Below are 71334 nucleotides of genomic sequence, written 5' to 3'. Positions count from 1 at the left end.
TGGAAACATGCACACGCTCTGCGGTTAGCAAACAAGTGAATGATACGTGAATGAGTAAGTGGCCCAAATATGCCTTTGAGGCTCTCTTGAGAAAGAAGCTCCTAAGCTAAAATTTCAGAGCTGCACAGGATTTTTCTTGCAGGAGACTCTAAGTCTGATCAATGAAAAGAGCACTAACAGACAACTCTGGAGAAAGATGGGCTCTGAGGTTGAGCCCCAGCTCGGCAAGGCACATAACTCTTTACTCTGAAACACTGAATTTCACTGCACCTGAAATTCTTTATCTATACAGTGGGAAAGAACATATTTACCTGAAGATTTTGCAAGTATGAAACACTCTCGGAGGGCTCAGCATGTAATAGATGCTCAATAAAAGGTAGTAGGTCTTTTTCATGTAATAGTCTTAAAAAGTGTTAAACTAGGATCTGTCTTCATAAAACAGTGTGACATACTGGAAAATTTAGTAGTAAGTTTAAGAAGTTTTTTGTTTGGTTTTATTTAAGCAGCTTTGTCTGGTCTTAAAAATGCCCTGGTAGAGCTCCCAATTCACAGCAAAAGTCATATCCATGACCACTTGGATTTCTCTAAATAATTTGCACTCATGGAACCTCAGTCAATAGCCAGTTAACAACTGGATGAGTGGCATTCATTATTCGCTCTTTAAGGCCAACTCTGTTTCGAACTATTTAATTGAAAACGTCTTCTTTTAAAAGCAAGTCTTGCCAGTTGGCTGCTTAAGAGTACAATATCTTTATGAAAAGCTTTAAGATGTCCATTCCAGGAGGGCTGGAGAGAAAGCAATCTCTCAACATGGTTGCTATCTATTTTGGTTTAAACTGAATGATTTTCTTCTGAGCTTGGATTTCAAATCTGTGCCCTGTCTAGACCACAGAACACTACTCCAGAGAGGGATCCTAGACACGATGAAAATGGAGGGAACATTCAGAAAAGATCTCAGAGCAAGAGGTCCAAGATTACAGCCCCCCTGCACCTGAATTCGTCTTTTTGCATTGAATGGTGACCTTATCCAAATGCACAGCCCCCAAAGCAACAGATGGGTGATGAAAGCAGAATTAGAACTCCTGTGTGAGCCTGGCCATCTCCCCATCTAAAGGTCTCAGCCCCCTATTTATAAAAGATGAAACTGCACAACGGAATCTCTGAAATCCCTTCAAGATCTGCATTTTTCTGAACTTTTAACTACTGTGACGTCTTCACTTCTCTCTTCCCTTCTAGCTCATGAGGTCAAGCACCAAATCTCCAGTCATTAAGTCAAGGCACACAGGGTTTCACAGCAAGCCTGATGAACATCCAAATGTTCAGAGATGAGAGGAAGAAAATGAGGGTTGTGTCTCCTTGTCATTAAAATTCCTTCCTAGACTGCTGAGTTCCCAGGCCTTTGAATGAATTATCTTAGAATCAGTGTTAGTGCTTAATTGGGAGACAGAGAAAACCGCAAAGAATCTGACAAGAGAAGGCAGATGAAATAGAAAAGTCTCCAGGCATTGAAAAGTTTGACAAGCAGAAGAGCTTGTGACTTGAAAGACAGCTAATGGAGAACATGAGTCAGCATGAGATAACTAAAAAAAGTTAAATAATTAAGCTTACATAATAGGTATCTGATTGAATATCTAGATTTGGATTTAATTAACATTTCTAACCGTTCTTTGTCAGTAACTATATATTATTCAATTTAAAAGTGGAGAACTTCCATTATTTAAAACAAAAATCATTCATCTACAGCATGTCTGTGAATTTATTTCCAGATCTAGCAAAGACGCTATTGTCCTTCCAACTCCCTTCTCCTCCTGACACACACCAAAAGCCTTACAATTAGATTTCTAGGAGGCAAAAAAATTGGAAGATGTGGATACCCTATCGTCATTTTCTATAGGTCAATTGGAATGTAAATCATAAATTTAATCCATTAGCATACGTGCCCGATGGCTGGCCCTTCCTAAGCAAGTGGTGAGGGTGTTCCTGAGTTTCATCAGAACTGGTCACCGCCATCTTTGAGGAGCTCCCAGGCAATGGGAAAAATAGATCACAAAGTAAATGCCATGTAGCTCTTTCCTTCCCTGTGAATGACACAGTAACTATCCAGACCAGGGACTTCATAAGCAATCAGCTACTTCAGTGGGAACAAATGATCATTGGTGTCCTTCACCCTGGGAAGGTGACAGCACCGAAGACAGAAATCCTGGAGAAATTAGCCGAAATGTAGAAGACAGCACCAGATATCAACTCTGTATTTGCATTCAGAACCCATTTTGATGGTGGCTAGTTATGTTATATTCAATACTGCTTTCTAGGTGGTAGAAGTGTGATTCAAATGACAGCTCTTTCTAGTGTAACACACTGACTCACAGGGCTGCTTTTGGGAGGCGCTTTGGAAACAAAAAATGTTACATCACATTTGATTCCTCACCGCCCAGGAAATGACAGTCTAGTGGCACAGGCAAACACATATAAATCCATCCCAGGTTGAGACAGCGTACCAAAACTTTCTCAAAGCCCTTCAGAAGTCAATCCAAAAACCCCCATTCCCTGAGAACATTTCTATAAAGATCCTTATCAGAGGACTATAATTCGTCTTGTGTTAAACTCTAATGTGTCTATACTCTGATTGGGCCATATCTTTCAATGTTTTAGTATTAAATATAGCATACAAGCAGAAAGCAAGAAAGCAGTGTTGAATATAACATTAACATGCTAAGTTCTTGTTCACTCTCTATTTATGCAAGGGATGGTCACTGGGTGTGAATTAGGATCCAGTTTCCTCCTTAGCTGTGGAGAATATAAATGCAAATACAATGTGCGTCCTTACCTATAGGGACTTAGAGCTGGTGTAATGACTTTCGCACAATTCTAACCAAATGTAATCCTGTTTGTAGCAACTGTAGGCTACATTTCTTAACTAGCTCAGAGCAATTCTCATTTTGCCAGGACACAGAGGGTGTGCAGATAATTCTTGCCAATCAAGAGCACCGTTCTGCTACTGGGTTGAATCAGCAGCCACCCAGGAATCACCCTGTTATCTGGAACATAACCACCAAGAGGACTTTTCTTGGTCTATATTTGGGTACGAAATATTTAGCACAAGAATGGAACGATAAATTTCATGTGCTGTACTCAAACTCGCTGAATGAAGTATCAGCCCATAGCACCCTCTCTGTTCCCTACGGATTTTTCTGGCATCTGTGTTGGACCGTAATATAATTTTGAAGATTTTCCAGCTTTTCCATCTCAGCAAGCATACATACGTATTCATGAACACTAGCAAGAAAAAAGACAAAAAAAGGAACCACTCTTTAAAGGAAAAATGAGAGCTCTTACTTCCCTTTGCCATAAGGAGTATGGTTCTGGGATGAAGTGAGTTTCCTATTGCTCTGGAAGCAGGAAAATTGGTGTCTTGTGCATTGTCTGATGTGCCTAAGGAGAGGGGGAAGGCCTGTGCCATGTAACACAGCAGAAAAGCTGTCCTCTCAATACCTCTGGTTGCAGAGGGTACATATGCTAGCTCCAGAGGGGCTCCCTGGGTCAGGTCACAGGTGGCACATGATGGGACAGATCTTGTTTGGAGGGACCCCAGCCAGTTTCATAGTCGGAGGTGGCATCTTTATGGGAAGCCAAGCTCCTGCTGTGACAATCTGGGGGAGATTATCCTGCACCTCGCTTTACATGGACTTCTTGCTTTTGAATTAAGCCACAAGCTTCCTGGGGTGGGATATGCCTCATCAAGAGAGTATCTGCCCCAAAGCAAGGCAACATGTCTTCTCCAGGAAGGAAAAAGCAAAAACTGTAAAGCCCCTCTGTCCTCATCCTCTGAAACAGTGGAGACAAGAACTCACCCCCAATAGCCCTTACTTTCTGTGTAGGCTACTGGAGCTGGGGCCACAGACCTGAAAAGTATTGGTAACCTTCCCCAGCAAACTTTTCAAAAATCTCTCACACATCTTCCTACACAGCACGGCCTTGAAAACATTGCATAGGAAGACAATCACAGTAAGACCTTTGAAATAGAAAGATAGTCAGGGACTCTGCCAGGGCAGGGGCTGAGGGACTGGATACCTGCGTCCCAGCTTTGCTACTAACCAGTGGATGGTTTTACATGCGAGTGTCACTGTCCTCATTCATGAAATGGCAATGAGAATAATCCTACAACATTGCTCTAAGATAACGCCCTTTTTTTGTGACCTCTAAAGTGTAATAAAAGCACTAGTTACTGGTGCGCCTGGGTGGCTCAGTGGGTTGGAGCCTCTGCCTTTGGCTTGGGTCATGATCCCAGGGTCCTGGGATCGAGCCCTGCATCGGGCTCTCTGCTCAGCGGGGAGCCTGCTTCCCCCTCCTCCACTGCCTGCCTCTCTGCCTACTTGTGATCTCTGTCAAATAAATAAATGGGATCTTTAAAAAAAAAAAAAAACTAGTTATCATTATTAATAATAAAGAAACAACAGCCATCAATTTGAACACCACCCTTTCCATTCCAGATTTTTTTCTCTGCCTACTCCACCCTCCTGCCAGAGGTCTCTTGGATTTTGACAGTGATCCTTGTCACCAGACCTGTCAGAGAATGGTGTGGGGTCTTGGGTTACCAAGACCAATGCAGGCACATGGCTTGAGAGGTTTCAGTTTCTAAATGTGGTAGGAAGGACCTCACCTAGGGGACAAAACAGTAAACCACTTTTGGTTTCTTATTCTGGTAAGCTCTCCAAGGGCATGAGTGTTATCTATGTTGTCTACTGCTCTGTTCCCAGCAGCCCCTCGGGTTTGCTGATACTCAGTAAATGCGCTAAGGGAGACCCTCAAGGAAATCCTAAGCTTTATGTCTTGTTTCCATGAACCTATTATCAAATCCAAGTTAAGTGAGTCCAGTATTCCTTTAAGCACTCTCTGTATAGTAAATATGTCAACAACACTTTATTTTCACATAATGGAAATTTTTACCCTGCCCCATTCTTTTAAGTGAAACTCTCAAAACAAACAAACAAAACAAAACAAAAAAACACACAAAAAAAATAATAACAACAAAACCTTAAGTGGTAAAAATATAACTGCAAGCACAGTCCTTATGACTTGATCTGGGTTTAAATCCTAAATCTATTATTAGTGCAGTGACCTTGGGCAAGTTAACTTCCCTCCCTGAGCCTTGGCCTCCTTATCTATAAAATAGAAACGATGTGAGTAGCTACCCTCTGGAGAGCACTTGAAGTTCAAAATATGAAAGTTAATGTCAAGTTCTCAAAACACTGTCTGGGATATGCCTGATCCTCTACAAATGTTTCCTTGTGAACGTGATGCCTGAACATTGAAGACAAGCTACCTCCACCTCCATGCTATGGGAAGGAATCATGCTACAGGGTTTCATAAGTCATAGAACCCTGAAACAGGACTCAGTGCAGGGCGATCTGGTCCTATGGGGTTCGGGACTCACATGCAGTGCTGCTTGTTGAAATGAGCTCCAGACCCTAATCCACAACTGTCTTCAACTGCCTGGAGTTGTCCCTGGAGAACTTCAAAGTCAGCTTGCCCAAACTTGAGTCCATAATCATTCAGACTCCCCATCTTGGTCTGTGACATTTTCATCCACCGACATCTGGCCACCCACCTCAGAAGCCCAAGATGCTTCCTGGTCTCCGTCCTCATGCTCTGAGCCAGGTTTCATTAGGTCCTGCTGAACTGACCTCCTCGTGACATCTAGAAGCCAACACTGACCCTTTCATCCCTCTGTCAGTCAGGCTTTATAACCCTCCCATTGTCAGCGGACGTGGTCTCCAGTCCTGCAACCTGGCACTGGTAGAAAACCATTCCTTCCCACCTCACAGCCAGGAAGTGGGCATCCTAACAAAGAAATGTAACCACACCCTGCTCTTGCTCAAAATTCGTCCACGACCCTGGCCTGCTCCAGGAGGGAGGTCACTCCCTCCATCATGACTTGCACGTCCCCATGTGCTCTGACCTCGGACGTCTTCGGCCTCTTTCCTTACACACCCCTCCTCCCATACTTTGCTCCTGCCACCAGAGGACACCACCGTGTCGCTGAGGGTGCGTGGACCTCTGCTTGGAACACCCTTTCTCCTTTGGTCCCCCTGATAAAGTCCTCTTCAATTAGTAAGGCTCATTTGACTGTCCCTTCCTCTGTGACTTCACCAGGGCCAAGGCCCTGGGTCTCTCAGCCTCCCCTTGGGTTTCTAGGACTATCTCCCTTCCTTCCCACTGTCCTCTGAGCTATCGTCTCCATCACACAGTGTTGTCACTGAGGACGCTACACTGTGTGTCACACAGTAACTGCCAGGATGGCGCATTGTTCATTTGAGGCCACAGCGCCCAGGGTCAGACTGAGAACAAAGCAGGTAATCATCAAATACTTAATACACGAATGAAAATCGTTACTTAATTAATTAAGTATAAAGGTAGGGTTCTTTCCTCAGAGAAATCAACATAAAGCCATTGGCGGACACACAAGGACTATTCTGCCCAGGGTGTTATTAACCCGGGGAGCTGTGTGGGCCGCTTCCTGACCCCTGGCCCAAATGCCACCTTCGTGGGAGGTGACACTGGTCCCTGCATTCCAAGCACGCCCACCCTGCACTCCACGTTCTCTCTTCCTGCTTCACGTCTCTCTGATGCTATGGTTACCAGGGAACATGGTTCTGTTCTTTTCCTTTCGCCCCTCACGTTCCTTCTACTCCTTTCGCCTCTCACACTTTCTTCCCTCCATCCCACCTTCTTTCTTTCTTTCCTTCCCTCTTTCCTCCCCCTGACTAAAATGGAAGCTTTATGAAGGCAGGGATTTTGCCTGTTTTGCTCATCGCTGTATCGAAAACACCATCTTCCTAACCGGAGCTGTTCCACGCGTGTTATATCGCAGAAGAAGGAAGAAGACAACGAATGAATGAGTGAATGAATGAGAGGCATAAACTACCTGTGTTGTGGCTGGCAGTTTTATTAGAAAAGGGAATGATCGCTTTAGCCTAAAGGCTCAAGCGTCCTTTGAAGTTCAAGGCCCATTAATCCAATTTTAATAGATTCCATTTATCAAAAAAGAAGAAAGAATACCTTTCTTCCCTGCCCCTGCCCCAGTCATCTTAACTCATTTTTAGTTTCAGAGTGAGCTGATAGAAGGGTCAGACTCTATCAATATAAAATTAAAATATTAAACTAAGTTCTTCTGGAAACAGGAATAGTAGCAATGAATTACCCATGGTATGACTAACACTTGCTTGGCTTCTACCATGGGCCCAGCCTGGTCCTAAGCCCGCTGCCACATGTGAACTCGTTTCATCGTCACACTAGCCCTGTGAGTCAGTATTATTGTTGTCCCCTTCTATAAAGCAAAACAATGATGTGCTTAGAGATTAAGTACCCCCCACCCAATGTCACAGAGCCGCAAGGTGGGAAGCCCAGGATTCATGCTGGATTACAGGAAATAAAATACTTGAAGAAAAGGGAGTGGATACAAAGTTCTGCGTCTCAACAGAAGAGCCTTTTGGGAGCAAGAAACTCAACCTTCTGAACATCAGTAACCTCAACCGTAAAATGGGGATGATTGTATCCGTTCCTATGTTGAGAGGCTGCGAGGCATTCACGTGTGGAAGTGCTGTCAAAAGGTGAGCTAACGTTACTCGCCGGGCAAGGTCACCACATCAAGGCTTCCATCGCATTCCATGTGATGACAGTACTACAGTCGTCACGTGATTGCTTCCTTCCCATTCCAGGAAAGAAACACTGTTACCATTTGCCGTTCATTCATGTAGCCTGGGTGCATTTGCCCTAAGCTGTCACTGATTGTGACAGAGCAGCCTGCGCACTAATGCTGACGTTAGAGTCTTTCTCTGGGCAGTAGAGGTGGTCTTCTCAGACTACGTCCAGGCCAGATGCAACAACAGAAACTCTCTGGTACAACAGTGGAAAAGCCTGGCAGTTGGCGTCAAAAGGCATGGATCTGAAGGAGACCTCTGCCCCTTGATAAAGGTCTTCTTTCCATGCTCAAACAAGTCCTACCTTGGGTTCTTTGTGCTTGCTAGTCTGTCTCCTTGACATGCTCTCCCCTTCCCGCTTTGAACCAGTTAATTCTAAGTGCACGTGCTACTTTCCCTGGCCTCCAGGACTGCATGGGGTCTCCTGCTTTGGGCTCAGATGTCACCCTACGAATTTCCACTGGCACCACACAAATGTGATGAAATCATCATTTGCGTAAATAGTAAATGTCTGTCTTCTCCTTTAGGGTTAAGTTTGATGAGGTCAGCCTCAACCTCCTCTTTTTCAACATCAGAGCCAGGATCCATTGTGAGGACAACACCTTGCTTGTAGATGGCGCTTGTTAAAATACTTTCAATGAATGCCAGCACCAATTAAGTCACCTTGGAGAAGCCCTAAGCTCTCTGAGCCTTGCTTTTCCATGTATATGGAAAAATCTCCCTGGCCGATTGCATTATAATAGTGAGGACTGTGGAATGGGAAAGCTCTTTAGACATAAAGCATTAACATACTGGGTGGGACTGAGGTGCTACAGTTTCTGTGCAATGCATTTTAGGAAGTGAAAACTGCCCTTGAAGATACAAACAAATTAATGTACATACCAGGCATTGAGTTAATTTGGAGTAAAAGCAGCCAGGAGGAAAAAGAGGACACATACTGAGATGTGCAGGCGGAAGAAATCCAAACTCCAGAGTAGCTCTGGAACTCTGAGAGCCGTTTCGGTGAGCATCTGGTTACACTGGAGACATATTTGAATTTCGCCATCCACTAAGTGATGTTTCACGTTGGCTGCGGAGATGAATTCTAACTTACTGTAAATAGAATGGGAAGAGCTCTGCTGCTAAATTATTGATTGCACATTACATCGGGCCCCAAGCAACGCTGTTTTTAGGTTCCACAAAAGTAGCTAGGTAGAGTCTATTGTCATTACATAAAGGAAAGTCTGACAATTTACATTATAAAATATAAATTACCCATTTATCAACCACCAAATAGCATAAAGGCTCCCTTGATTGTGGCAGTGTAGGAGGCTAGAAATCATTGTGTGCATCTTATCCCAAAAACTGCGTCCAGATTTGCCATAAAGATCCACCAATCAATTCCTTTCCAATTCTGTTGAATATGTGAAAGGCAGACTCTCCTCTCCTCTGATGAACCCCCGTACAGCTTCCCAGGGCCTATGGAGAGTTAGGCTCCAGAAAAATCTTAATGGGGGTTGAATACAAAATAAGCCCTTTAGAAAGCTTCATGTTATGAAAGACAGATTTGAGAAAGGCTTTCATATCCCTCTCACTAATTACAACAGGTTTGGGGTTGAGGGAGATTCTACGTAGAGAAACATACCATATACCTTTTTTTTTTTTTAATATAGATTTAGGTACTTTTCTTTGCTGAGAAGTTATCCTTCATCTCCAAATTCTTATTCTTTTTCTTCCTTTTATTCCCTTGGTCTTTTCCTACTATCACTTAATTGAATGGTTTATTCATTTGGTCATTCTTTTAGCAAATTAATAATCCCTTCTGTAAGCTAAATTCCCTGCATCTACAGAACCCCCTCCCTTGCTGCCCGTCCATCAGAGACTCCAGTGCCCCTAACCAAGAGGAAAGATGGGTGGGAGACATCCACTGTTCTCAATGAACCCTGCCAGTCTCCGGAACAGGCATCCACGAGTGATGAGGATTTTGATAGGCACAGACATGGAGGACTAAGCCAACAACATGAGCAAGAGCTCAAAAAGGGAAAAGGATAAAAATAATATTTTAAAAATCTAATGATTTGGGAGGAAGGGCAGTCAACCCAGAGATACCTTTTAAAGGTATCTGGTGGCTCAAAGACAGTAGGCTTGAGAGAGGAAGGAGCAAGATGATGAATGGCCAGCCACAAGGATGAATGGATTGGCACCTACAGCCCAGGAGCTCAGATAGTATTCTGTATCTACAGAGAGATGCAAGTGGAGCTTGGACTCTAGTCCTTGCAGCAACCTGTTCTCCTCCACTTTGTCAATGAAGTGACCACGTTAGGTGCTGCAGAAAGGTGGGCACCCTGAGTGAAGGGGCAAGGGGCCAGATAGCTCTGCTGAGACCTCTGTTCCTGTAGAGAGGTTCTTTGAAAAGCTTATCTCTCTGCTCTCCTTCATTTGGAAGTTTAGTCCCTTTGTTATTAATCTATTGCCTCCATCCTGTCAATGGGGACAGATACATAAGGGGAAATACAGGTGTGTTCCCCTTGCAGGTGGATGGCTTCTCCAAAAGTGTGCACGGGCTAGCACAATTGAATGCAAATCATAAAGGCATGGAGGGGCTCATCTTGACCAACTTTCCATGGTAGTGATGAGGGCACAGAAGCCACCTGTGCAGCAAGAGCAGCACCAGAAACCCAGTGTCTCTCTCCAACGACATCCACACAAGAGCATCACCAAGTATGAGAAAAGATGCCAGGTGCTATGGGGAAAAGAGAAATTTAATAGATAACGGAGACATGCCAGGATGTTGGGTAAGGTATAGGGAATGAGGTGTGATTTTAAAATAGAAGAGTCAGAGGGGTCCTCAGTGGCAAGGTGACATTTGAACAAAAGCTTAGGGGAGCTGAGAAGTTCATTGTAGGGCATCAAGGGAAGAGGCTACTGGAACAGCCAACAAAAAGGCTCTAAAGCAGGAGCCCGCCTGTCCAGGGAAGAGCAAGGAGACCAGAGTGGCTGGAGTGTGAGGTGCTGGGAAGGTGGAGAAGAGGGACAGGAGACAGCGAATGAGCCCTAATGAGGACCAGGTGACACATAGTTCTGTAGACCCCTGGAAAGACACTGGTTTTCACCCTGTCTGCAATGGGTGCCACTATGGGACTATAGCCAGGAACGAGATGGAGATCCAACATCTATTTTGCAAAGATCACTTTGGCTATCAAGTGGGATGTAGACAGTGTGTGGTAGGAGAGCTTGTGGGGAGGCCATGGGAAGGCTATGGCAGTGGTCCAAGCAAGAATGATGCGTTAGGTGTGATGGATAATCAAAACATAATTTCCAGGCAAATGCTTGAGAGGTGCCATCAGTCATTCATACAGAAACCATGCGGAGTCAATATAAAGAACTCCCATTCTATTTTTTAGATGAGAATTAAATTCAGAAAAGTTAAGGTCTTCCTCAGTGACCCATATTTAAACAATGGCAGAGCCAGATTTCAAATCCTGACTCTAGAGCATTGCACTTTCTCTGCTTGACTTATTTCACTCAGCATAATCTCCTTCAGTCCCATCCATGTTGATGAAAAAGTTGCGTATTCATCCTTTCTAATGGCTGAGTAGCGTTCCATTCCACATATGGACCACATCATCTTTATCCATTTGTCTGTTGAAGGGCTTCTGGGCTCTTTCCACTGTTTGGCTATTGTGGACACTGCTGCTATGAACATTGGGGTACTTATGGTCCTTCTTTTCACTACAACTGTTTCTTTGGGGTAAATACCCAGTAGGGCAATTGCCAGGTCATAGGGTAGCTCTATTTTTAATTTTTTGAGGAACCTCCACACTGTTTTCCAAAGTAGCTGTACCAACTTGCATTCTCACCAACAGTGTAAGAGGGTTCCCCTTTCTCCACAACATTTGCTGTTTCCTGTCTTGTTGATCTTTGCAATTCCTGGGCATAATTTAAAAAAACATGGAGGAAAACATAGGGACTCAAAAGAAACTAAACAATAAATAAAAATAAAAATTGGAAAATACATCTGCAAACTCCAGAGTGTCAAGGAAGAGATCTGAAAGAGATCGGTCCTCCAACTCAGGCTCTTTTCTCTATTTAGTTGCTAGAACATTCTTTCTCCTCCTCTTTCATTTTTCTCCAGACTTTATCCAAAAGGGTCTTATACAGTCTTGCCCCTTCTCCCTGGCCAGACAAATAATGCCAATGGAGGGACACCTGGGTGGTTCAATCAGTTGAGTATCTGCCTTTGGATCAGGTCATAGTCTGGGGTCCTGGGATCGAGTCCTACATCAGGCTCCTTGCTCAGTGGGAAGCCTGCTTCTCCCTTTCTCTCTGCTCATCCCCCAACCCCACTCATGCGCCTTCACTCTCTATTAAATAAATAAACAAACAAACAAATAAATAAATAAATATTTTAAAAGTAAATAATGATGCCAATGGAAGGCTGACAAGCTGTGTAGCCCCCAGGACTGTCTGCCCATCTATCTGTACCTGGCCTTTCCTCTGCCACCACCTGCATGATAACAGGCTGCCCCAGCTGTTCCAAGCTCCCATCTCCACCACTTTGGGCTCCAGCTGTCCAAAGAAGATCTTGAATGAGAGATGGCAATGCTAGAGGAAGGAAAAATAAGTGGTTTTCCCTCTTCCTCTTCTCTCCAGGCTCAGAGCAACGACTTACCAGCCTAGCTGGTAACCAGCCCCTGACCTTGGGGAGCACACCTCCATTCCTCTGCTGTCCAATTTGGGATGGCTTTCCTCCTTTTGTTAATCTCTGGGTTGCTTTGTTGTACTTGTAATTTATTCTAGTTGGCTTTGCCTATCTTTCCTCACCAGTGTGCTTAATTCCCTGGATTAAATCCCTCCTGCTTTGAAGGCTTGAAGTGGCTTCTGCTTTTCTTGAATGACACACAAGCATACTTGCAACGGATGGAAAGCCATGTCCTCAAAAATGTGCTGCCTTAAAAACAATACAAGACAAATACCTGGTGCAGAGGCACATACACTGAAATTGGAACGATTCAGGGAATCTTCTCAGGGAAGATGAGCACAGACCCCCACACAAGGACGACACGTAAATTTATGAGGCCTTCCGTATTTTTTTTAAAATGAAAAAAAAATACAAGATTTAAATTTTGAAGCCCCCACCTTAAAGATGAGTTCCCTTACGGATCTATAATTTTATAATAAAAAAATTCATTTCAGTAGACATTGAAGTGTTTATGGTCAGAAAGGCAATTTTGAAAGAATAATCATCAGTTTCTTTAAAAGTTTTTATAATGAAGTAAGACACATTATATTCCACAGATTTTCTAAAAGGTTCATCAATATTTAATTTTCTTCTAAAAGCCACATTAGGATTAACATTACAAAGAAAACAGGCTTTTGTTCCAAGAAAAAAAAAATGTATCTCTGTGATGTGGCTGTTTTATCTGATATCTCTGTTAGCATAATATGGTGGAGGGGAGTATATTTATAATAACAACAGATTCGTTTTCTGAATTTCTGCCCCTTGCTACTTTTACAAACTAAGCATCATTTTACCAGCAGGAAGACACAGCACATAAAACTTGCAACAGCAGGATGCGTTCCCTAATGTTTGGCTAATCTTTGGGTGATCTCAAGGGAAGGTAATGGAAAAATTTTAATAGTTAGCAGGGGTTATGTGAACTTCTCTTTCTGTTACCTGGGTCAGCCAATGCTTTGTGAGATGTTAGGGAGCAAGAACCCAATGAAGATGTCCAGGATCTTTTCCCTGCTCTATTCAGATCCAATCTGTAGCTAGTTCCTAAGTGCTAAGCTTTAGTAGATATGCTCTTAATAATTAATCCTTTCCTTAAAGTGCTTTGATTTTTCTGATTCATATCAAGCTGAGTATATATTTGGCAACTCTAAGCCAACTGAGCCAAAACATGATTGTGTTATATTTCTGTCCCCGGGAGGTTCTAGTGGAAGAAGCTGGAAAGGTGTGCTCTCCTAACCCTTGAAAAGAAGCTTGGCATTATTCACCTCACCAGAAGGGGCACATTTAGCCCAAATTAGAATATTCATGCATACCGGTCACCGTGCATGCTGGTCAACATGTGTGTGTTTCTACACGTGTGTGCCTTTGCTCATGCTCCTGCCTTCCTCACTTTACCTAGCAACTCCATACTCAACTCTGAAGATCCAGCGGTTGCCACCTCCAAGAAGCCTTCCTTGACTCCACCCCATCCTCAACCTTGCTCCAGAGCCTGCCCTCGGCTTTCTTTCTGCTCCTCTGCTTTCTTTTGCACTTGGTTCCAAGGTGATGGCTTTGTGGGTCTGGGGCGCCCACACACTCCCAGCGACTGCAGAGCAGGGACTGTCTACGGGAGCGAGCAGCCTAAACAGCTTCTCGGTACATGTTTCTTGAACACAGCTGAGCTGAGCTGAGCAGAGTTGCTGATAATTTATGAAGTCGAGATCTCGCCTCCAGCAAAACTGCAAAAGGCAACAGCTCCTCTAGCCCTGTGCTCCATGACCATTTCGGGACACAGTGGAACATTCATCTTTTTTCCGTAAAGTCGCCTGTGTGGGTTTGCTGCTTGCATTTTTCCTTTTCTTTTTGGCTTTCTTCCTATAAGAATTACACAACCTCCTGTCCTCCTCTTACCTCCTCCTCCTCCTGCACTGCACTGTACCTCCGGCTCTGAAAAGCTATGAATAAAGAAAGACAGCTGGTACTTCAGGATCCTGTTACTAATTCAATACGTGCATACCTTTCCTGTGAGTCCTGCAGAGCTCCATTTTCTTGAGAATGGCAATGCCAAAAAAGCCTTTCACTCTAGCCTTACAGAAAAATACAGATCTCCGAGGCCCGAAAGTGCTTTCCGAGCTCAGACTCAGCCCAACCTTCATGGGAGCGTGTTGGATAACACAGTCAGACACATGTTAGGTGAGCCTCCACCACTTGGTTCTCTTCACGAGCCCAGTCCCGCTCCTTTGGCTCTTTGCGTTAAAATAAGGTCAATACCGTCCACTGCACGGTGTTCGGGGGAGGGTTCGTAAGATCATGTTCTGCCGAGTCGGGCTCCGCATGTTCCAAAATGGGTAGAAATGATAATAAAGAGGATGGTGATAGTAACATGTTTATTCCCGGTGGTTACGGGTTAAATTTTATCCTCCCCAAATACAGAGGTTGAAGTCTTAACCCCAGAACTTCAACATGTGACCTTATTTGGAAAGAAGGTCTTTTCAGAGGTAATCAAATTAAAATGAAGTCATTACGATGGGCCCTAATCCAGTATGACTGTGTCCTTATAAAATGGGGAGATTTGGAGACAGACACAGACACGGGGAGAGCGCTCTGTGAAGATGAAGACAGATGTCCGCGTGATGCTTCCACAAGCCAAGGACCACCAAGGATTGCCAGCAGACCACCCGCAGCGGGGGAAGGGGCTGGGACCAGACACCCCCTCTCAGCCTCTGAAGGCACCAATACCACCAACAGCTTAACCAGACCTGTGAGAGAAGAAACTTCTGCTGTTGAAGCCCCAGTCTGTGGTAGTTTACCTTTGACAACACTGAAAGGACAGACTCCAGACAAATGCCTGAGGTGACAGAGCAGCAAGGAGAGGCAGAGCCAGAGCCCGCGTCTCCGGGGAGCTCCCTGGCTGACCCCCTCTGCAGACACACCCCCCACGTGCTGCCTCCTCCAGCTTCCATCCCCTCCCCCAAGGCCGCTTCCGCTTCCTCTACACACTCACAACGCGTCCTCCCATCTTCCCCAAATACGCTGGGCACCTTCCCATCTCCTACCTTACACTTCAATTAGGAATTATATCCTTCCTGTGAGAGATTTTGTTTTAATTAGTCTGGGGTAAGACCCAGGCCTTACATTGTTAAAAAGCTCTCCAGGTGCTTCTCATGAGCAGTGGAGTGAAGGTGCCTCCTCTGTACATGCCCCTTTGGGGGAGGCCATGGCTCCCTTACCCAGTGTCCACCACATTTGATTCAGTGGATGCCATAGTGGCTGGAGGTTAGTGAGTTGCAACCCGAGTAACAGGTCAATATGGAACTACAATGCTCCAGACCATACTGGACCCAACTGTTGTGTAAACTTGACCATGAAAGTTGCCTAACTTCTCAACACTACGCTTCCCTCCCTCTCTGCCCCCTCTCTCCCAGGCTCTGTGCCTTTCAGAGCTGCCCTCCTCTTCGTATCGGATCTCACTTCGCTCTCCACCTCAGAGCTCTGATCACCACACCTCCATTTTTTTTTAATTAAAAATAATAATAATTTCCACAGTTCATTCATATACGTATCAGAAGTGAGTGCAAGTCCTTTAGTGTGGCCAGAGAGTTCTTTCTGAAGTAACAACAACAGTGATAATAAAACAATAAAGAGTCCAAAAAAAAAAAAAATGCTCTCCCTAGTAAAAACAGTCGAGTCTCTCAGAGGGGCACCTGGGTGGCTCCCCTGGTTAAGCATCAGACTTTCGGTTTCAGCTCAGGTCATGATCTCAGGGTCCGGAAATTGGGCCCAGAGCTGGGCTCCACAGTCAGTGGGGAGCCTACTTAAAATCCTCTCTCCTGTTCCCTGGGCTCCTCCCCCCACTCAGGAGCTCTTTCTCTCTAAAATAAATTAATCTTAAAAAAAAAAAAAAAAAAGAGTGTCCCTCCATCACATATTTCAAGACGTTCCAACTCCTGTCGTGAGCCATCACACCTGTTGGTTTTCTCGCCTTTCTCCCACTCACTGCTCCGCTCCGCTGGTCCCTGTCCACAGCAGGCTTTCTCCTGCCTCAGGACTTCACGCCTGCTCTTCCTTCTGCCTCACAAGCCAAACATGACTACTTGTCAATGCTTAGTTCGGGAACCTCCTTCCCTGAACCTGCCCTCTCACAAACGCTCCACCCCCATGGGCCTCCCAGGCAGGGTGAGACCTTGGAGTTCCCCTTTGCCCTCTTGGTCTGGTGACTGTGATTATGCATTTATAGGATCTGTCCCCCAACCCTCTGCAGTCCTAGGAACACTGACGGTCCTATTCATGTCTGGGTGGCCATCACTTAATCCAGCGTCTGGTACAGATTGGATGCCCCGCAAATATTTGCAGAATGAATGAGTAAATCTTATTAGTTGATATTTACGAGTGCTCTACAGTTTACAAAGTGTTTCAGATGCGAAACAATATGGGTAGAAGGGAAAGAAAGATCATGTGGGTCTAGTGGTCATTTCACCGGGTCTCCTGCCAGCTCTGACTCAATTTTTCAATGGGTTACTGTTCTCCAAGGTCCTGCAGGGGTGATAGAGCCATTAGGCGAATGTGTTGGTTTTTGGACTTGGACAAAGAAGGCTGAGTTCATACGTCCTGGTGCAGAATGGAATTTGTTTCACAAGCCACACCCCGCCTCGAAATTTGATTGACACCATCACCCCTGGTCTCTCCATATTCCAAATAAGAGCCCTGAATGCTGCCATCTACAAGGACAGGTCAGCAAAACTTACAGATGTTGCCAATAGCCATGCAAAGGGACAGGTAGCAGTGCGTCCATCTGTCCACAGAGGCCACGTCTTGAAAACAAAAGCCTTTTTCCTTGTGGTTCATTCAAGCCTGGAGCTCCTAGGGAGTCCTTCCTTATCCATTTTGAGCACTAAGCCCATCGCCAAGCCTTCTGATGAAGCTGTTGGGAAGTGGTGAGGGACAGGGGATTAGGGTCACGCAGAAAGAGGACTGGCTTTGAAGCAGCTCCTGAGGAGGACCTCTCTGCTGGGGGCCCCAGAGAAGCTAATGGACTGATAGACAATGGGCATAATCCCAGGCCTGTCTACTGTCCAACTGCTCCAGGTCCTTTATGGACCTGTGGGCCCCCAAGACCATGCAGTGCCAGCATGAGAAGTCACTTCTGTCACCCACATTCTGCCTTAGGGATTGTGCCAAGATCCCTCCTCTCTGTGCACGTCTGCTTTCCTTCCAGGATTCACATCCTCTCTCAGCTTCATCTCCTTTTGGCTCCAATGCTGAGTCAATCTCCACAGATCACCACTTGATTTCCAGCCGGCAGTCCCAACTTCAGCGACCACCGCCCTGCCCTACTCTCCCCGACCCCACTGCCCCCACCTCCCACCCGTGCCTCCAGCACACCCAAGGGCAGACCTGCCAGCCTCTGCTCCTGGCTTCCCGTGCTGTAACCCAGTAAGAGGCTGTAGATTCTGGAGACTCCTCATTTACTCCTCTTCCTTCAGAAACCCCTCTGGCCATCCACAGTCTGTGTTGTTATCAGTCCTGTCCGAATTTCTGTCCTTGAGCCCACTCACTCCTGAAGCCCACTTCTAAGTGAACACCATTGATGGCAGAGCCCTGGAGTGGAAAGACATGACATGTATTATAATAAACATGCCACTCTCAATAGGAAGAAAAATATTGGGAAGGTTTTTACCCATAGGTTTGAGAGAAGAAATACTGTCTCCTTTGTAGGATACAAAATAAAATAACAAACCGCCTTATTAGGCATTAGCCAGAGGCAGAGGGCCTTGGGCACATCCTACCAGCAACCCCATGAGTTGTTGGAGTTACCTGGTGAACAAATTGAACAGATACAGAGTGGCGGGCTGTAATGAACACACACAGATGCCGCTTGAATCCTGTACATATGGCAGCCTTTTTCCAGGCACTTTGTTTCCTTTAGCCCCAAAGTCTTCCTGATATTTCAGATTCACGCTGTGATTTTTTAGTGGAATGAAATTACAGCAGCTCAGAATTATATCAATAATTATATTCTGCTCAGATGAGAATAAGTGTGTTCCAAACTGCTAGCAGGACCTCTAGCAACCATCAGGAAAGCAATTTCTTTGTGCCAAATAATTAAGTAGAGCATTTTAGCAAAAAAATTAAGAGGAAAGGCTGTGTGTGAGCTCACTCAGACTGGAGGAATTGTGCCTCTGTCATCCAACAGGCCAGACTTAGGTCTCTGAAGCCTTAGTTCTTTTCTTTGCAAATTAGAAATAATGCTACACTAGCATATGTAATTGTGATGATTAAACGAGGGATGCATTGTTACATATATTGCAAATTCTATCAGGGAAGATGGCTTAGGAGAAATAGTCGCAAAATGAAAGATGAAAACTCTTACCTGGGGCTCCCTGGGATTCCCTGGGTGGGAGACTGGGTTACTATTCACAAATATTAAGATTTTCTCTTTAGTTCCAAGAGCAAACTTCCTCTTCAGTCCTTGACTCTGGAATTGGCCACGCGACTTGCTTTGGGTGTTCTTTGGGTGTGACGTAAGCTTGAAGAAGAGCTGCGGGGTTGTTCTTGTCTTCCTCTGGTTCTGTTATTGCCCTGAGCAAAACTCTGTGCAGGCCGAGCTGCCTGGCAGGGAGGGTGGGGTAAAGAAGCATGGATCAGAGCCCCGTCACAGTGAGCAGATCTCCGTTGACTGTATGTAGAAGCATGCGCAAGCTCATTAGAAGTAAGACCCTCAGTTGACCCACAGAGCCATGAGAATAAGTGATTGTTATTTGAGGCCACTGAGTTTGAAAGTGGTTTGTTTGCAGTAATTTTGTGGCAGTAACTAACTTTCCCCCTCTCTACATAGGATGACCATGTATCTCCATTTACACAGAACAGCCTTGGTTTATGTCTGTCTTCGTGTCTCACCTAGTTTACATTTTCCTAGTCTTTTTTCTTTTCTTCCTTCTTTTAAACAAATCATTGCTATTTGTTGCACTGAAATAAGCTCAGATGGGTTTGGTAGACCTTGACTTAGAACTTCTGCATGCTCTATCTACTTCTGCATGATCGACCTCCTGGAGTTGAAATGAGGGCACTCAACAGAGACCCATGTTAACATATGATTAAATCTGAAAGGTGGCCAAAACAACACATCTTTCTTTTACCGACCTTCCCAGGGAGAATGTAACTAACACCTCTCTTTCAGTGACAACGTGCAAGTGACTTGCAAATAAAGCAAAATGTGCTTGGTCCCTAACAGCTAAGTATAGCTAACTCTTTCCATCTCTGAGTGTCCCTGGGAGAGAAGCTGGAGCTGCAGTTACCGGTCAGCTGGTATACCATCCAGTTGTGGCAGGGCCTCAAGGAACTGGCAGCTTCCCAGAGCTCCTAAGTCACCAGTCGGAGGGGAGTGTAAAAACTGGCAAAATACAGGCTAGATAGAGATGAGGAATGTGCAGGAAATAGTTTGAGAAGCCTGCTTTAGAATGTTTAAGGAGAAGAGGGTGTCATCTAATGGTCCACATACATCTACAACTATTTCTAATGGTTTTATGTGACATGGTTTTTTTTCTTTCACTATTAATTATGTTGGCACAAAGAACCCCCAAATTGCATGATTAATTCAATATACCATATAAATTTCTGTTTTCAAGAAAGTTAGTTATGCTATGTCACATAATGCTTGCAAACATTGACTTTCCACCCTGGAGAGCTGCTGTGATATCACTCACCGCAGGGAAACGAAAAGACCAACTGCACTGAAAAAACATCAGTATCCATTTCAACATTAATTAAGGAGGCAGTGCCCGACCACCATGATTTAACACACAAAGTGGCAGAAGGTGTGTTTGTGATCACTGTATGAAGCATGACTTTGAATTTAGATCAAGTCACCATTCAAATTAAACCGGCTCTTGTTTTGTTCTGCGTTTCTCTGTGCACATACCGAATGTGAAACTATGATGGTTCATGTGTTGTCTCTATGAGCAGAAGAAGTTCGCAGAGTGTTCAATGACTCTGGTTTTATTATATTAAAAAAACACTTCAAATGGAAAGTCATATTATTTCAATAATTAATCTTTTTTAAATTCATAAAATCAAGGTAAAGCTATTTAAATGTTACTGCAAATTCAGTTTAAATGTTCATCATTAAAGATCAAATTATTTGTCTTTACAAGGTAATGTAAATATAAGATTAAGAAACTTGCATGACAGAACCTGGCTTGGAGTTGGCTGTAAGGCAAACAGAATTAACAATACTATTCATAGACATTGGAAACTAATACGATGTTTTATGTCAATTGTGCCTCAGAAAAAAAAAAAAAGCCATTCAGATAAACTGTAGGGATCTACCAATCAAAATAAAAGCTGTATTGTCAAAATGTAAAAATAAATGCATACACATGGTATGTACAGAGCTAATGTTGAATATTTTTTTAAAAAATCAATTTATATATGTCCATGGTGTTTGCTCCCTTTCTTTAATTAGATTTTGGAAGTGTTTGAGTCTCCTCAAAACATAGAAAACCTGAATGACTCAGCCCCTCCTGTGACCTGGTTCCCTTGGGTTTGAGTGTCACCCTCACCAAATCAGCCATGTGTGGGAGTGTGGGAATTTTCTGGAAAATGCTGGAAAATTAAGTATCTAATTAGTATCTGTTAATACTCTCTATATGCTAGACCCTGGGATAAATATTTTATATGCATTTTCTTATTCTATCTAGTTAACCACTATATGTGTAGGTAGTAGTATTACTTTTATTTTACAGATGAAGAAACAGATTCACTGACTTGTCCAATACTACAGGTTAGAAAGTTGTAGAGCCAGTTTTCTCATTCTGGGCATTTAAATCTAAAGCTGTGCTTTTATTCACTGTGCTATATTGCATTTCATAATCTCTAAATTTAGTACTATCTCAACTTTAGGAAGTCATTCTGAGATGTTAATGGAGCTTAATCAAAGCCCAAAGTTTATCTGGATCCTGAAATGTCTAGGAATTACTGAAGAATTCTGGAAATTAAAGGAAGACAAATGTGCGATACACGCATTCACAGATGCATCCAGATGGAAACAGTGTGGCATTGTTGTAAGGTGCAAGCTAAAAAAATAAGGATTCCAGAAACTGATCCATTTTACCTATGTGTACTTAACATATGAATGAAGCTAATAATTTAAATCATCAGAGAAAGAATAAACTGTGCACAAAATGAGGCAAAGATATGACCTATCAGGTTAGAGTGATAATTCACAACACATGAAATTTTTAATTTTAAATTCTGGATGCATTAAAGGCATACATTATCTATTTAATGCATATTTATGAAATATCACTATTACCTAATGCTACATGAGGTAACATTAACTCATATCCAAAATAGTTCTTATATCAGTTTTGTCACGTCAGTTCTCCTTGAGTCCAATTTTTTTATTCAGCAAACATGTGCTAAGCACTTTTTCTGGGTCATGCGATAGGATTACAAAGTTAAAAAGCACCATCTCTGCCCTTAATTACCAACTGTGTTATTCTTCTGTGTTTCTCATGGTATCCAGTTCAATTCTGGTCTACAAAGAGTTTTGAACAAAATACTCATTGATGGCCAAGAACTTTGCAATACTCTGAGCACAGAGTAGAAGAAAAAGAGGAGGAGGAGAAAAGGAAAGGAACCAAGAAGAAAGGGAGGGAGTGGGCCAGGGTCGTTCCTACATTTAGGAGAAGTATATTCCAGTCTGAAAGATGTACAAACAAATCATTTCACTATAATACGACAAATGCCAAAAAGGATGTCACGGCTGACTGCTAGGATGCACCAAGGAAGGGCCTTTAAGGGGGTATGGGCATCTCAGGAAGACCTCCTCTGAGTGGTAACGCTAGAGCAGAGAGAAGGCCGGCAGAAGTCAACCCCCAGACTGAAGTCGGTATGTCTTGAATACATACCGAGTTGGTTGAACAAACAATGATTGGTTCAATGAATGGATCAGTAGTAAGTGGATGGAAGGATCAAAAACACCTAACGTGTGATGTCTAACCTTTAGGCTTTTAATTCACCACTGGAGAAGAGAAGCAGAAGCACAGGAACTCAGTTATTCCTCCAAAACAGATCTGAAAAGAGAACTTCTCTGTCAGAGTGCTTTAGGCAGCTCGGAACAGAACGCAGGACTGAAGCAAGGCGCGGACCAGCTTCTCTCTGGTTCTTCTGCAGAGGAAAAAACAACACCCCTGGGGTATGTTTCCTTTGTTCCCAGGACTCTACCCCAGCCCAACTCCATTGTGACACTAGAAATGTAGATTTTCCACGTATCAGGCAATACTGTGATGCTAACTGAATGTCCCTACCACTGAACTCAATTCTGACCCGGAGATGGTGTCGTTGGATTCCACGGGTTCAAGGCTCTGTCCCCCAAGATTGCCCAACACACACACACACACACACACACACATTTCAGATACCAACCCCAAAGCTGGTAGTCACCTGTGCTTCTGACAGATTAGGCTATAAATCAGAGGTTCCTACAACCCCCTCCCAGGGTTCAATTTAATTTGCTGGAGTGACTCACAGAACTCAGGAAACCAGTTTAGTAACTAGATCACCCATTTATTACAAAGCGTATTAAAAGATATCACTGACTAGCCAGATGAAAATATACATAGGGTAAGGTCTACAAGGGTCCTGAGCACAGGAGTTTCTGTCCTGATGGAGTCTGGGGTACACCCTGCTCCAGTCCACAGATGGTTCCCCAACCTGGAACTCTCTGCATCCACCTTTCTGGGTCTTTATGATCACATGGGTATAAGTGACTAAAACATGGCTATTAGGGGTGAACTCAGTCTCCAGCCCCTCTCCCCTCCCCGGAGGTTGGGCGTGGAGCTGAAAGTGTCAACCCTCTAATCCTGGCCGGTTTCCCTGGCAACTGCCTCCCTCCCCACATATCCTGGGGAGTTTCCAAAAATCACCTCATCAACATAAACTCAGCTGTAATTGAAAGGGGCTTGTTACAAACAACCAAAGTCACCCATTTCACCTTTATTGCTGTCGTAGCTATTTCAGGAACGGGACGACAAAACAAAATATTCTAACAGAGGTGCCCCTTTGGCTCTTGTATAGGAAGTTACAAGGGTTTTAGGAGCTGTGTGCCAGGAACTGCGGAGGAAGACCCAAAGTCCATTTTTTATTCTAAGCCCCACAGTCCCATCTTGGCTTTCCTTTTGTGGTCACGAGATGCTGGTAAAGCCTCAAGCATCACATCCTTACACATTAATTTCAAGACAAGAGAAGGGCTTGTGAAGCACTTCACAAGTGAAGCACTCTTTTTACCAGAGTGGGAGGAAAATCTTTCTGGAAGTTTTCTCAAGAATGCTTTCCTCAGTTCCACTGGTCAAGAATATATCGTATGGCCTGGCTCCGTCGCAAGGAAGGCTGGGGGAAAGGCATCTGGAGTGTCAACCACCAGAGAGAGAACCATAGAGGACGGGTCCGGGAAAGGTTGTTGGCTCTGCAGACAATTGTGTCTGCGCATGAGTTAAACAAACACTAACGAGAATTGCCCATAGCTCTGTTGATGTTCTATATGCTAAGGGATGCATGTGAACATCAGTCCCTAAACACGAAGAAGTAATAATAAGTCTGTAACTTTTACTATCTCTTCATGCTTCTTCCTTTCTCTTTTAAGTATCATATTCAGGAGGCACCTGGATGGCTCAGAGGGTTAAGCCTCTGCCTTCAGCTCAGGCCATGATCTCAGGGTCCTGGGATGGAGCCCCACATCGGGCTCTCTGCCTAGCGGAGAGCCTGCTTTCCCCTTTCTCTCTCTCTCTCTCTCTACCTGTCTCTCTGCCTACTTGTGATCTCTCTGTGTCAAATAAATAAATAAAATCTTTAAAAGAAAAATAAATAAAGATCTTATTCATAGCGATGCAGAAAACACATTTTCTCTTTCTTGGTCGATACCTCACATCGACTCCAAGGAAATTGCTGATGCTCGAAAACTGGAACTGAGAGAGGGTGAACGTCTATTTTCTGCGGGTTCCTTCCTAGGTGCCTGTCACACATCATGTCCCTGCGTGGGTAAACGCACCTCATTCGACAGAAATTTGATGTACACTGTGGCTCACTGGGTCAACTACTCGTCTCAAGTCAGAAAGCCGAGAGATGGCATAGCCCGGTGTCCGTCTTCGGCTTGTCCGACTCTGAAGACCATCCCTCCGTTAGAACATCTACATGTCTGGAGGGGATGTCATGTGGGTTTGAATGCACCGGGCATCCCTCTCTTATAAGCACTCCTGCTCAAAAAGCTCAGCCCTGACAGTAGGCAGGAGATGTCTCCTTTAAGCCCACTCTTGCTTATTAATTGATGACATCACTGAGCCTCACGCTGTGGCGCCCATTTTCACAGCCCAGGAAATTTACACGGATTGTGCAATGACAACCATAAATCATTGTCGAAACAACTCTGAGAACAAAAATACCAGGGGTTTGCCTGAGGTTTGCAGAACCTTTCATCCGAAAGATTACGTAATTTGTTTTGAACCTACACATTCATTATTCATTCAACAGATATTAACAGAGCACCCACCGGCATCGTGCTCTGTGCACTCGTAGCTGTTGATAAATGCGGACTGCTGATCTGCCTTTGATTCAACACATATTTCCTGATTGTCCGCCATGTGCCAAACAATGTGATAGATTCCCCTTGGGTGAAGAAAGGAAGCCAAACCTGGTCCCCGTCCTCCAGAACTCTGTCACTTGAGAATTGTCCTTCAGTCGCTCCAGGAAGAAGAAATGTGTTCTGCCTTTTTTGCCTCCGGTAGAAGCAGAATGACACGCATAAAGTCAGAAAATAGGTGCTGGTATTTTTGTTTTCACCCTGTCCGGATGTATTCTCCACCCTTCTTTTCAGTTCTCTGTGCCACAGGAGGCCAGTTCCTGTGGCCTGTTTAACATGAGCTCCGTTGCCTGGTATCATCGGGTCTGAGACACGAGAGGCACTGGTGGCAAACTGGACCGGGAAGAGGATAAGACACAATTCTGGTAATTTCTTCTCTGCTCCCTCCTGGAGTCAGTATTGTGTGTCTGGGAGGGGCTGTGTGACCCTCTGGACTGGAGCTCCCACCTGGTCACCCCCTCCCAAGTTCCGGGTGGGTGTCCTCCAGGGTTCCAGTTTCATCTGGCTCCAGGAACCCTGTTTTCCTTTCATCCTTTGGCCGTGGGACTGACTGCCTCCTGCTTACTCTCTAGTGGTCCTTCCCTAGTCTCTGGGCACCTAACTCACTCTGCCTTCTTTGTTCGCCTGGCACACACATCTACAAGGGGTCCCTGTCCTAAAAATTCCCTTCCTGTGAACCATCTGGATCAAATTCTATTCCTTACTGGGACCCTGGCTAATCAGAGTATCAAAGCTGATGAACATTTAGAAATCTTCTGATCTTGGGGCGCCTGGGTGGCTCAGTGGGTTAAGCCGCTGCCTTCGGCTCAGGTCATGATCTCAGGGTCCTGGGATCGAGTCCCACATCGGGCTCTCTGCTCAGCAGGGAGCCTGCTTCCTCCTCTCTCTCTCTTTCTCTGCCTGCCTCTCTGCCTACTTGTGATCTCTCTCTGTCAAATAAATAAATAAACTCTTTAAAAAAAAAAAAAAAAGAAATCTTCTGATCTCTCCTTTTCATTTTACAGGTGCAAAAATCAGGTCCCGTGAGAGAGCATCACTTGCCCGAGGTCCCTCAGCCTGTGGGAAGAATGAGCTCCAGCTCAGCTGCCCCTGCAGCCAGCGTTTCCGGACCTGGATCCCAGACCACCTCTCCGTGGAAGGCTGGTTTTCTCCTTGGGGTCTGACCTTCCAGACTTCGGACAATGGCCCCTTCTGCAAGCTTTTAAGCTTGCAAGCTAAGGGCATGAATGAACTGAGTCCTCCCCGCAGAGCTTCATTAATTTTAAGGCAATTTAAGATTTCTGAGTCATAGGTTTCAGTCATTTAGACTTTCCCAGCTGGTACTGTGCTTGCCCACACACATTTTTCTTTCAAGATTGCATCTGTGTCTAGATGTGTGGCTCTGCCCACTCCTCATCAGCGTCTGAGAGCAACGGCCTCATAGAGCGATCCGTGCCGGGCTGTGCTTTTTCCATTTGCATGTGCATTTTAGTCTCTGCATGTCTTTAGTCTCTCATCTTCGTGGAATTAGCAGTTTGCAGCTTGATCCAGGCTCGATCCACCGGAGACCTGCCCAAGTCCAAATTCTATATCCAACACAATATTTTACCGAGCCTCCCGAGGAAACTCAGTTATGCCATATGGTTGACTCCACTCACTGGATAATATTTAGCAACTTGATGAACAAGGACTGAATCATATCTTAACCATCTTGGCCAAATATTGTTTTATATGGCAACAGTATTAGTAATATATATATTTTATTTATTTATTTTTTTTACATACTAGCGCTTCCTGCTACGCCCACTGAAAATTAAGAGCTAGACCTCACTGGAAGTAGACTGCACAATAAAAGAGTTCTCGCTCATTAGCGATCTTCAATTCAATATTGCATTGTATGTATGATACATTCAGAATGTCTGCTTTTTCTTTTCCTCCAGAACAGCTGCTGGGATTGAGCAACAGTCTCCCGGGGTAACGCAGCAGGGAATCCTGGGGCATTTCCCAGACACTGAAAACAAAGGCTACGTATCCATGGGGAGGACAGGGCTCGAGCTGTCTCCCTTCCACCAGGGAGAAGTCCCAAATTCTCAGGATGTGGGGAAGAATATTAGCAAGCCTCTGTGTGGGGCCCCCTCTGTGTGTGGCTAGGTGATCTTAAGAAAGTCACTTTCAGTTGTTTAATGGGGAGCATAAAGAACAACCTTTATAAACTGTGACAGTGGGCAAGCGCTGGGTCCATCAGTTATAACGCGCAGGCACTGAGTAAACCTTATAGACGCAACCATGAGTAAGATGTAATCCATGCTTTCAAGGAACTGACGAGTCAAAAATAGGAATATATGCAGAGGTCATCTCGATGAAATGCGGCTTGGCTAAGATAGAGCTGTGCACAGTGTAGAGACTCTTAATTCTACCTGAGAACTCCTGAAAGATGTGGCATTCAAGATGCATCCTAGCAAGATTTACGGAGATGAGAGGGCATTCCACAAAGTCAAGACTAGGAGCATCGGTTCACTGGAAAATTATTGCATTGCACAGAATGACTTAAAAATAAGTCGTATTTATCACTATTAGAAAATATTAGTTATTACTACAAATATCGGTAATTTCTGAACATCGAGAAGGGGATTTTGGGGAGAGTCTTCATGCTACGGCAGTTGCGGCTCCTCTGCCCCGACCCCCATGGCAACTACTGTGCCCATCTCCATGCGAAACTTTTGCTGTAAAATGCTGAACTTACTCGAATTAGGAGAAAGGAATCATCCTACTTTATCTATATTCTCCTGAGTATGCAAATCCCTAAAGAAAGGAACAGGTTCTCTTCATTCTCCAAGAAACACGTGCTGCTTTCCATGACCTAGGGACGTTTTCTGTGGCAGCTAGGTTACCAAGGTTTGAAAAATGAATGATTAAAAACTCCTGGTTGGAATACAGACTGTTAGACAAAGAAGGGACTTGAGTATCATTTAATTTCATGTCCTATGTTACAGATGAGGCAACAAAGCTTTAGTGAGAAAAATCGTCTGGATCACAGACCCCTGATAAATTAGGGGCAGAGCAAGAGCAGATGCGAGGTTCCCTGAATGGTGTCAAGGCTCTTCTAAGGACTGGATGAATTCTAAAGCCTCTAGACCAAAGCAATCATGGTTGTCTTGATGGAGTTTCATTCTCTTGACTTGCAGATGTACCCAACACTGCAACAAGGAGGAAGGAAGAGAGGGAGACTGGTCCTTGCCCTCAGAGAGTTCCTGATCCCCTGAGAAAGTCATGTTCACTTCCTACAAACATGACAGATTAATCAGAATTCATTATAAAATCATTGTTAATTGATGTTGTGCACATCAGGAAAGAAGATATTTCCTTAGCAGATCTGTCAGAAGGAGAGCCTGAGATTCATTCAGCCTATTTAGCAAATATTCTCTCATTATCGTTTTTTAACTTTGTTTTGTGGGAATTTTTTGTTTGTTTGTTTGTTTTTGGTTTTTGTTTGTTTGTTTGTTTTCTGTTTTGTTACTCCTATGGATAAGTCTTCCGGGAAATTGCTTTAGCCGGCTGCATAAGATGACTATACTACATTGGTCTGGTTTTCTATTACTGAGTAAAAAAACTAAACTGATACTTAACGCTATAAAACAACCACAATTTTATTAGACCACGTTTTTGTGGGTCAGGGATTTGGAAAGATGGCGTAACTGGGGCATCTCTGTGGTACTCTCTTGGGTACTGCTCTGGTGTGGAAGAGTCAAGTCAGTTTCATTCTTGTGTCTGGAGATTCTTCAAGGTTTGTTGGAAGGCTTGGTTCCACTGGGGTCCTTTCCTCCACAAGTAGTCTGTAAGGCCTTTCTGTGTGGTTTCTTCAGCAGGGTAGTCAATTGGACTTAATGCATGGTAGCTCAGGGCTCCAAGAGCCCAAGGAGGAAGCCTCCAGTCTTCTCAAAGGTAAGCCCTGGGTCAGGTCACACATAATATCCACCATTCTGTATTGATCTATGGAGTCTGACCAGTCCACATTCAAGGGGAAGGGAATGAACTTTGCCTCTCAGCAAGGGCAGTGTCAAAAATGTGTGGCCATCTTTAGCTGGCACATTTATCTTCCTACTGTGTTACTTCATGTGTGCAAGAAAATCTTGGTGATTTATGGACCAAGTAAAAGTGTGATAGAAAAAAATGAAAAATCTCAGATGGGAAAACAGGACAGTGTATGAGAAGCTTCTGCCATTAAACTGTGAGTTCCTATATGATCCACTGTGCTCAACCCAGCAGCTAGCATGATGCTTGACACATAGAAAGTGATCCATCAACAGAACTGAGCTAATGGACAGACATTTGTTACTATATTTCTTGTTTTGTGAGTGAATTTCTCACACTAAACCTCCCAGGAAAGGTGCCAGGGGAATCTTATTGCAAAACTGGCAGTTTATTGGGTTGACAAAGAGAACATTCAATTAAGGAGATTTTCAGAACACAATGGAATCATTTTAGTTGTGAAATGTGGACTTAAAAAGCAATCATTTAGAAACATCCATAAAGTAGTTGAAGACTGGGTGACACCGTGCAGCCCCTTTCGCTCAAGCACAAACAGTACGTCCTGGATGGGGACAGACGTACAGAGGCACAGACTGATTCGGGTCAATCCCAGGTCCCTCTGCCCCATTCTGAGGCCCAGGCTCTTTTCATAACACTAGATTTCTAAGAGAACATCACTCGTAGATTGACTTACCCAGAACACAGTGATAATAGCCAACATGTGTCCATCGCTGTTCTAGCACTATGAGTATAGAGGGATATAAAATATGCCCCTAAGTCTCAAGGACCTCCATGTCTCCAGATTGGGGCATTGTCTGCCCATTCTTAGAATCCAGGGAAATGTTCATGTGTCTCCACGTAGATCAAGTTAGTAGGCGACGAAGAAGCTGAGATGTCTCATTACCTAGCCACGGAGCCATCGTGTCAGAGGGAGAAATCCTTGGATATTAGAAGGATATCCATTCTACCAGTGTGGGTCAACACCTTTTAGCTTTTACCCCTTCCAGTTAAACATAAGAATCTCCATCCCAAGATTCTGATATATCACCCCAGAGAACACCAAGGCAGACCACTTGTAAAATGGCTCCCATGGGGTGCCTGGGTGGCTCAGTTGGTTAAGCATCTGCTTCAGCTCAGGTCGTGATCTCAGGTTCCCGGGATGAAGCCCCTTGTCAGGCTCGTTGCTCAGCAGGGAGTCTGCTTCTCCCTCTGCCTCTTACCCCATTTGTGCATTCTCTCTCCTCTCTCTCTTTCTCTCTCTCTATCTCAAGTGAATAAATAAAATCTTTTAAAAAATAAATAAAATAAATAAAATGGCTCCCAATCATCCCTGCCCCCTGGTATTCACATTCTTGTGTAACCCTCTTCTATTTCTATCTTTTTGGGGTGGCCCTGGCAGTTTGCTTCTAATGAGTAGAATATGGCCAAGTGATATGGGATGCCACTTCCAAGATTAGACTAAAAAAGGTTGTAGCTTCCGTCAGGCTTGTCTCCTCTGTCTAGCCCTTCTCAAATATTTGCTCTAATGAAGCAAGCTTCCATACTGTGAACTACTCTACGGAGAGGCCAGTGGCCAAGAACTGAGAATGGTTTCCAGTCAACATCAACTGAAGAAATAAGACCTTCAGGCCAACATATAAGGGCCTCAATCCTGCCAGTAACACCATAGTGACCTTGGAATCAGAAGCTTTGAGGAGCTGTTGTAATGCAGTGATAGATAATACAAATGTATAAAAGAAGAAGAAGAAAATTCACTTTCTTTGCTTAACTTATTTCACTCAGCATAATCTCCTCCAGTTCTGTCCATGTGGATGCAAAATTGGGTCATAAGGAGTAGCATGGAGGACATTAGGAGAAGGAAGGGGAAAATGAAGGGGGGGGAGTCAGAAGGGGAGACGTACCATGAGAGACTGTGGACTCTGGGAAACAGACTAAGGGTTTCAGAGGGGTGGGGGAAGGGGGCAGGGTGAGAATGGTGATGGGTATTAAGGAGGGCACGTATTGCATGGAGCACGGGGTGTTATACACAAACAATGAATCATGGAATGCTACATCAAAAACTACTAGTGTACTGTGTGGTGACTAACATAATAAAAAGAAAAAAAGAAGAAAAGAAGAAGAAGAAGGAGGAGGGGGAGGGGGAGGGGGAGGGGGAGGAGGAGGGGGAGGGGGAGGGGGAGGAGGAGGAGAAAAAGAGAGAGAGGCACCAGGAACGCACATACACTGAGAAAAAGGCCACAAGGAGACATAGGGAAAAAGTGACCCTGTCAGGAGGAGGTCTCAGGAGAAACCAACTTAGCCAACACCTTGATCTTAGACTTCTAGTCTCTACAACTGTGAGAAAACAAAATTCTGTCGCCGAAGCCACCTAGTCAGTGCAATTTGGTTATGGTTGCCGGAGCAGACAAATACACTGTCTTTTGACAAGAGCACAATCAAGGGCTTCGGCAGGCTGAGTGGGTCCACAGTGGTGTGGAAAAGTCAGAAGCCGTGGGCTCGGCCTCGTCTGAATTTGAATTCTCTCTCTACCCTGTACTAGCCAACAAGAACAACTCTTCCTTTTCCTTTCTTTTAAATGTGATTAATCATGCCTATTTTACACTGGGCTCTTGAGGAAAATAGGAGATAGTGTTTGCAAAGTGCTGGTTATAAACTAAACACAGAAAAAGCTACTCATTTCCTTCTTTCTTTTCTTCCCTCCCCTCGGGAAAGCCCAGATCAGTAAGAGGGCCAGAGAAGCCTTTTTGGAGCCTGAGGCAAAAGGAAACATCACAGATTCTGATTTATTCTTTCTTTAAAATCTGGATATATTTTTCATTGTGGATTTTTTCCCTTGATTTTTATTTTTTTTAAAATATTTCTTTAAAGTACTATTTCTCTTGATTACTGAGGTTTTTGGTGTTCCTTTCAATTTTGTATCTGAGACAAGATCTTTACCCTTCTTTCTTAGTTTGGGCCCTGGTTACCTAAATCACAAAGGAAGCCTCCTCTAGCCTGACAGTTGATTCACATTCTTTTGGGATTGTCCCTACCTTTGAAATAGCCCCATGCCTGAGTCCAGCAGGCTGCATGAATGACACCAGGGTCTGACTCTTTCTTGTCATCTGGAGATAAGGCCTCCTGACATATGTCAGGGCCTTTTTTTTTTTTTTTTTTTTTTCTCTGAGAGGACAGAGGAAGGGGCCCTGCAAGGACAGAAGATGATGAGCTAAGTAAAGGATTTTCAAAATGTGATCCTTTGTCACTTTTACCTGAGAAATTTTAGTGAACATTAAGAAAAGGAATGGGCCCAGCCAATGGAAACCAAATTGAATTTTGGACTGGGATTCCCAGCGGTGCCTTTGGTAGTGACGGTGGTGGTAGCTTTGTGGTAAGTAAGGGCCAACCTGAGCATTTCATCCACATCACTGAACCCTCATGATGGCGGCCATTTTAAAGAAGCAAAAAACTAAGGGTTAGGGATGTCCTGGAACTGACTGAAGGTCACAGAGCTCCCGAAGTTCTAAATAAGGGCTCACTCAATGTCTTCTGGACCTGCCTGCTGAGGGACAGTTGTTTGACTTTTGCATTGAGCTCTTTCCCAGAGGCTGTTTCCTCAAGTCTGTCAGGGATCAAGCCTTGTGGTCATTGAGCAACCCTGGGGCCCACAGAGAAAGTAGCTTACTTCCCTGTGGCAAAACCCCCTAAAAGTCATATTTATTAGCAGGATCTTTTATCATGCAAATGAAAAGAATGACCCCTAGGTCCTGGGGCACCACTCATATTTATAAGGGACTTTATTTCAGCAACCTTTCCTCCAATGTACACGCTCAGGACCCTGCGCCATCATTTTCTCAATGTCGGGTGAATTGTCAGGAACCAACCATCCAGTGTCGAGCAAGCCTCAGCCTTCAAGTTCCGGGACCCACGGCGAAGGAGATAAAATGTCATGTTTTCTCCAGAGATAGCAAGGACGCTGAGATAATTTTTAATTGCCTACCTAGAAAAAAATGTATTATGAAATCGGTGATTTGTTTACATTTTATATTTTATTAACCACCAAAGCATTCATGCATATTTGAAAGTGAAACCCATGGACAAGCGTGAGATACATCATGTTCCCACCCCCACCCCAGAGTCTGCTGAGTGGGCTTCCCCACGTGGGGCTCAGTCCCCATCACCCGGCGTGCTCTGCTCCAAGCCCCCCTGGCGATCCAGGGCTCGCAAGGTGGAAACTGCTTTTCTATCGCTATTCTGTTCAGACATACTTTCCTCGGTTTCAACTTGATGTTTTCATCACATGAAATCCCATGCAAGGACCCACACCATAGGATCCAAAAAGGGCTTTAAATTTAAGATGATACGTGGACAAAGTTGGGACAAGAGAGAAAGGAGATGCACAGAGGAGGAAAAGGGACAAAAGGAAGGAGCCGTGGTGGGAAGCAGAGCTGGATCACAGAGCACACGCAGGCTGTGCCATCAGAAGGACTGGTTTTGGGCTTATTCCCCGGCAATTTCTGTTCCCTGAGACTCACTTTCTTCTTCCTGAGCGGATAATGAAATCTCCTTATGGAGGCGCTGTGAGGATTGAAGGGGACAAATCAGTAAGCTGGTCTCTAAGTGGGCAAGCCTGTTGCACATGTTTATTCTTAGGAACCTGAATCTGAGCAATGAGGGCCATCCAAGGCCATGTTGTTAATTGGCTGAATTGGAGCCCAAATGGGAAGAAAACTCAATGCACCATTGTTCGGACATTGGTCTCCTGGTGACCAGCCCGTCGTCCCCCTCCCCGCCCCCCACCTCCAGCCCCGGCCCCTGCCACTGAAATTTGGATCTTAAAAGCTGGAGGGGGACTGAGGCAATCATCTTATTTCTCCTCTTCCCTCTCTCAGCAAAGTATTATTACCTTCATGCTGAGAAGGGAAGGAAAGCTAAGTTCCCTTCAGAGCCCTCCAGCCTGCGGGGCCTCCTCCTATCGTGTATGGAAACACACCCAGGATTTACCGTAACAGCTTCAGGCTGAGTTCCTCTGGACAGAAACCTAGCACTCTAATGACTTGTAAATGGAGACCACCTCCTGGAGGAGCCGTTTTATTTTACCTGCTTTCACTTTTCTGTTCGCTGCTCAACAATGGGTAATAGGATCGTAGACCATCAGCAAGACCCAGAAAATTCCCAGAAGCTGGAGTTCCTACCCTCCTCTTAATGTGAATATCAGTAACACATCTCTTCTGCTCATTTCACTGTTGAGGACTCAGAGCTATTTTCCTGTGTGAGAAGAAGAGCTTACAAAACCACAGCTTGGGAGGAAAATGTTTCCTACATGGCAATTTCTTTAGTGTTTATACATTGGACCATTTATCCAAAAAGAAAAACACATCCCTTACCTTGCCATGATAAAATGAACAAGAAGTCACTTTTTATTAATTTATTTTTATGTATTTTTTTAAAAAAACTCATGACCCTGAGATCAAGACCTGAGCTGAGATTGAGATGGGCACTTAAATCACTCAGTCGCCCGGGTGCCCCAAGAAGTCACCTTTTAACAGGCACTCCTAGGAATCACCTTGTAAATAAACAACCGCTTTCTGGGCATGAGTGGCTTAAAAAAATTGAGAAAAGAAGTCACATTATGGGAAGGTTTTGAGTTGGCCATTCAACCCAAAGGTTTAGAACTCTCTAGAATGCCTGATGACAGGCAACATGATGTAGTAAAACATCAGAGTTTCAGAAGAAACTCATCGCCCTGCTCCTCTTCCTCGCCAACACACACACATGTGCACACACACACACAGACACACACACACCCCTGCACGGTCACCATGGAAAAAAATTAATTGATCTATCTGGGTCCTGGTTCCTTCATCTGTAAAGCGAGGATAATGATATTCATTTTGAAGCATTGTGTAAGAACCAGAGAGAAAGAAAGTCATACTCAAAAGGCATAATTAAATATAACTAACATTTAAGTTAGTAATTGAGAAGATTCCAAAGTAATGGGGCAATTTACGGCATAGAACCTAGAAGCAAACGACAGGCCGCATTGCCACTGAAAATGTATCTCCCAGCCCCGACTGCACTTAAACCCTAGGGTCACTGGAAACCTGGCGAAATGCTTCTCCAGTGGGTACAGCAGTGGACGAGTGCACCTTGTTCCCTGGATATTCCCCTTCCTCCTTACACAAAGAACAGATGAGAGTAGGAGTTGGAGTGGTCAACTTCTTGAATCCCAGCCCCATGAGTCTAAACTGCACACTCCACATCCAGCTGGGAAAACTGCTATGTACGCCTCCAGGGCTGCCATTCACAGAGACCTCAATGGAAACGGACTGTTCTGAAGTCATGGGGTCCACAGTCTGAACATCGGCATAAGGTGCATTCTCTACAATTTGTCCTGGAAGTTGGTCACAAATTTTTGAGCCTAGCTAGGGTTTGCTGTATGAGCTGCTTAAGAAAGCTGAAGGTCATCACCTTTGGTAGACTTGAAGTGATACAGTCATCTTAGGAATTGTTTTCAAAAACCATTGATCGAGTCAATAAACACAGCCCTTAGCTTAAGAATTCACACCTCTCAGGTATTTACTACTACATGCTTACTGAATGGATGAACTAATGAGCCTTGACATAAAGGAGTGGGCAGTTAAATTCATTGCAAAATGGAGAATATTCTGGAAAGCATGCACAGCAGGCTAATAAACTAAGACGACTGGATTTGATCCAGTGTGGATTAAAGTAGATGGGTTAACAAGGGCCTCCCTTCTCTAAATTTCCGCTTTTCTTTTTTTTTTTTTAATCATAGCTACATATGGTATGTAGCCATTCCTACCACTGTATGTTTAACCGCTCCCACACATCTTTCTGATACTCTAGGCATTTTATCTATTTTATCGATTATTCCCATTTTTAAGACGATTTTATTTATTTATTTGAGAGAGAGAGCATGAGCAGCTGGCAGGGGCCCAGGGAGAGGGAGAAGCAGACCCCCCCGAGCAGGGAGCCCAATCAGGGGTTGGATCCCAGGACTCTGAGATCACGACCTGAGCTGACGGCAGATGTTTAACTGACGGAGCCATGCAGGCGCCCCTATCTATTATTACTATTATTAATCATTGCATGCTGGATTGCTCTGCAGATGTATATTCTAATCATAATAAAAGTAGGAATAGAAATAATAATAATAACTCTTTCCACTACCTGCAAGACATTATACTTGTTGCCTTATACACATCTTCCAGAATTTTCATGTGTTAGATAATAATTTTACTGAATAGTTAAGATATTCTAAATTCATCCAAGGCCATCTGGCTAAATAGTGCGTGAATGAGAAGTCCCACCTAGATCTTCCCACTACTTGCTTTTTTCCCCCGTCTGACCAGATGACTGTTAATAAGCATAAGAATGTTGAAAGCACTTGGTATAATTATCTAATTTACCGTGTATGGCAGTAGCTTCCAAAGGACATGAACCTGGCCTTGGAGAATGAGGAGGAAGTAGTCACTGCATACTTCATATCAGAAGGAATAAATACACCATCAGTCATGTAAGCATCAGTTACACACCACTATCAGTATATAATTTTCTTGATCTCTCTAGCTACAGAGCTCTCTCTTTCCTGGGAAGCTCGCTGGAATGTTCTGGAAAGCATGCACATGATCTGCAGCCTGATTTTTCTAAAACCCCAATCAGACCCTGCCACTTCTCAGTTTATCGCCAGATTTGACGCTGTATATCCCCTCTACCAAGAAGAGCATGGTCTCTAGATGGCCTTCCGGTCCCTTCGCATTCTAATTTCAACCCATCTGGCTAGCTGCAGGCCTGGCCACTGCTCCCATACTGCCAATACCGAAGCGTGGTGAGTCAACTAGAGATTTCAGAGGATCCCACTCCCCACTCCCTTGCTTCTGCACATTTTTCTTTCTGCCTGAAATGTCCACGAGGATCTCTTATTCATGCTATCTTATGGCTCATAGAATTTTTCCAAGGCCCACCAAGACAGCACATATATATTTTTATATCATTGTATCTCCATACCCAGTGTCTGGCACGTAGTAGGCTTCAGTAAACATTTGCTCTGGATTAGCTCAAGGTAAAAAAAAAAAAAAAAAAAAAAGGAATTACATTTTCTGGGAAAACTCCCTGAAATCCAGGAAAAGTTGTTTCTTCCTGTATGCTCCCTTGATATTCTAATTGCTACATTGTTATGCAATGAAATGATGTATTTCCATGCCTTCTCTGGGGCTAGACTCTGAGCTCCTGGGTGGCAGAGACCAAATCTTACTCATATGTGGGTCCTTAACAACCAGCACAGGGCCTGGCTTATAGGAAGCCTGCATAGATTTCCTGGAATTGAAAATATAATTCTAAAGCAATCACGTGAGCTGAGCAGGGCGGGTGTTACGCTTCTCATTTTACAGTTGAAGAAACAGGGACCCAGGGAGGAAAAAAGTCTTGACTCAATTTTCATTTGAAATCGGAGGCCCAGATGGGACTGGGACAGTGCTCCGCTGCAGCCCCTCGTTATAATAAAGCAGTCTTGGTGGCCACTGTAACGGAGGAGGCCAGTGCCTTTCTGACCCATCTGCAGAGGCTGCTTCAGGTCTGCTCCTGAGACGGACACAAACACTCCAGTGTCTTCAGGCGACAGAACTGGATTAAAGGACTTTGCTTGGCAGTCACGGTGACAGTCTGCGGGAACTCATGAACTCCCATGGGGCCAGGGACAGAGTCCTAGGTAGGTTTGTGAGAGCACTACGATGGTGAGAAGTGCCAGGACCCACAAAGCCATTTCCTGAACTTCTTTTCAAACTCTGGCCCTGTGGTGGCCTTCTGTCTACTCCTCCATGTCCTCTCTGGCCAACTTCCAGGAACTTCTTATCTCTAGAGTAACTCAGCTGCACATAATTATAAATAGGTCCCCTTTCTACTCAAAACAGTCCTACTGTGGACAATAAATTGTATGGTCCCCTGTCCCTCCTGTGTTAGAAAATATGCACACGTCCATATAGAAGCTCAGAGGACTCCAAGAATCTTTAAAATCACTTTTCCCAGTCCCTTGCTTTTTTCTTTCTTTCCTCTTTTTTTTTTTTTTGTAAGATGTTCATCCACAACCACATTGCTTTTGGTTTCCCAAGATATACCAGTTTCAGACCTTGAGACCCAAGCCTCTGGAGGAGTTCAAGACCTTGGCCTGGGGTGCTTCTGTCCAAACCAGAGGACTGGAGCCTCCCCAGAAAGTTGAGAATAACTGACCTGTGAAACTGCACCTGATTCTCCACGTTGAAAGCGTTTGTTGTACTGTGTGCACCGGGGTGGGGGAACGGAACCGGGGTGGATAACCGCCGAGATCTTGCACAGCCCCGCCCGCGCTTGGTGGGAGCCAAGCGCACGTGAAAGCGTGCATGCGGGGGTCTGTTTCAATGGACACCAAGGTCCTCTGGGCACTGCCCTGACAGGAGAATTAGTGATTAAATTCGGTCTGAGTCAAAAGGTGTCTTCATGCTGAAAACACTCAAAGCCCCCGATGGTGGAGAGTGAGGGCTAGGGAGGTGGTAACAGGAGGGCGGTATCAACCCAAAGCAAGCCACTGTTTTCTTTTTAAATGGGGACTTGAGTGTTGGGGAGAGATAATGAAACTACTTTTTGAAACTACCAGGCAGCACCGCTGATGCAAGGGATCACCAGCAGGGAAGGGCTCCTGGCTCTGAGCAGCATCAGAAGCGCGGTGGCCCGGTGCTTTCAGGATGCCCGGCTTTCCGGGGAAGCGCGCCAGGAAGAGGAACTAGGTACCCAGAAGCACCCTGAGCGCCGATGGAGCCGCTCCGGGGAGACGCGTGGGCAGCTGCGGCCCCGCCACTCCCGCTCAGCCGCTGCGGCCGGGCGCGCAGTCTGAGGCCGGCGGAGGTGCCGCGACCCTCGCTCCCGGTCGCGGGTGCGCTCTCTCCCAGCCCCGGGCCGCGGAAGGATATTGCGCGGCTGCCGAGCCAGGGAGCCGTGAGGCCGGCGCCCGCGCCCGCGCCCGCGCCGGGGCCGGGAGCTGCAAAGGCAGTGGCAGCGGCCGGCGGGCGCGGGGGAGCCGCCCGAGGACTGGCAGCGGCGGGGCTGATTGATGGGCGCCCGGCTCAATGAGGGGGGCCCGGGCGGGGGTGGGGCGGGGCCGGCCCTGGGCTGAGCCAGTCGCGGGTGCTGCGGGTGGGGGGGGGCGGAGGCTCCGTGGAAATGTGTCGGTGACATTGAATGGGGAGACGGAGCGCGAGCGAGGCGCGCGCGCGCACACACGCGCACACAGGGCCCCGCTCGCTCCGAGATCCCCGGCCACGTAAGTAACTATTAATACCGCCTCGCCGGGAGTTGCGGGCGTGCTGAGCTCGGGGATTGGCCTCGGGCACCATCGGCCATCCCCTTCAATTTTAAATACACATTCTTCTTACCTCTGGGGAAGAAAGAAAAAAAAAAAAAAAAGACGAAGAAGAAAAGCCATCAATTTTCTCCAAAACAAACCCCACCGGGCAATTTAGGTTTAGGGTCGGGGGAGACGGAGTGGTTGTAAATTATTCCAAGGCAAGATCCAGTTATCGAGCGGGAAAGGAACGCCGCAGGTTGGCTGGGGGCTCATCCCCTTCCAGCGCCGGGAGGAACCCCCACCCCCCCGGAAGCTCGTGCCGGGGGCATCGGAGACCACGGATCTACCCTCGTCCCTGGCCGCAGTTCTCGCTTTATTCGGAGGACGATCTGGAGCACGAGCGAGCAGCGGCAGCATGAGCCTGTGCTGACCTCCGCCCGGCGGGCCAACCTGGGCTTTGTCGCGGTACCTGCGCCCGGCCCGCGCCGCAACTCTGTGCCCAGCTTTTGCAATCTTTTGTTGGCAGCGCTGACCGCTCTAAGTTAAATGCTCCCTTGCTATTCTTTCTTTTTTTTTTTTTTTTTTTGTCTGTTTGTTTAAATTTTGGAGAGCTCTTGCGATCCTTGGAAAAGTCTCAGACGCCATCTACAGTTAAAACGTAGGTAACTACCCTCTCCGGCGTCCCCCCCCTTCCACGCCCCCCACCCTTTCCACCAAAAAAGGGGGTGCAGCGCGGATTCTGTCTGCCGTGCGGCGCGAGCCGGTAGCCCCGTGCTTATTTCCTTTTTCTTTTTGTTTGGTTTCTAACGCGTGGGGACCGAGCTGCGGCCGCGCGCGGCGCGAGGATCGCGTAAACTACAGCAGGGCTCCCCCGCCCCGTCTGCGATTCGGAAGCCTGCGTGGGGATCGCTTCGGGAGACCTGGCGCTGCAGCTCCCCACCTTAGCAATCTGGTCGCTCGTCTAGATCCGCGCTGGAAAGAGAGAAAGAAAGAGAGAGAAACTAAAAGTGCGGAGATTCTGCAAATCGCCGGCTGCTTTGGGGTAACAAAAGGACCCGAATTCCTGCCGACTGAGCACCCCCGGGAGCCGGGCTCGGAGCCGACAAGGTGCCTGGCGGCGCCCATCTGGGGGCTTCCAACTCTCTTCTCCACGTAGCCCCCTTCCCGTCCCCTCCCCTCTCGTTCCGTTTTAAAATCCGTGGCACGGAGGCGCCTGCAGCCGCGCTCGCCGGCGACTCATCTCTCCAGCGGGTTTTTTGTTTGCCGAGTGCGATCCCCACACTCATGAACATACACAGGTCTACCCCCATCACAATAGCACGATATGGGAGATCGCGGAACAAAACCCAGGATTTCGAAGAGTTGTCGTCTATAAGGTCCGCCGAACCCAGCCAGAGTTTCAGCCCGAACCTCGGCTCCCCGAGCCCGCCCGAGACTCCGAACTTGTCGCATTGCGTTTCTTGCATCGGGAAATACTTATTGTTGGAACCTCTGGAGGGAGACCACGTTTTTCGTGCCGTGCATCTGCACAGTGGGGAGGAGCTGGTGTGCAAGGTAAAGAGCCCGGGGCTTGTTTTCGCTTTTTGTCTTTTAAAAAGGTTCCCCGGCCGGCCGTTTGGAGGGGGCGGGAGGTCGCCAAGCTCCGGAGCCCGGAGGAGGGAGGCTCGCGGGATAATTATCTGTGGCCTCGTTAAATGGGTTTATTTATTTGCTCACGTTCGACTAGTTGCGAAGTTTTTAGTGCGTTGCAGACAATGGGGCGGGCTGCGGCGGGGGCGTTTCGGGGAGAGCCCGGGGCTGGGAAGGGCGGCGGGACTGCGCGGGGGCCACACACACGCGTTCTCCCAAAGGCTCGTGGAGCGCGTCGGCGCAGGGCCGGGTGCCGCTGCCCGAGGGGGTTCTCCCTGGGTCTAGCCAGCCCCCTCCCCTTCCACTGTGGAGTAGGGAATCCCCCGGTAATTTGAAGGCACTGATGACTGGGTTCCTTTCGCAGCCATTGTTCTTAGAAGCGTGCAGGTGTTAAACCTTTGTTCGGAAGGTGCCCTTTAAAAGAGACACACAAAGGTGTCCCCTCTGGCTGAGCCAGGGGCCCAGCGCGGGGAAGGAGTTTACAAAGAGCTCTCTGCTGCCTGCAGCCTTGAAAGGAGGTTTGGGGGTGGAAAGCAAAGCCACAGACGCACCTTTGGGTGTAGGAAAGAGTGAGTCCTCTGGGTCTTCCTCTCTTGTCTCCTTTCTCTCATCTCCAGACTTCCGTGCCTGAACACCCCCCTCGCGCCCCCCACCCCCAGCACACACCTTTGCCAGGATGGTTTATAGGCCAGCGTTTGGAGCTGCAGGGATTAGCAGTGCTAATACAGAGATGGGCACTTCAGTTTCCTTTTTGTCTTTGACCCCCAACAGGGACTAGTGTGTCTGTGTGTCTTTGTGTGCGCACTCCAGATGAGGGGATGAGAAGGGGAAGAGTGGGGGGAAAAAAAGGATAGAGTAACGCATACTGCTCCCCAGACATTGGGCACAGATCAAGAATTCATCATCACTTAATTTTACATTTGGTCACTCTTGGTTTTTCTTGGGGGAGGGGGGTTTCAGGGGGTAGTGAGGAGTGAGGAGCCCTGCACAGCTATGCTACAAATAATACATTGCACTTTTACCATTAACCACAGATTGCTTTATTTTGTAGGGGGCTGGAGTCTTGCATTGTAAATAATGCGTTTTGTGGAGGTCTTCAGTCAGTTTTGCAATTCCTCAGTTCAGATCTCAGGGGAAAATCAGAGGCTCTTTAAATACAGCCCTCCACTTCTCCGGAGGATTTGGTATTTTGCATCTGAGATCCTGAGCAAGCGACTGTGCCCTGTTAACCAAAATTCAGCAGGCTATTCCGAGCTGGATTGAATTCTCCGAAGACCTAGAAGGTTGCACAATAGGGGAGTCCTCCTTTGAAATGAATGAATTCCACAGAGCTGCTACTCTCCTATGATATACACACAGTCCCCCAGCAGTGAGTGTGTTCCCTCCTTTTGCTTAACTTGGGTATAGCATTTTAGTATTTCTCCAGAGCTGGAGACGCTTTTAAGTAGAGGGACTCTGCCTTCACATTCTGCAGGAGCATCTTACTGGTATTTGTTGTTGTTGTTGTTGTTTAAAGGCAGGGCGACCTGCCCTGGCTCTTTCTTTCTCCCTCCAGATTCTTCAAGACATATTTCACTTGGGGCTGACCTCACCGTGTCATTTGTAGACGTGCTCTTTGGCCTGAAACTGTACTTAATCTGCCGGTTTAGTTCTTGCAAAGATTGAATCAGCCCCTCACCAATTACTGTGGGGCTGCCAGTGGGTTTAAGTGCAGTATCATTGTTCTGCTTGGCAGAGGTCATCCCTTTAAGACACGGCGGCCTGTTTTCCTGCCTTTTTACCAGGGGTGACGTGGGTGGGTGACTTTGTATGCAGGCATAGCTGTGTATATCCTAGGAAGCTCCAAGGGGTTTTTATAAGGCTGCTTCCAGCAGCTTCCCTCAGATACACAGCGTGAACTCCGCTTACTGCAAGGCACTGTGAAATCTACACGTTGAATCAAGTTCCTTTTGATGTCTCAGAATACAGAGCTCCTGTCTCCTAGCTCTGTGTTGACCCAAGGAAAAAGTCTTTGCAAAAACAGACCAAATGAAAAGATGCCATTCCTGTAGAGGACTGTAGAAGGGAATTCTACAGGACACTATTTGGGGTCATTTAACCAAGACAATCAAGCCTGTTCATTGTCTCCCCGAGCCCACTGTAAGCTAGGCAAATGAAAGAAGGCAGCTTTAGGGGGTCTTTACCTTATACTTTTCATGAAAATGCTGGGAGCTACTGTGCCCATGGACATAATTACTATCTTGGCATAATGGGCACATGGTTTTGCTTTTTGTTTTTTTGTTTATTTTTTTGTTTTTGCAAATGCTACTAATGATGGCCTAATCTTACTGCCTTATCTCAACTGCCAGATTATATTACTAAGGCTCCAAATTAAACATTTAAAAGAAGCTGGCAACCAGGCTTATGGCTTGATTTTGCATTTGAAGATGATGGTTTAAATACCAGTCCAACCCCATAAATGCCTGTTACAGCTGCTACTGAAAGTTTGGTACCTACCCATTAGGGAGAACAGAAGTATTTGTTTTATTTTTCATACTCTGTCCACCATCTTGGAATTTGATCTCCTACAGAGGGTGCTGGCTATTTCTTGAAGCTGCCATGCATTTTTTTTTTTTAATTTTTATGTCCATTCAGTTTTTTATCAGTGGGACAGAATAGCAGACTGAAGGTGCTGAGTAAAAACCACCTTTTATTTTTTTTTAAACGCAACTTGAAGGAGGAAGTATATGATAAGGCATGGTAACTCCAGGAGCACTGGAGAGAGAGTCTGCAGCCTGGTGCTTCAGAACACATCACCCTCCTCCCCTGTTATATAACACAGCGTGTTGACATTAGCCACTGCAAAACGTTTATTACTCTCTGTGAAATTTTTGAGGCTTTCCTAGGTTTCTGCTGCCCGCAGTCTGGGTGTTAGAGTTGACTCAGGCATTTCAGATTCCTAATTGAACGGACCTCTGAGGTCACGGCTCGTAGGTCATCATTTGACAGTATCACGGTGTGATTTGTGGTCTCCGGAGACGTTGAAGTATTCATTCTTAAATTCTAGGTTATAGTGGCAGCAGCTGTGCCGCCTTCCTGAGATGCCTCATTATGGTTCATTCACAACGTTACTTTGCTTCCTCGCCCTGGGTTAGCACCAGCCCTCCTGAGGTTCTTACTGTCCTCCTTTGACTCACAGATATCTTCAGGCTTTTGAACCTGAGGGCGACTTCTCTTCAGTCCTGGCTCTCAGATGGCAGCCTGCGTCCCTGGACGGGTTTCCGAAGGCCTGTGAATCCCTCGAAAATGAATCCAGTATTGTGCGTGCCTTAGAGAATGGGCATTGTCCTGGGAGAGGGGACAGAGCTTTTCTCAGGTTCCCACGTGGGATCCGGACCCAAAAAGGTCAACCGGGTTCTAAATCACATCTCCAGTTAGGAAGAGGAGGGAGGCCCGGGGTCCCTGAGTGCTTTATCCATCTTATCCGGATTATTGGTGGCCACACCAGGATTAGAGTCTCTGTTGGGCGATTTCTAGGCCAGGCTGCAAACTAAGGATGAGGGAGAGGATGTTCCAACTAATGACGAAGATTTAAGAAGCTGAATGGTGGTGCACGGGGACCGTTTTAAGTGTTCGTTGCTGGAGCCTTCTTGGCCTGCAGGGCTTTCCAGCAAAGCACCTCGTGCCTGCCCCTCACTCATGCAGGCACAGAAGAGAGTCATGTGCCTCCATTCCCAGGCAGAGAGTGAAACCACATTCCAAACCCAGGGATTTGTATTTCCGATTTAGTGGAGGTCTTGAAATGAATGAAAGCCTTTTTTCTTATAACCTCAAAGATTGTCTGCAGTGTTAATTCCTCTTAGGTTGGTTTCAAAAAGGTATTGAGGATGGATTTTCTCTTTAAATAACCCCACAATGAGGTGGCATTTCACAGGCTAATTTTGATTCATAGAAAATCATTGCATAACTGATTCATTGAGCTAGATAGCTGTGGAGGGAATCAAGAAACGTGTCTGCTTCCCTATTACGGACTTGTGTGCCCTATTCCTAGCTCTGCCGCTGGGGCTCGATTCGACTTGTTCTCTGAGCTTCGATATCCACATCTGTGAAATGAAGGTATTGAATTAGAGGACCTTAAGGCAAAGCCTTCGTATTTACTCTGTGAATTGCTAATATGTTGTGGAGTGCTATACGACACACTTGCATACCATAGAATATGTTGTACACAATTGCTACAGTTGTATAGTGAAGTCCGTCTCTGTTCTGTTTTGGTTTTTGGAAGGAAAACAAGGCTTTGTCTGTGTAGCTTGGGGTAGGTCACTTAGATTTTTCCTTAGTGTTTTTTATAAACAGGTGATGGGGATAGAGAGAAAAAAGTAATAAGACTTAACCATTTGTGTCCCGTGTTACATCTTGCAAAGTGCTTTTGCCCCCATGTTGTCCTATAATCCTCCCAACGGTGTAAGTCAAGTGTCATTTGCCCATTTTACACATGAAGACTTGGAAGCTCAGAGAGGTCAAGCAGCTTATCCAATATTACACAGCTGGGAGCAGGCAGGGTCAGTATGGTCTGTGTCCCAAGTTCCGTCTGCCTTCTGTCTCCTCAAAATCCCGTGCCATTCTGTGATTCGGTGGTTTACGAGGCGCCCCTGACTCTTGGTCTTGTTGTGAATCCTGTCCTAGGTGTTCGATATAAGCTGCTACCAGGAATCCCTGGCCCCGTGCTTTTGCCTGTCTGCCCACAGCAACATCAACCAAATCACCGAAATCATCCTGGGAGAGACCAAAGCCTATGTGTTCTTTGAGCGAAGCTATGGGGACATGCATTCGTTTGTCCGCACCTGCAAGAAACTGAGGGAGGAGGAGGCGGCCAGACTGTTCTACCAGATCGCCTCGGCCGTGGCCCACTGCCACGATGGGGGGCTGGTGCTGCGGGATCTGAAGCTGCGGAAATTCATCTTTAAGGACGAAGAAAGGTGAGTGTCACTCGTCCAGAGCTGGTACTCTGACGGGCTGCTCAGGAGTGGCTTGCTTGAGAGGTTCGAATGGACTTTTTTTTTTTTTTTTTTTTTTTTTGCTGCCTGCCGTCCGAGGGAGAAGGGAGGCGGGGAGGACAGAGAGAGGTGAGTGGGTTATTGTGACGTTTTAAGTGCCCCGGGAAACCACGTTGCGGCTTCTTCAAGGTGTTAGTGAATGTCAGAGCTCCGGTGCCAGGGTAGCCTGATTAAGGTTTTGTTCTGTTTCTTTCTGGGTTTTGTTTGTTTGTTCGTTTGTTTGTTTGCTTGTTTTTTTGTTTTTTTTTTTTTTGGTGTCATGAATTCTAAAGGTGGCTGCAAGCCGGTGTGACATTTTTAATATGAGTAAAGGCACCAATTTTGCTTTGGAAATAATCCTACCTTCAGAACGCTCCGTGCCTGGCATCAGTCCTTTCTAATTCATTCGTGCATTCCTTCACTCAGTGGATGTTCCCCAAGCGCGTGTGTATGCACGGATGAACTGCGCGTGTTTTCCTCACAATTCTCAGTCCTGTGAATATCAGGGTGCATTAGCAAGTCAACTCACCTACAAAGGAACGTTCCAAGCCCTGAATGGAGATTATGTAGGGGGTCAGATGGGACCTGGGGGCTGGGATGTCCACTCTAAGTAGGACTTGGAAGTCAAGAAAGTATTTATAGAAGAGGTGTTTTGGGCTTCCCTAGAAAGGTGAGTTTGTTACGGACGATGTAGGAAGGACCGGTGTTGCAGGTAAGGGAGCTGCCAAGGCGCGTACTCAGTGATGTGAGGGTCTGTGTTACTGCGAGAGACAGCGGGGCAGGACGCTGGGCATCTGGGTTCCATTCGTGGTTCTTCCATTCACTCACGACATTCTGTTGAGCAAACCCACGGGGCCTGCTTTCTCTTGCAGCTGACTTTGATTGTAAAACTCTGCCGAGCCCCTCCTTTTCTTCTGAAGCATCTGCTTTTTTAGAGGCGTGGAGGCAAGTGATTTACATTCACTGCTAACTGTTCCAGAAATTGTTCTAGAGTTTCTACCCACGTGGGGCGTGGAATTACCATGATGACCTTGGGTATCCTCGGCTCCTCCTGGGAAAGTGGTTTGTGAAGTGGAGATCCGTAGTCACGAAGCTATTAAGGACCATCTGAGTACAAAGCCATGCGCGTCATTCATTCATTCACTCAACAAATGTATCTGGAGTACTTTTTTTTTTTTTAAATCTGGAGTATCTTTTATATGTCTGGTGCAGATCTGACTATTAGCCCTTTCTGCCTGCCAGTTACTGTGCCATGTATCCCAATGGCCTGGGATATTTTAGGCTATTGATTATTGTCCTGTAGAATGATATCCTATAGAATAGACATATAATGACATCTCGTGGTGTCTGCTTTGTTTTTTGCATTTGTTTTTTTTTGTTGTTTGTTTGTTTGCTTGTTGTTTTTGTTTTTTTCATTTTATGGTTAGAGCTAATTGGGAAGCAAATATCTGGGAAGCATTTGGGGATTAGCAAAGGTAAAGGATCTGTGGTTACTTAACCCAAATGAAATAATTTGATGACAGTTTATAATGCAACTGAGTATAGAAAGTGCAGAGAGCTGCTGGCTGCAGAGATTGGTTATGTTCCATATTTTTTCTCAAACAAGTATCTTCGGCATTGTGACAGCTAATAGCCTGGTCTTTGATAGTGCATGGTTTGCATCCTTACTAATAAAAGGAGAAGAGGGAGCTATTCTAAGATCTCGAGTGTGGGGTGACACCTTTTCTCTTCTTTGGCCCAGAAGGACCTGCCCTTGGAGCCTGCAGACTCTGGTTATTATTCTGGTTTCACCTTTAATGCTTTCTATGACCTTTTATTTTATTTTATTTTAAAGATTTTATTTATTTATTTGGCAGAGAGAGATTACAAGTAGGCAGAGAGGCAGGCAGAGGGAGAGGGGGAAGCAGGCTCCCTGCTGAGCAGAGAGCCTGATGTGGGGCTCCATCCCAGGAGCCTGGGATCATGACCCGAGCCGAAAGCAGAGGCTTTAACCCACTGAGCCACCCAGGCGCCCTTTTCTACGAACTTTTAGTTTGATTCCTTCCTCCTGGCCTCAAGTTTCTTATCCCTGTATTGTCCTGGCTTTGTTTTATTAGTTCTGAGGTCTTCTGAGTTATAACATCAGGTGTCTGCTTCTTTGAAAATTCTCATTGGAAGTTAAATAGCTACTTGACCCCCAGCGGAATACTGCCAAAGATGGTTTCTTTGTCCTTCTGCATTCCACCTTTCTTGGAAATGTAATCACTGTAACTACAAAAATATGAGGTGGTTGTTTGGGACCACTTTAGAGACCTAGTATGAGGTTATTGTTGACCTAACTTAATTCTCTCTGTGAGTGGGGGTACGGTGGGTACCATCATTTCATTTGATGGAGGAGAACTTCGAAACCTTGTGTGAAGTCTCAAAGTTAGAGACTAGAAAGAGCAGAAGTGAGGACATATTCTCTATTAAAAGTCTGCTCTCAAGAAATTCATTTGCCTGCCACAGGGAGTAAGGGCAATGAATGCCCTCTCTGGCAGGGATCCAAGTTTTTAAATGTCCCTTTTGATTGTGCTCTTTCGAGAGGAATTTCAGGCACCAACACATATACAGGGTGGCGTGTCCAGTGAGAGCACACGCATGGTAACTACGTGTTTATGAAGTGAGTCATAGAAGGGTGGACATCTCTAAGTCACAGGACATGGGAGCACATGTGGACTCGAGGGTCTCCCGAGGGGCCGTGTTTCAGTCCTCTCCTGTTGCTGCCTGGAATCAGAGCCCCAAGGTGAGAATGCTGGCCTCAGTGACCACAGCTGGCTGGAAGCAAGTGGAACTGAGACATACCTCACATTTGCTGTTGAAGGCCTTTTCCTTCAGGCCTGGCTTGTCTTTCAGGGGAAGTGAAGAGTGCCCAGGAGTGTGTGGTGACAAAGCTGAAATCCTTGATGTCTCAGGGCCTAAGGAAGAAATCCTAAGACATTGGAAGCTTCCAATACAAGGACATTGAGTTTGGAGCTGAGTTTGACTTTTGTAAAAGAGCATGATCCTTTCTAGAAAAATCTAGAAAGAAGTATCCCATGTGGATGTGAAACCAGAACACGTCACTGGAGTAAGCATGTCAAAGCAAATCCTTTTTAACTCGAGAGAGCATTATCTTCGGAAAAAGGAAGCGGTAGTGACAGGGAGGAAATTGCTCATCACCTGTCCCCAACCTGTCTGACAGGATCTGAGCCCATGCAGCCCTGCAGCAGGGAGCTACCATTCTCCTTTTGGGCCAAAGAAGAGAAAAGGTGTCACCCCACACTCGAGATCTTAGAATAGCTCCCTCTTCTCCTTTTATTAGTAAGGATGCAAACCATGCACTATCAAAGACCAGGCTATGGTAGCTGGGCAAGGTGACTGGGGTGCACAAGGAGTTAAGTGACCTTGCTCAAGGTCATACAGCCAGCATGCTGCTGCAGAAGGCCTGGAAATGCTATCATTTCACTCCAGAGCTCTTTCCCTGCCCCCACTGCGCTGAAGTCCTGGAGGACCTGGCCGTTCCTGGCATGACAAGTGTCTCTGTCTGGGCAGCTCTGAGAAGGTCACTCATGTTCAAGGACATTCCAAATGTTCTCATCAGTAGCTGATAAGAACTTTTTCTCCAGCCAGCTGTCAACTTCTTGTGGGAGAGGAATAATGCCTTGTAGCCTTCCTCGTTGTTTTGCTTTCGAATGTCTCAATTTCAGAGGAGGAGACTGGTTTTGTCACTCAGCGAATTTCTCCCTCCGTGTGTCCCTGCAGCTGTAGAGTTTTGTGGCACAGTTTCTCTTTCTCGGTCTGCACAGTGGCCTGTGTGAAGCATGCTGCCTGTGTTTTGAGGGGGGACAGCAGCCTGGGACCTCACAGGGCCAGTGCTGCTGGCAGCCCTCACTGTCCATCCTCAGCAACACGACCTCAGCAGTAGGTGTTTCCATAGGACTAGAGTCTCTGCCTCTCCTGACAACAAAACAAAGGGATTAAATTGAAAGGCTTTTGAAACATTGAAGGATGGAGACTGTGCCTGTTTTCTGGTCCTTTATGCATTGGTCCTTTGGGGGAAAAAAGACAGATGAGGCTTTTGGAAGTACCACTTTATTAAGCTTCAAATCAGCAGACCCCCTCTTTTGCGCATGGTCTTCTTTCTCTCAAGGATGTGCCTCTTACTGTCCGATGCTCTTGCAAGAGACTAAAGCGGAAAGCTTTACAGAGTGAAGTCGGCTAAGCCCCACTGGGTTCAGAACAAGGCCGGCCTGTGTGCTGACTCCTTACGTGTGGATTTCCAATGACCATCTGTAACTGAACCCATGACCACCCATGAACATGTTCTTGGTAGAACGGTCAGGGCCATCAGTCCAGTTCCCCCCAAGCACCTGTGAAGACATGATACACACATGACACCCATGTTACCTGAGGGCCTGCTGTCAACGTGCCTTCTGTTGCTAACTTTTGTTGAATTAGCAGCACCGCCGATTCCTTTGCTTCCATTTTATTTCGACCTGGGTTCTAGATTCGGATTCTTTCTCTACCCCTCATTAGCTACCTGGTCTTGGATGAGTCCTTTCATGCCTCTGAGCTGCACATTCCTCCAGCAGAAATGAAGACTGCCTCTCTGCGGGTGGCTGTGAAATGATCCAGACGCGTACGGGGTCGGGGAGGTGCTCGCGGTAGCCAGCCGGTCCTAAAGTCATTCATAAAGCGGTGCCATTGTGGGCAAGCCCTTCCCAGGGCGCTTGAGGCTCATGGAGAGTGAGCTCCGCCTCCCAGGCAGCCATTCACGAGGAGTGGACCTCTTGTGATGTGAGGGTTCCTCCTTTCTGGTATAATTGCAATAGTAGATTGGTGCAGGGGAGGGTGATAGACCGGGCAAGGACTGGGGGAACCTGCGGCTCAGAAAGGCCAGAAGGTCGACCAGATGCGCACAGGGGAAGGTGGATACCAGGTGCGTGCAGAGAGTGAAAGACCCCGCTCCCCAGGCCTGGACTGGCCGCAGCGTTCCCAGGCTTGTGCTGCTGTTTCTCCTCCATCCCTGGGATGTTTCTGCAGGGCCAAACTAAGGTTGTTTTGTTTTCTTTTTGAGGAAGTTAAACCCCTCCCCAGATTGTACTCAGTGTGGACACACCCTTTGCATCCACGGTTTTTGTGGTCAGATCAGACGTGCCCTGTAGAGTGGGAGGGGACCCTGAATCTGCTGGAGGGCAGTGCCCAGGTTCCCCAGCTTCTCCCCCTCCCTGTCGTGGTAATAGGCTGATCTGCCTGGGTGGCCTCTTCCAGGAGGCCCCCAGTTTCACTTAGAGCCTCCAAGGGAAGGCCTGAGCTTCAGGAGAAGACCGGGTTATTCCTGTGTGGAGGACGAGTCACTGTCTGGATTCTAGTCCCTGCTCCTGCGCTTATCAGCAGACTCAATCTTGACAAGTTACATAACCTCTTTTGTCCAGATCGCCTCATCCGCAGCGTGGAAATAACCATGAATGAATGCAGGTGAGCCCAGGGCTTGGTGCATGAACATATCAAAAACGCCTGGCCACGGACAAGCCGTAGCGCCCACCGTCTCCACCTCCCTTGCGTATAGCGCCTGCTGCCGCGCCCCGCCCCCCCCCCCCCCCCCCCCCCCCGCAACCCCTGCCTCCCGACCAGGTGACAAAGGGCAGCTTGCTGAGTCAGGACGAGAAGAGCCCAGGAAGCAGATGCAAACTCGAGCTGCCCCGGGAGCGAGCCAGTGTTCCTGTTCTGCGAGCAACCCCTGTTCTGCCCGTTAGCTTTCTCTTCTCCCTTAGGACCAGGCTCCTTGTCACTCTCCACCCCACGCTCCCTGCCCTCCCCCATCTCCATTCAGTGTTGACATTTCCCTGCACAGAAATCACCCCCTGTGAATAGAGAAACATGCCTCTGTCCGTGTTCTTCTTTGGGGAGAAGATTGTTATCTCTTGACGTCACGGGTTGCATTTCCTCTGCTTTGTGGAAGCTGGTCAGCGCCTGCTTCTGCAGGAGGGAGGCTGGACCCTCTCTAGGAACCCAGAAGCCCCGGGGCTCTCAGTGTCCCCTGCCGCCATCGGCCCAGGCACAGGACCTGTGTCTCCGGGGTGAGGGAGGCCTTATGCCTCCCTCACCAGCTGAGGTCTGCGTGCCCCGCCTCCCTTCTCTCTCAGTACTTTCTGTACTGGTTCTTCTTGTGGATCTTCAGCCTCCATTGAGGCTTTCATATCTAACAACCTAGGGAGACGAGACTGGAGACCCGGCCCTGCCTTCTTCACAGTAGCCAGTTACACGAAGTTCGTAGGCTCATTGTATTTTACAAAAGACCTGACCTTTTGCCACGAGGGAGACAGAGCTCCTGGAAGTCCCTTCTTCACGCTGACCACTTCTGTGTGCTTCAGGCACTGCCAGCCCTTGGGGGAGGCTCACTCCCCCACTTCTCCCTGGGTGGGTAAGGGATCCCCCTCCCACAGCGCCCTCATAGTTCTCCCTCTACTCGAATTGTCCGTGTGCATCTCTCCACTGTCCTTATGCCTCATCTCCTGCTGGGCTGCGAGCTTCTGGCTGAGCAGTTCACTGCTTGTGCTTAGTAAATCAGGTGAGTGGCTACACTGGCCAACCAGAGCCAAGGGCACAGCTGTTGGATTTCTTACTCTTTCACTGAGCCATTTCACCTTTGCCTACCTTCTCTGGCGTGGGTCGGAGATCATGAACTTGCAGTATCCAGCACCGTGCCTAGCAGACTGCAGAGCCTTCAAAAGGCACCTGTCCTGACTGCTCCCGGTCACCAGCCAATGGCTTTGGGCCTTGCCACCCAACAACCTGGAGATTTATTTATTCAACAGACAGCACTGAGCATCTGTCATGAGCCAGGCACTGTTCTAGGTGCCACAGATACTCAGTGCCCCATGAGACGGAACCCTTCCCTTGTGGGACTTACATTTCAAGGAAACATTATCTGGCCTCCAGGCCCTGTTCTAACTACAACACTTAAAAGAACTGATTCAATTCTGTATTTTATTGTAATTTAATTTACATGAACCAGTTTAAAACCAGCGAGTAAACTAGTGCTGTTATCACCGTGTTATGGATGAGGAAATTGAGGCTCAGGGTCCCACAGCTCATCAGAGGCAGACCTCGGGCTGTGCACCCAGGACGCCAGAGTCCCATGTGCAGGCCCTCAAATACCACCCTGACTCTAGGAAAGAGACACCAGGTAGAATACCACCCTTTGTGTGCCACTAGAGGAGGGACTTTCTCATGCAGTTGGGTAAGAAGTGAACACCAGAAGGACCTGACCAGCACTGAGTACTAACACTCAGTACTTTACCTTTCTCTGAGCGGTCGTGAGCCACCGGTTCACCAAGCCCACAGGCAGTCCTGTTTATGTGTTTCCAGTTTATGGAGTGGTTTTTGCTTTCTCCATGGAACTGTGAAGTAGGGTCCGATGATCTTTCTGTCTCCCCTTCCTAGCACAGGACCAGCCTTGTAAACACTTTAAGAATGTCTGGCCATTGACTACGTGAGTGTGTGAATTGCCCCTTAGGCCCTGGAGGCATAAATATTATGAGAAAAATCCCCTGGATATACTGATGGCAGGAGGCAGTGGATGGAAACCCATTTTAAATGCTTGTCATCCAGGACTCTTGGGAGTTTCTCTAAAGCATGAAATAGAGTCAAGCCTGTTTGAAATTTCTCTGGACTTAAGAGAGTGGGCAGTTCTTAAGCAGAATCACAACCAGATACGCTGGACTCTAGGCAGCACGTTGCAGCCAGGGCGTCTTCGATATGGGAGCCACACCTGTTGCAAATGTTAATTAAGCATCTATTATGTGTACTTTTGGCGCAAGGGTTTAAGGGTATGAAAATCACCTCTGGAGAATCCTTGTCTAACAGAAGACATCGTGTAGCAAGTTATTCTTCATACCGTGTTACAGAGGATGGGTGTGTGTTAGCTCGCTGGGGGCAAGAAGAAAATGTCCTAATGGCAGAATGGAGTGTAGGTAATGGGCGTGTCAGGGGGTCCGGGGGAGATGGGCTCCTTCTCGGGTGTTCTGAGTGAAGAAGAACGGTGTCCAGAAAGTATGAATAAAGGCCAAGAGACACGAAGGAACCCTGGGCAGGGAGGGGCATGCTGGTGGAGAACACTGGGGGGGGTCAGAGATGAGACTGAAGAGGGAAGCCAAGATTTAGGACCTGGAGGCTTGCCCATGACCTTGACCTTGACTTGAAATCCAGGAGGAGACATTGAAGGGTTGTTTTTGTTTTGTCTTGTTTTTTGTGGTTTTTTTTTGTTGTTGTTGTTTTTCCTAGACAGGATGGGGTGGGGTCTGGTTGTGATTCTAGAAGTGTCCACGCAGGGTGGCCTGGGGGTGGGTAGGTACTTCGGGATGCTGAGGCTGAACCAGGACCCAAGAGGTGGTACCAAGGAGGGGTGGGTAAGAGGCCGGGTTAAACCCACGCTTTGATCTTGACAAATGAAGAAATGGGGAGGAAACGTCTTTCTCCAAAGTTCTAGAACATGTTAGTGGCGTGACCCAGAGCGCAGCCCAGATTTTCTGGCTCCCGGAACGTGTGTAGTATGTGCCTGGGCCATCTGGGTGAGCCCCAGTTCAGGACTCTGCCAAGTGGAAATCCCTGTCTGGCCCAGGGCTGGGCTGCTCAGAGTGTTCCTGGGTTGGTAGGGTCAGAAGGACTGGCCTGAGCCCGGCTCCCGCCCTGCCAATGGTGCATGATAGGAATGTTCCGGACTCTGAATCAGCCTAAGCAGCAAGGGCAGAGCAGCACCTCGAGGTGTGCCTGGCTCTGGCTTCCTAGAACAATCCAGGCTGCGTGGGGCCCTTGGCGCAGCCCCGGCCTGCACCGAGCGCTGGGGTGCCTGCAGAAGCTTCTCTGAGAAGCTCAATCGACTGACTCGAGGTCAGGGGATCCTCTGAGACTAGGATCTTCATGCAGAGGGCAAGAGGCAAACAGAGTCCCAATGAGGGGTGTGGAGCTGCACTGCCTTCCTTCCCTGTCTGTTCCTGTGGAGATACCGGCTGCGCTCCAGAGCTGCCTCCTTGCGGCGGGAAGGCCTCGGAGTTGGGAGGTGGGGTGGCTCCCCCCGCTGCCCCCCGCTCCCGCCCCAGGGCCATGATAAGTCAGGGCACAGACAACAGGACCCTGGTGCTGTGGAAACACCTGGGTGCTTGAGTTGGATCGGGCTTCTCGTCCCCACAGCGCTGTCCCCGAGCTAGTCGCTTCATCTTGCTAACTGCGATTTTCCGGTAGATCAAACTAGCGCAGGACCCCCACCTCCCACCCCCCTCCCTGACTACAGTAGCTCCCAGTAGTAAGGGGGACACAACCCCTAGGACCACCAGCCAGACCCCTCTCTGGAGATTTCCTTCACCCTGAGGTGAAGGGTTTCCTCGTGGGTCACCTGCTGCTTTCCTGCTGCTGCAGAAGCAGCTTGACCTGGGCGTCGGGTCTGTTCACGGCGTCTGCGGGACCTGGCACATGAGGGGCACTCAGAGGCAACTGCTGGAAAAAAATCTACGCACACAGGAAACAGAGAATTACGGTGACAGTTTATTTGGCAGGATTTAGCTTCGCTTATTTGTCAAGTCCCAGTGGTGGCTGTCAGATCAGCTGAACGTGGCCTGGGGGGCTGGGACAGTCCTCTTTCCCCCATGGCAGCCCCCTGGGGCACCCTTGCTCGTATAACTGAACTGACAGCGGAGGGTAGCTTTGCAGTCAGGGGCAGAGTGAGGCCAGACCTGGTGGAGGCCGACCTCTCTCCGCTGACCCTTCGCCTGCTTGGATCCACCCTGCGGAATGGCCTTCAGCGACTTTTCGAATTCCACTGACCTCAGGCCACCGGACTTCCCGGCCAGGCCAGGCCCACTGGGTCTGGCTGAACTCCCAGCCCTGCCCCACCCTGGCCCACCCTGTCCCTATCCCTTCCTGCTGCGAGAGCCCAGGACAGCGTTTAAAGATTTCAAAACAGAGCGTGATTTGCTGGGGGAGGCCGTTTTTGACGTTTTGGATGGGGCAGGACTCTGCACATTGAACACCTGCTTTTGAATCCCAGCTCTGTCACTCATTTGCAGGGTGGCCTCGGGCAAGTCCCCTCTGCTTTCCGTACCTCCGTTTCTTCTTCTCCTCAACGAGCAGGTCCGGCCACCTCTCCAGTTCATGAGTTCCAGCAGAGGGGTCACGGATGCGAAGGCTTTGTCTTTGTAGAATAAACCCGGGGCCATGTTGGTTGCACAAACACAGAATCTTCTTTCCACAGATTCTGTCTTTGACACTAAGCAAGTCTGTGGTGCTGGTGTCAGGAGGTATGACGGAGAGAGACCCAGGAGGACAATCCCGGGTTTTTTCAGGTAACCGTATGTGGCCTGAGACCTTCAGTTCTCTGTACCTCAGTTTCCTTATCGTGTAAGAAGTTTTCCCGTACGGTAACACCTGCCGTTCTGTTCTGTACTGAGAAGTAGCCCTGTCCACTGAGCCAGTCGCAGTGGCAGTAGGTGTTGAGTTCACGGCCGCTGGTGTTGCTACTGTGATCATTATTGTTAGGACCACCGTGTCCAAGAGGAAGTCCTATAGTTTCAGAAGAAAGGAAACTTAAACTCAGGAGTTTTGAAGCTAGGAGAGCCCTTTTCAGGCCACGCAGCCGTGTTCTCATTTTACAGAAGGGAAACTGAGGCCAGACGGGCCCATGGTCCCACTGCTCTTGGATGGAAGGGCCCCGAGGGAGGCTCGCGGGCCTCTGCTGGGAGGGGGTGGGGCACTGGGACCCTGAAGGCCTGTGCTGAGTGCTGCTCTGTCGAGGCAGGGACTAGAAGCACATCCTGCTGGTCCTGGCTGCCTCACCTGGCTGGGGATCCGAAGACACCAGGCCTGGTGCCAAGTCCACAGGCTGCCCCTGTGTAAGCCTTTTTCATTCAGAAGTTAATGCAAAGCAGGCTGTTCCTGCCTTTGCCAGGGATACATTGCAAGTTGCACGCAGGGTACAGCTTCTTGGCCAAGTCAGTCCTGCCCCGGGCTAATGGCTCTTTCCTCCAAGAAGTCACAGGAGATCTCCACGACCATTCATAGCGTTTTGGTTGCAAAAATTCTCTGCCAACCTTCCCTTATCCTTTTCAGAAATTTCTCCTGTTCGTGTACCATCTTTACTCCCATGACCTTCACGAGGCCCACTGTGATGGCTTTCATCGTGAATAAAGTGAGCAGAATGAACTGAGCACCTTGGGGTAGAGTGGGAAGAACATTCTGGGGGACGGGGTGGGAAGCAAGTGCACAGAGCCCAAGAAAAAACCACAGGCACAGAATTCACATCCACTTGGATCTGCCTGAGTCTTGTTCCTCTGTCTTCTCTAGGCTCTGGGCTTGACGTGGGTTATCTTACTAATAAGATCCGTTAGACTTGCCGCCAGATTTTTGCAGATTTCCTACGCTCGGCAGCCTGGTAGAGATCAGGCTTTCCTTGTTCTGTTGTTTCAGTCCTCGCAAAAACCCAAGAAGCTCGGTGTTACTTGTCATGTCCTTATCCCCGGTGCCTATGATTATAGGACCACCCAGCTCTTATGGATTGTTAGGAAAACCAGTTCTTTTGCCTGGGAATGCATAACCCTGAGGCTGTTCAGGGGACAGCGGAAGCTGAAAGACTGTTCATTCATATTGTCTGTCCCATGCTGACAGGAGCAGGTGCTCTGCTAGACATGCCCCCTCACCCCCATCACAGACAGAGGCAACCTGCTCCCGAAAGGGGGCAACCAAACCCCAGAGGCCTTCTGAGAGTCCCTGCCATGGTCCAGCAAGTCCGTGGGGACTTGCGCGGGGACTGGAGCACGGCCTCAGGTTCCTGACCTGCGTGCACCCCGGAAGGTCCTTGTCTAAAGATGCAATCCAGACCACTTGCCTTGACCCTTGGCTAGGAGTGATGTAAACAAGTTCAGGGAGTTCTGCGGAGGAGGCAGGGGCAGAAGTATGCACTTCCTCCCCGTCGTTCTTGAGGCTTCTCTTTTTCTTCTCACCGCGCCTGCCTGGGATGTCCGGGCTTCTCCCTGGGAGGAGCAGGCTCCTGCCCCGCGCACTGGCTCTCCCTGACCCAGGGCGCACATGTGCTCCCCACTCTGAGGCGGCCTCACCGACGGGGACATCCCGGCTGTGGTTTCCTGCACTCGCTGCTGCAGTGGAAGGGCCAGGCCTGCGGGCGGGCTGCTCGGAGCCCCAGGGAGGGGTGAGCCCTCAGCCCCTGAGGGGCCTCGCTATTCATATGGGCTTACGCACCCTCTCCCAGCATCAAGCTCCATGTCCACATAAAAGGATAATAATTCCTGCCTTGAACATTGATTTATCAGCTTTAAAGAGGAAATATCTGAAGATACCTAGCACCTATCTAGGTACATAGATGGTGTTTGCTATTTGGTACTTAGTAGTTTTCAGAGCCGGTATTGGAACTCGGGTCTCTGACTTGAAGACCGAGCTGCCCTAGTGTATATGGGACCGCTCGGGCACCGCTCACAGGGAGCCGAACATAACGAGCAGATCCAGACTCGGGCCATCTAGACCCTGGCTTCGGGAGGGAGGAGCCTGATGTGGCAGGTGGGGCGGCTCTGGGGCAGCCAAATGTCCACAGCATGTGCGCGGCGCTTTCCCCTGGCCTCTTGGGTCCACTGGGCATTTGCACAGCCCCTGAGTCCTTGATAGTGGGGAGGAGAGAGGTGAATGCTGGGAAGGGCATTAATGGACAAGATCGAACCCCTGGCCATTTCTGAAGGCCCTTTTCTCTGAGAAGGATTCCAGAAGGGGGTCAGGCTGGAAGTAGGGTCTGTGCCCCCGGGCGAAGGGAGGTTGGTTGGGTCACAGAGGGAAGGTGAGACTGACCGTCTCGGGTTGTGGCCTGGAAGGAGGTAAGAATGGAAAAGGGCTTCAGATGTGATGCAGCATAAAGAGCTTGAGGGCTGACGTCTGTCCCCGGCAAGGGCTGAGCTAGTAGCCGCTCAGGTCTCCGGAGGCACATCCGCGCCTGCCCTCACCCCCGCCAGGGACTGAGGTACTAGAATTTACAAAGCCTGTTCCCCGTGGATACTTCCCCTGACATCCACTTAATCCTGGTTAGGGGCGCAGAGCAGGGCTGTCGTTCCCTCAAAGATGGACACACTGGAGCTCCCAAGGCTTGGTGGTGTGGATGCCCCTTCAGTCTCTGAGTGTCGGCTTGGTGGCCGCTGCTCGTCTCGGTGCAGGAGAAACAGCCGTCAACACCGGTGACGTTCTTTGCCTACAGAGTGACCTCAGCCACCTGCTCCTGAGCTCCTGGATGTGGGACTGAGGCGAGGACCCTGCAGTGCCCACGGGAGTAACACAGAGTATAAATGCGTGACCGTACAAATAGGAATGCACAGTACTCCGGGTGGCCAAGAGGGGAAGGAGAGCACGGGGGCGGGGTGCTCCTCTCTAGAGCATGGTCAGGCAAGGGCTCTCTAGACAAGCTCCTTTGAGCAGAGACCGGAAAGAAGTGAGCAGGATGAGCCTGCCAAGTATCCGAGGGAAGAACATTGCAGGCAGAGGCTGGGAGAGAATGTGCACAGCGGCCTGGGCAGGGTGGTGGGTGGTCAGTGTGTTGGAGGAGCAGAGAGCAGGCGGGGCGGCAGGCGCAGTCAGGGGGCCCGAGGCTCTCCGCGCGGCCTTGGAGAAGACGTCAGCCCCACGTGCAAACCGGAGGGCTGCCGCAGAGGAACCCAGCCCCAAACCTGATTCCACGTCTAGTGCTCCTTCCACCCGCCTGTCCCTTGTCCCACAGCTGATGACTGTTGCCACAGCTATCGTGATTCCCGTAGCTATCCTGCTGCCACGACAGTGACCTTGGAGGCCAGGAGTCTGGCCAGCTCCTGAGCTCTGGGTTGGGGGCTGCTGCCGGGGAGGGTCTGATGAAGGAAGCTGTTGAAGGAACCTGCTTGGCCCTGTGGTGTGCGCCCCCTCTCCTCTGCCCCCTGGGGTTTCCCTGACTCACCTCCGATCTTGGAACATCTAGGGAAGCTGGTGTGGGTCCACCTCACCTGCCTCCTTCGATTAGAAAGAGCAGCAGGAAGAATGGGCTTTGCTTTCCATCAGCCCAGTTCCAGATGAGCTCATCTAGACCCTTCGCGCGTCTGTAAATCGCTAGCCGAAGGGGGAGGAGAAGCACGTGTGTGCTACAGGTTACAGCAGGATGTGGGGAGAGCAAGTAAAGAAGACGTGTTGCTCTGTATTACAGACACCCAGAATGGTAAAACTGGCAGAGACTTTCACACCGGCTTGTCCAGATTCATGCCCACCAGTGGGAGTGTACTTACTGCTACTGAACCGTACAGTTCAAAATGGTTAAAATGATAAATTTCATGTACATTGAACCATAATAATAATGATTACAAAGAAGACTGCCTTGTCCAATGCTCCTCTTTAAGTTGGAGAAACAGAGAGGTTGAGTGACCTCCCCACAGCCACACGGCAGATGAGAGATGTCGTCTGGCCTGGAGTCCGCTCTCCGAGCTCCCAGCCCAGCACCGTTTCCAGAGGACACCACCATGTTATTGCTCACTGAAGAAATGAGTATAAGGAAGCAGTCACGCCTTGGCCTTTGAAACTTCTGCAGTTCAAAAAGGAGATCTCAGAATGTCGGGATTTCGTCCGCTTCTTTGCTATAAAAGAGCTAACTGATTAACTTGAACCTCACCTTCCTTCTGTGGCTCCCTGAGTAGGGGATCGCTCTGAAAGGCTAAGACCCGTAGACCCAGGGAGGAGGAGGGAAGCAGCTTACCGACTTGAGTCACAAGCTCTGATTTAGGCAAAAGCCCCAATGTCTTTTCTCTAAGCATTTTCCTGTTCTCTGCTCATTTGAGCCTCATCACCCCTCAGGACAACAGGGTAGAAACTGTGATGTGCACTTTTGAGATGAAGGAACCCACTGGTGTGAATGATCGTGACCTTGTAGGTCCTGAACCCTCACCCCAGCCCCTCCTCCCTGGCCCGTGTCACCTTCGTGGCAAGTCTTCATCATGGGAAGGAAGGGGGCTGACTCTGCGGGGTTGAACACAAGAGCTCTGTTGTGGAGGGTTCTGGCCAGGAGAATGGAAGAGGATTTCCATTTTAAGCACTGGAAAGTCACAATACCTAGGTTTCCCCTCAAGGAATGGCAGAATGGGGGAATAGGATTCTTCAGAAGCCCTGAACCAAGGAGGGATGCTGGTCTAAGAGCTTCTGTTGCTAGATAGGGAACAGCTGCCAGTCTTGAGAGAGTCGCTTCATGTCTTGGTCTTCAGCTTTGTTCACTGCATGTTACTATAGTTAATTTTAAGAATTTAACTTACTTGTGAAAATATTTACCAAGCACTTATTTTATGCCCAGTGGTCATATAAGGCTCTGCTGTATAAAGAGTAGTGCTGGGCCCCAGGGACTCAGAGTTCAATGTGGAGTTTCTCCACCTCTGTTCATGAGTGCAGCCAGGAAAGTCCTAGAACCTCTCAGTCAGCTTAGCCGTGCTTAAATGGCAAGGGGAAGATGTTGGCATCTACATGTTGGCACAGGTAGAGGATACAGGTAACTAACTCAGGTAAGCATCAGGTCAAGGACCAGCCCCTGGGAGTGTGGTAGGCCAGACGGGAGGCAAGTTCAACAGCAAATCTTCGAAAGAAGATGGGCTTGCTATGAAGATGTCAGCCTTGGAAGGGCTTATGGTAATGCCCGCCTGCTCAAACATTGCCCAGCTCGGTCTACGTCCTAAAGAAAGGCAGCTTGGTAGTGGGCAAGGAGCCCTAGGTTGACGAAGGAAGGTGCGGGACCAAGTCTTCTCTCAGCTAAAAGGCTTTTGGACAAGTTACTCAAACTCCATGAACCTTAATGTTCCTATCTGTAAAATGGAATCATCAAATCTTCCACGTCTAACGCCAAGATGCCATTGGATCAAAGGTCCTTTCAGACTGTTACATCATATCATCCAGAAGTTGTCGACAGAGCTCCTGGGAGCTTCCTAGTTGGTTGGATCTGAGTAAAATCCTGGGGATCCCCAACTACCTAGATGTGTCTGAGAATAGTGTAAATCTCCCGTTCCCTCATCACTGAGATGGGGAGACAATCATGTCATTTATGGTCTGTGTACTTGCTAGAAGTGTGGGTTCCCACAGTAGATCTTAAGCTTCATGCAAATTCCCTGTCAGTCCTATTCGCTCCTGGGTCCCCCCACCCCGGAACTGTGTCTGACACCTAGAAGGCGCTCGCTAAGTCATGTTTGACTGGTTGAATGAATGCATGGTCTTGGAGATATTAAAGCGGGAGCTAAGATACGGTGATGGGATTTACATGCCTCGGTGTACCCATGGGAGCTCACCCTTTCTCTCTCTCTTGCAGGACTCGGGTCAAGCTGGAAAGCCTGGAAGATGCCTACATTCTGCGGGGAGATGACGACTCCCTCTCCGACAAGCACGGCTGCCCGGCTTACGTGAGCCCAGAGATCTTGAACACCAGTGGCAGCTACTCGGGCAAAGCAGCCGACGTGTGGAGCCTGGGCGTGATGCTCTACACGATGTTGGTAGGGCGGTACCCTTTCCATGACATTGAGCCCAGTTCCCTCTTCAGCAAGATCCGACGTGGCCAGTTCAACATTCCAGAGACTCTGTCACCCAAGGCCAAGTGCCTCATACGAAGCATCCTGCGGCGGGAGCCCTCAGAGCGGCTGACCTCGCAGGAAATTCTGGACCATCCTTGGTTTTCTACAGATTTTAGCGTCTCAAATTCAGGATATGGTGCTAAGGAAGGGTCAGATCAGCTGGTGCCGGATGTCAACATGGAAGAGAACTTGGACCCTTTCTTTAACTGAGCTCGTGCCCCACAGAGACTTAGCAGGTACCAGGAACGAGAGAGGGCCGCGGAGAGTCCTTCCAGGGGACACGGATCGCCTGGCTTGGTAGCAAGAAAGACACTGACACTCAAGTTTCTTGATTCACAGAAGGAGAACCTTCAAGGAGCTGACTGAACATGGAGCATGGGCGCGAGAGATGCGGGGTGGGGGTCTGGGGTAGGGTCCGCGGGGCGGGTGCCCCAGAGCTTCTATTCCCTGATGTAGCCTCCCTGGAGAACCCCCGGTCCGTTGGGCTGCTTCTGCCTACCCCACTTTTCATTTGTTCCCAAATAGTTGCAGATCCCAACAGAATCAAAACTCTCTGCCTCAAACACACATCTTGGCATCGCACTGTTAGCTTTTAACTTCTTGTCACGATTCAGGGAAGGTACAATGGGCCAAGGATTTTTTTCTTTTCTTTTCTTTTTCGTTTTCTTTTCTTTTCTTTTTTTTTTAACAAGACAACCACTTATCTGATAATCAATGCGGTTCATTAAACAGCAACAACAACAAAATTCGGTGCACACAGACTGACCAGAAACCTGGGTGCTAACCTAAAAGAAAATAGAAATCCAGTTTGTGTCTCTTAATCTCTTAATTGCTCTTTTAACTCATTTCTTCTAAATAAACTATTTAATATCCTGGTCAGGAAATGACATGTTGATGCTTTGCTCCCTGAAGGGGGAAAAAAAAAAAAAAGTCTGTTCTTTAACAAGCTATTCTGTTCTGTGTCCATGGGTTCGTGGCAGGAAGCTGTTAGAAGTCAAACTTCTAGATGCATTAACTGCTTTCATAGTCTAAAGAAAGAAAAGGAAGGGAAAGGAAAGGAGAAATTCACTCCTGAGTTTTTTGGTTTTTTTTTCTTTTTTTTTTTTTCCTTTGAACGATGAAGGCTGCCTCATAGGGGGTCCTCTCTGCCGGGATAGGGGCAAAGGGGGCGCAATCACGGGAGATGCTTGGAGTCTGAAGCTTATAGGCCACTCTGGTCTCAGCTACACCTTTTGTCTTTGTTTTATTGGAAACAAGTGAAACCAAGCAGGTTGTCCCACATGTATGAAATACAGGGCAGCTATTTCCTTTTCTTTAGGAAGAATGATCCTTTTCGCTTGGCAGGCCCTCTGGTTTGGACAGAAACCCTCGGTAGAGACAAGCGGGGAGAAAAATCAGCTGGAAGCTAGGATGATATAAATAAAAACAGCTCTCTATCCCAATACGCACCTTTGTATTTTCAAGAATCCTTCTATTTATTAAGGAAAATGTCACATTGTGATGTATTAAGCCAGTTTTTCAATTACGGGTTGACTTGGGATGACATGTTACATGCTGTAGTGAATAACATCTATATATTTTTTCTTGTTTGAGTATTTCTGTCCCTGAAGTAACCTTTTGTTTGGCTTTTCTAGATAGCTTTATTTGATTTCGAGTGGCAAACGTTTTTTTATTACGGCTTTTCTATTTGCTGTATGATACAGAACTCTTTTGGCATAAATATTTGTGTTTCCAGTACCTCACTTGTTTGGATTTTACTGCCTGTATACGTTTTGTGAAATGGTCCTGTTTTTGGGTAGGTAACACGTGGACTCTAGTGTGTAAATGTTACTTGAATCTGTGCTTCATTATAGTACGTGGCATGTGTGTGCAAATCTTGGATGCTTTATGCCTGTTCAACAGGAGCCCGGCCTTCGTGTTCCCAGGAGGGTGGCTTCACCGTTCATAGTCAGGAGACAAGGCGGCCATGGATTTGCCCTTGATTCTGTTTTGATAATGGGAGATAGAAAGGAGAGGGTTTTTTTTGGTTTGGGGGTTTTCTTGTTTGTTTTCTGTTTTGTTTTGTTTTGTTTTTTACATTCTAAAGATGGTGCTGTGTCAAGAAGGACCCGTTTTTCTTCCCCGTCCCCTATTTTTTTCAATACCCCGTAGGAGGAAAGGTTGGTGACGTGCATGGTGGGAATCTATGGCCTCTGGTGCTTTGTCCTGTATTTGGTTTAATGTTTTTGTCCTAATCTCTTCAATCAATAAAATTGTGCGTATTTAACTAAAATGCCGAGGTCCTGCAAATGCTGAGTCTCTGCCATCTGGGATTTGTTGTGGCCACCGCACACCAGCCAGGAACACCTCCGTCCTCCCGGCAGCCCACTGGTTCAGCGTGATATCAGCGACGTGTTATCAGCGACTGTTAATACAAAGCCAAAGCCAGCTTCCGTCATGTGCGGGCATATGCTGGCCAATTTAGAGGTAATCTCTCACTGAATTAACCCGTCACTACTGCCTGGAGAGATGTGAATTATGTTCCTATCACAGATAAGGAAGCAAGCCCAGAAAGGTGCATCACTTGCCCCAGGTTAAACCACCTGTAAGCGATTGAGTAGGCATGGACCACGGTGCGATCGATCCTGAAGCTCGTCATGCTTTCTATGATGTTAGAGCCCAGAGGCTTCCAGGGCAAGTATGCTAGGAGCGCTGGAGTCGTCAGGCTCTCCTGGACTCAAATCACCACCCAGGCTTCCACACGATACCGTAGGAAAAGCAGCATCTGCTGCAGACCCCATTGGAAACCTCCAAGGAGGAGACCACTGAACTCCCAGAAACTAATCTCTACTGAACAGCCCTTCCCCCGGTCAGATGCACAGATTGTCAGACATGTGGGCTCCATGGGCAATCCCATCTCTCTCTTGCACCTCATTTACTAGAAATAACTACAGTCCAGAGGGCCAGTCCCATCCTGGAACGTCTAACGTGTCCCTCCCCCGCCCCTTCAGTGCAGGATGGGGAATAGACAAGAAAGCAGACAAAGACGGTGGCCAGAACGGAGTGGTGGGTCAACACATCCACGGAAGCCCCTAAGTGTACGTGTGCCGGCAGGTGTCCTGCAAGGGGTGACCGTGGAATCAGAGTCCAGGAAGTGGTGGCTTTGGGTAATGATGGATGACAAGCAACAGTAGCAAACGCAGGGGGAGCTATGCCTTGAGAACTTTCTGGAGACACGCCCAAGTGAGCATCACTGGTGCCAAGCTGTGGATAGATCTCATCGAAGTCCTTGCAAAGACTGGGGTTTGTGGAATCTGAAAGGACATGGCTAAAGCAGAGGCTTCCCAGGCAGTTGGCCCTATCTTCTAAACTCACAAAATGTTTGTTACCCTGTCGTGTCACTTCCTTGTCTGTCCCCAGCCCACACCTGTCCCAGTGCCTGGCCCATGGGAGGTATTCAGTAAACAACTGTGAATTGGGGTATAATTTGTGTGGGGACACTATGCTGCTAAATTTCCTCCCAACCCCAGGTTTCTAAGCAGCACATCATTAGAAAACAGCCTTTGTGAGTATTGAAGCCCACTGGTGGCTTTTGCTAGGGCACAGATAGTCTGATCCAATTTCTTTGCTCTTTCTCTGCCTGTGATTAAGCAGAAACGGGCCTGTTGCCTAATGGATGCCTGGTTGAATTGCATTCTGTCAACCCTTTGCATGTGTGGGGACTGGAGGCGGGGGGCATTGGCACACACACTTCTGGCCGTTCTGTACTGAGGTTCCACCTTGGTGGGAACCCAGAATCAGGACGCTCCCTCCCCCTTCATGTCTCAAGGCTTTGCCAGCAGAAATCTTTTATTTCTTTAATTCGTTTGGGCATTGGTACTTCACCCCCTTGCTACATAATCTGGATCTGGGGCAGGGCAAGGGGCCTGGACCACTGGGAGTGAGGGCAGGAATTGGAGAAGTCGTAGGCCAGGGCTCTGAAGCTTTACCCTCTTATTAGCTGTGATTGGGAAAATCACTTCACTTTTGTAAGAACCCAGGGTATTGTGAAGATGAAACCAACTTAGGGTATGACAAGGGAGTGTCTTGTGATTGGCCAGAATAGAGACTGTTACTCTGATCAGCCAAGGGCATGATGGGGTGCTGTTCTTTTGACTGGGGAGTGCTACTGGAATTGAGAGTTATCAGCCTTTATCAAGGCCTTCAAGAAGAGATGACAGAGACCCACTGAGACTCTCCCCATGCTACAGTGAAAGCAGTGGCACTTCCGAGTGTAGTTCTGATGTACACTTTCAGGCAAGAAGTTAAAGTTTCTGCTGCAAGATAGGTTTGAAAACTACTGAAGCAGTCCTACTATCGTTGAAGGGGTAACAAACGAACTTGATAAAGCATCCAACATCCAGAGAAATCAAAGGCATCGCTAGAATCACTCAGAAAGTAGGTAATGGACTTCAAACTGGAGGACCAAGGTGTGCAAGGACTTTATAGGTGGGTGGCCTTAAATGAGCGTCAGTGGGTTTGTTATTCACCTGGCTTCTCTCACTGTGACCTTAGGTCCTTTCCACAGTGGCCCTTGTCCTTAACTCTGTCGGTTCTCTTCAGTGACTATCAGTGACCCATCTTTAGGTCTTTAATGGGTATCAGATGACAATCTCCCATAACTATTATTATACACCACTATATCAATTGTCTAAACCCAAAGTGTTCTCACTCGTCATCTCTGCCTTTTAGGTGTCTCCATTTATACAAGTCAGAGAAGTGCCCAGTGTCACAAGTACATACAAGAGTCAGGAGCTCAGTTTTGGAGATGGAGATCCTTGCTGAGCCCATAGGTGACCCCCACCACGTCTGTGCAATTTCTCTGCTTACTGAGTCTCTCTCTATATGTTGGCACTGCAGGAAACCAAACTTTGGAACAAAGACCTGGCCAGAAAAAAATGAAGGGAAGAAGGAAATAGGAATCAGCATTTCCTATTTAATCCATGCATAAGCCTTTCAAGGTAGGAGGCAAGTTTTATAAGTGAGTAGTGAGCCTCCAAGATATTAAAGTAATTGAAGGATGCTATCCAGGTACTTAATGCTGAATCCTGTGTTTGAACCCTGGTTTTACAGTCTGTAAAGCCATTCCACGCTGCCAGAAGGAAATGCTGATGCATCTCAGCACAGATACCTAAATTCTAAAACTGGGAAAGTTGAGACTGGCCCTCCCCCATTCCCAAATCCTGCGCAGAATGTTTCCTGCAACTCCCAGAGGCGTAGGACTGGAGACAAGCTGAGGGTATCATAGTGAGGCTAAATGAAGGTTTTGCATTTCCCTGAACTGATTCACAATTCAGCGGGATTTGGACAGCAGCTTTTGCACACCTGAGTTTCCTTCCTTCCCTGAAGAGAAACTTCTCTTCATCCAGACTGTTGAAGCTTTTAAAGCAGGGACATGTAGGTTCAATGAAAAGACAGCGTGGTTTGGAGAGATGGTCTCAGTCCGCATGCCTGTTTCCTGCACAGTGTTTGGCATGTCGCTTCCATGGCGGAGTCCCAGTGGCTTCGTGTGTGAAATGGGAAGAAGTGTTATTGTGAGGGTAACTGTTTTTTTGTTAGTTTACATGCTATGTAAACTGTAAAGTGGTCCACACGTGCTTTTACAAGGACAGATGGCCTGAGACATGTTACCTCGTTAAGGTACTAAAATTAAAACTCTAAGTCAGATGCAAGGTGGGGGCCAACAGAACTCCATGAAGTGAAAAAGTATCCGTGGGGCACGGCCCCAGGCTCCCCTTCCCATGGTGCAGCTCCTACACCAGTGAGACTACTCCTCCAACACCCTCTGAGCTCCTGGTCTATGAGCCCAGGCTCTGAGACTACCGCAGAGGCTGTGGAATAGGTAGTGATTCAGGGAGGACCCCCAAAGAAAGGAGCTTGGGCCACCAGGCTGAGCCTCCCCAGCTCTATTGTTTCTGACCTTAACCTCACAAATCCTGAGCCCAGAACATACTTGCAAGAATCTTCCAACCCTTCGTCCATTAACCATGGTGATTTCTCAACACCTTACCTCTACCTGGAGGCCTAGGAGACATTGTACTTTCTTCTAAGTAGCCAATGAAAGAATGAGCCATATATAGTTCACTTTGAAGAAGGTGTCCTGGACCATCAGATTTTTAAAAACTGATGAAGAGGCAGGCTCTTGAATCTTCAGAAGGTTCATCTCCCATCCTTTAATTACAGGCATCTTATGAAGGCTAGCCAGCCCTTGCTCTTCCTTCCTGACTGCAGAATCTTATCCATGGGAGGGCTGAAGGTGATGCTCTACAGGTTTCCCGATGGCCCAGCACTCGTCAGACAATGCTGTGAAACAAAGCAGTAGCATTAACATAGCTCTGGGCAAACTGGTGAATATATATTATTGTCCCTTCCATGCCAGCACAAACTTTTTTTTTTTTTTTTTTTTTTTTTAATTTATGAACTACCATGAAACAAAGTCTTCTGGTGGATCTCCTGGCCTCGCATAACACCTGTTCCAGCATGTTCTCCTCCCTGCCGCTTCAATCCCTTTCTGTACGTTTGCCTTAGTAATTTGGGCATCTTAGCTCGACTTGATGTTGGCTTTTGCTTTTTCCAGGGTTCTAGGAACACTCACCCTAATAGCATGTTGGTATCATCTGCACGACCCTCGCTGGGATGTGTCATGAACTCAGTGGCCTAAAATAATACAAATCTATTATGCTATTTTTTTAAGGTTCATTTATTATTTTAGTAATCTCTGCACCCAACATGGAGCTCGGACATGTGATCCCAAGATCAACAGTCAAGTGCTCTTCCAAGAAAGCAAACCCGTGCCCCTTTATGTTATAGAGTTCTATAGGTTCATTAAACAAATAGGACTCACTCCTTGTAAACACTCAAAATTAAGGCATCAGCAGGGCTGCCTTCTTTTTGGAGGCTCTGGGGGGAGAATCCATTCTTGCATTTTCCAGCTTTCAGAGGCCACCCACCTTTCTCAGCTTGGAGCTCCTGTCCTCCTCCAGCAACACACCATTTCCCTGACTCTGCTTTCATTATCATGTCTCCTCCTCTGACCCTTTTTTCCTTTAAGGACCTACCTACTTAAGCATTAATTCCTTCTGCAACCCAAGTGCAAGTAAACTGACATATTGAGAGGTTTCAGAGATTAGGACTGGGACATTGTCAGGGGTGGGTCACTATTCTGCCTCTTGGAGGTAGTAAACCTTATACCCAAGAAGCATATCCCGAAGTTAATAGACTCTCCTTTATCTAGTTTTATGTTCTAGTCCCCTTGATCAAGAATCATTAAACTCTGGGACCATAAATACCCACCAGCTCCGTAATACATTTGGAGTATTGTCCCGGTCTTCCCTTATTAGGTACCATCCGGAGCCATGATGACACTGAGTTCTGGCTATCTTTGTCAATCTTACTGTATGACCAAAGGTCCTTGAAATGTCTAGAAGATAATGATGGTACATATTTGTAGCTGGTTGAAGCAGTTGCTACACATAATTTATTGGCTTGGTAATTCCAAAAGAAGAGAGTTTGAAGGATGCCTTGTAGCCTTGATGTCTCTCCCCACACAGAAGGAGGGCTACTTCCTAATGGAAAAGGAGGGCCACTTCTTCACAGGGCCACTGTGAGACATCAGGATTCTAAGGAGCCAAAATCATTGGAGGAACCCACTAAGATGTTCAGTGACCCAGATTGTCCCAGCCAGGGCCTTGACTTTGATACAATGGACCTCCTTAGGTACACATTAAATTGTTTCGAAGGTCTCTACTAATTATTAAATCCTGACTCTAAATTTCAGTATTTCGTGTGCTCTCACTAACCCAGATACAAACTTCTGAAAGGCCTCTCTGGTTTTCACACTGTTTCCAGTTGTTAACTGCCCAAGATTTGTCACTATCCTCCTCACTATTGTGCAATCTCACTCCCCTGTGCACTGTTCACCCCCATTCTCTAAATGCCCGAATCAGCTCTCTGGCCAGGGCATGCTTCTTCACCACACATTCTTTGAGAGTTACCACTCATGAAAGTTTTAGTAGTTGGGCACCACTTTGTAGTAGAACCCATCTGCGTCCCACACACCACCTGGTATGGAGTCCCTCATGCCGCTGGGTGTTGAGTGAGCCAGTCTTCAAATCCCATCCTAACACATGCTTTCTGGGTCCTGCTACTTCTGGTACCACCGTGCCATTTGGGGCTGCTCGAAGAAAAAGCTAAGTCAGAATCACACATGTAGGACATCTCCAAGGTGAAATTCCTGTGGAAGGAATCTGGGAAATTCAGGTTTGGACAGCCCACCCACAGTGATCATTACTGTTATACTGCCATCTTGCATAGTCCTCCGTTGGGCCACCCTGAGAAGGACCTGGGATTGTTAAAAGCTGCAGGCTGCCCACCAGTCTCACCAAAGGAATCCTTCCCTGAAGGGGGATCTGAGTGCGAGCCTTCCTGGGTTCCCCACCTCTTTTCACACCATTTGTGGGGTAGATCAAGTGGATAACTCTTAGGAAAATATAAATTCCACTCTGAAGATTTGGCTTCTCAATTAAATATGCCCCTTCTGGGAGATTGGCATGGGGCATGGCTTTTACTGCAAGGAGCTTATGAGCTTGTTGGAGAGACCCAGGTTTAAGGCATTACATGTTCAAAGCCTATGGATTCCCAGTCCTCTGATTGTTCCTCATTAAAAAGTAATAAATTCCAACTTCAAAGGGAAGTACACATCCTCCCTGGAGCCACCCA

The 71334-nt window shown here is 47.2% G+C and overlaps 1 protein-coding gene and 1 pseudogene across 2 annotated transcripts; both read left to right on the top strand.

The window, feature by feature from the left end:
• The first annotated feature begins 12658 nt into the window (after positions 1–12658).
• On the top strand, positions 12659–12772 carry LOC116596664 (annotated as a pseudogene).
• A 26463-nt stretch (positions 12773–39235) lies between these two features.
• Positions 39236–64870, top strand: TRIB2 (tribbles pseudokinase 2). Of its 2 annotated transcripts, none has more exons than XM_032353278.1 (3): positions 39236–40907; positions 45645–45937; positions 62340–64870. In XM_032353278.1, the coding sequence occupies exons 1-3, from the start codon at positions 40638–40640 to the stop codon at positions 62806–62808; spliced, it is 1032 nt and encodes a 343-aa protein (XP_032209169.1). In that variant the 5' UTR covers positions 39236–40637; the 3' UTR covers positions 62809–64870. The 2 variants fall into 2 exon arrangements, with proteins under 2 accessions (XP_032209169.1, XP_032209170.1); XM_032353279.1 differs by having other exon boundaries at positions 39240–39329.
• The last annotated feature ends 6464 nt before the right edge of the window (positions 64871–71334 follow it).

The sequence above is a fragment of the Mustela erminea genome, chromosome 7 (genome assembly GCF_009829155.1).
Source record: "Mustela erminea isolate mMusErm1 chromosome 7, mMusErm1.Pri, whole genome shotgun sequence".
Lineage (NCBI taxonomy): Eukaryota > Metazoa > Chordata > Mammalia > Carnivora > Mustelidae > Mustela > Mustela erminea.
This window is presented reverse-complemented; position numbering and strand designations above follow the sequence as displayed.

Bases quoted from the DNA above. Each gene is read 5' to 3' on its own strand.
- TRIB2 (XM_032353278.1), top strand. From the start codon at position 40,638: ATGAACATACACAGGTCTACCCCCATCACAATAGCACGATATGGGAGA. The intron at 40,908-45,644 runs GTAAAGAGCCCG...ATCCTGTCCTAG, and splicing joins GGGAGGAGCTGGTGTGCAAG to GTGTTCGATATAAGCTGCTA. The intron at 45,938-62,339 runs GTGAGTGTCACT...TCTCTCTTGCAG, and splicing joins ATCTTTAAGGACGAAGAAAG to GACTCGGGTCAAGCTGGAAA.